The following is a 72,089-nucleotide window of genomic DNA, read 5'->3' on the forward strand; positions in this document are numbered from 1 at the left end:
CAGCATCCTGGTTGAGAATCAGTGTATGCCTGGAATACCCTAGGGATTCAAGATAATCCATGGCAAATTTGTCGAAGCCATAGATTACATCCCAAACTCTCGTGATTTGGAAGAGGCTGATCAAGGAGGCTTCTTCGAATTCAAATGACTCTTCAGTTTCAGTGTTTTGAAGATCATTGACTTGTGGGCAGGGAGTCGTCTTTAGGAATGTGTAGGTGAGAAGTCTATGGAGATTCTGGTAGACTTCTAAAGATGTATCAAAATCACCTAGAAGATGCTGTAGCTTCGGACTGCAGTACTATGACTGTTTGGTTTTTAGCAGATGAACCAGTGGAGTTGGTTCAGAGGGAGTTTGCAGTACAGCTTTCCCTTTTGATTTGGGCTTTGGTCTGGAGACAGTTTTTGAAGTAGTTTTCAGAATTGAGGAACGAGGTCGACGGGGTACGTTTGAGGGAGAAGGAATGGGATGCTTAGAGATGGAGGGTTCAGGGAGTTCTGATTCAGTTGACTCAGGGGATGAGAGATTGATTACCTTTGTTTTAGAGGAAGGTTTGGGTCCACCTTTTGCAACCTTAAGAAGTCGATAGTTATCCGTAAAAGGCAGCATCTCTGGCCAATAAACAGTAGTGAAAAATTTCATCCCTTGTATGATAATTTGGGAAACCTTTTTCCCTGTCAGAGCAGATTTGCCAGCCTGGTGTTCTGACGCTCACTGAAGAGGAGTTTGAGATACGCCTCTTCCCAGTTGAAGGGTCCTTCCTTCAGGAGAGCAGCCAAAAGGTTCTTTTGGGGCTGAGAAGCCTTGTTCGGTGTTCCCGTCGCGCCTATCCAGCACTTCTGAACGATTTCACCTAATAGAGTGAATTCAGGCTCGAGAAGAGATAGAACAAGTGTCCCTTCAGTTGACTCGTCTGGATTCTTCATTGCCTTTTTTAGGGTAGCATTTGCTTCGTCATCTGAAATAGATGAGGGAGAAGAACCATTGTTCGGAAGTTTGAATAGATTTCTGACAATGTCTGACACATTGAGTGTTTCTTCTCGTTTGTCTGAGAAATCTGGGGTTGTGAATACAGTGATTTCGGAGAAGAGTTCACCAGAATCGTTGAATTTCAGATTCTGATAAAATTGTCTGACAGCATCGATGAGAAGATAATCAGCTTCCTTGGTCACGAAGGTCTTTCACTGATGTTGGATCAGAATTTCTTCTACTTTAGGATGCTCCGGTTTCTTCTCAAGTGATGGATAATCCACTGATTGGTCGTATCTTACTCCTTTAGTTAGGCAATCGACCTTCTGGGCACCCGACTTCTTTCCGTCGGATTTAGTCATTCTGTGAATCTGCAGAATGAAAATTTTAGAACAGGGAGAATTCTCACAGTTGATGGCTGTGGAAGATGGCAAGTAGGAATGCGAGAGAGAAAGTGAAAATATGATGAAGAGGAGTGAGAGATGTGAGTAGTGGAGACAAAGTGCAGACGTGAGACGTGGTGACGAAGTGTGATCGTGGAAGATGAACTGTTGCTTAGGGCAATTGAAAAGACATCGGCGGTTTGAAATCCGCGCGCCAAATAATATTTAATGAATTTTGAAGTCCGTAATTAATGCCCGTCAGAGAAATACCTTAAAATAAGAGACTAAAATGATGAAGAATATTTGACGCAATCTCTTACTCATGAAAATAGGCGGCGAGCAAATTATGCTATGGTCATAGAGATATATTCAAATAAGATACTTTAAATAATTCTCGCTCAAAACATGGTCACCAGTCAACAATAAGGCAAAAGTCATCTTATCCTCTCATCAGTTAGAGTTAATACTAATTCAGTCAGGAAGGATATCAATAACTGTTTTGATCTGAACAAAGTTCCCCCTAAGTTTGATAACCAGTTATTATCATAAAAATTGACTGATGTGATTGGAGATAACAGAAACAAGTGAAAGTAAGGAAAAAGCAGTTTTAATACTTCAACAGTTGAGAATTGCAATGTGAGACTGAACAAAAGGAAGTTGACAAAGCAATTCTAGAACGTCATTTACAAATGTGAATTTTAAGGGCAGTTAACATTCTTGACCTTCTTTTGTCCTCAGTTGATGCGGAGCTTTTTGCTTGGTTTCTCTTGTGGATTTTCAGTTGACTCCTCAGCTATCTTCCATTTTCCCTTGTTGTTTTCTTCTTGTTTCTTGTTGTCGTGGGATTCAGGCACGCTGCTGATTTTGGTCTGAGTTCCCAGTTGCTGTTGTAGATTCATGACAGTAGATTCAAGAAAGGCAAGTTTGACTTAGAGATCGTAAGTCTCCTCTTCTTGAATGATCAGCCTCTGATCCAGCATCTGAATTTCTTCATCAGTGAGAGGTCTTGCTAACTTTGGAGCTTCATCAGTCGAGTCTTCATTCCCTGTGTGGGAAGGAATATTTTGACAAGTTGGAGGCTCCGGCTGAGTTTCATCATCAATGTTGTCATCTTCCTTGAGAAGAACTTTGGAGACGAGATACTGTCTGAAGTTGGGAGACCAGTCATGGATTGCATCCCAGAGATTTGTGACTTTGAATTTTTCAAAGACACTGCTCTCTAGAGCATCCATTTCAGCATCAGTGAGAACTTCTTCAATTCCCTGAAATTGGGATCTGGCCATTGTCCTGACAAAGATGAAGAAGAAGTAGCTGACGAGGTCTTGAAACTCTTCAGCATGCTCAGTTGCCATGATTAACGAAAAGTGGTAGTGACATAGTGTTGAGCAAGAAGTGCAACATAATTCTTGAGAAGAGCAAGCGGAGTCACTGAAGATGAGGATGTCGCATTGAGGTCAGCAGGCTCTGCAAACTTGACCTTCTGGTTGAAGCTGTGAAGGCAGAAGTGAAAGAATCCTTTGAGAGAAAGATGGAGCTCTTCTGTGTGATCTCTCTCTTTATCAGCTGCATGTGACTCCCTTGGTTGTCGTTCTTCTTAACGTTGCGAAGGATCAGTAGAGGATGGTGGTAGTTGATGAGAAGCTTCTGTGTCTGGAATTCGCACTTCCTCTGGAGTCCGTCGTGCATCTTCTTCAGAATTCTCCGTGAGTGGTTGTTGAGGAGAGTTAAGAGAGATCTTGATTGGAGTTGAGGAACTGTCAAGGTTCCTTTTGACTGAACCTCGAGTTCTGTAGTGAGCCTCTGTTGTGGAACCAGGGGTTTCACTAGGCAGGCTGGAAATCCCTTTGGTTGAGCTATCTTGCCCTTCAAAGAGATGAATTGTTGAAGACACCTTGGTGGTGTTCTTCCAGAAACATTGAATTTTTTTCGTGCTCTGAAGGATCAATGATGATACTCTTGTTCCTTGATGTAGATGTCGAGAGGAATGAGTCTCCTTCTTTTCTTCAACCAGAATTTGAAGATAGGCCCTTTCCCAGTTAAATGGGCCTTCTTGAAGTAAAGCGATCAGTACCAATTTGTGTGGTCTTGACAGGTGACCAGGCGATCCAAGAATATCAAACCAACATTTCTTGATCATTTTGGCAATTGGTCTGAGATGGGGATGTAGTCTTGACATGCTCAAGATGTTTGTGATGTTGAGATCGGAGGAGGTATCATCCATCAGTGTGTCTCTCATGAGATTGGTGGCTTCTTCATCAGAGAAGATTAAGGCTGGTCCTTCAGCTGGAAGATTGAACAGTTCTTCTGCTGCTCAAGATATGTTGACAGTGAACTTCGTTGATTCTGAAAAATCTTCACTGGTGAAGATGTTGATGTCTGCTATGAAGTCACCAGTCGTCTCATCAATCTGAATGTTGTCATAGAATTCTCTGATGATCTGTTCGTCGAAAAGGAATTCTGGCGAGTTGTGAAGTGTCACGCCCCAATTCCCGAAGGAAGGCACGAATGCCGAAACGTGACTAGGGGTTTGATTTAAGAAGCGGGAAAGAAAGGGGATAATAATAATAATAATTGTAAATATTTAATAATAATATAATAATATATATGTTCATCTCTTTTTGTTAATATTCTTAAAGAATATTAATGTATAGTAATCGTTGTTAGATAATTAAACTAAGTATTATAACATTTTTAATATTCAAGTCGGAAAGCTTGGCTCAGCACGCTGGTGGTTTAGAACCAGTCTACAAATACGTGCGGCTATGTCACAGCCCACTATCCCAATGACGGGTTAACCGGGGTTATGACTTGGGTGAACAATAAGAAATGGAAATTTAAAAGGGATTTACTAAATAACCAACATTAATAACAACAAACTAGTGGTATATATATATATATATAACCACTTGGGTAATTAACAAATGAGCCAGCCATAACGACTAAACCCCAAATGAAAGTTAAACAAAATGAAGGAGTAATAAGTTCCACAATACGATAACAAATTCAGAGTGTTTGCAGCGGAAAAACATGTGAGTTATGCATATGGAGATGCATACTCAAGGTTTCATTACATAAACATCAAAAGGGAAATCCACTCAACACCAATCCATTCCATCGCCTGCTCAACCTGCACATTTAGAAATACATGCAGGGCTGAGTATAAAAATACTCAGTGACATAAGCCGAAAATACAACATGCATACATATATAAATTGAACTGCCATAACAGTAACACACAGGGGTTTTCATAAATGACCTGCGCTTACTAAAACATTTCGTTCATTTTCATAAAGGTGGATGCATCCCATTTTCAGTCTATATGATCCATATCTGTCCTTTCTGTCACGCGCCGGGAAGGAGGCCTCCTTACCACGGACGCCAAGACCGGTCGCAAGCGACTCGCGGTCTCCATGAGTGTACACGTTAACCCTAGCTAGCGACCTTTGTCTAGCATAGGATCCCAATTGGATTTCCTTTAAAGTTGGCGAACCAACACAGATAGGATACATATAAAAACATAAACATTTTGGCAGTCAATCATTTCATAAACATTTCATTTTCATAACATTTTCATTTTCATAGAGGGCATTAAACATATAAGCATTTCATAAGAACTGAATAAATAGTCAAAACATATCATGCATATATATTCGCATATGAGGCCTACGTCACGCAGGGGATCTCTATATACGTAATAATAAAATAATGCCCACCTCAATTGTTCTTAAAGCTGGCGTGGAGTCGTTTCTTCTTCTGCTTCACTTTCTGTCGCCCGGACCTTCATTGATGAAGAGTCGATAAGTTCGTGAAGAAATTGTCATAAGACAAAGTCTAACTCTACGTGCCTAAGGTATCTTTTAATGTTTTAGGGTTCTAGCATCCATATTAATCTCGTTTCATTCAATCAATAAAATGTAACCAATTATCATGTAACTATCATATAGGTTCGAACCCTTTTGTTCGAACATCAACATGTACATAATCCATAACCTCCCTCTACACCCGTTATTTAGTCAAGTACTTCATCAATTAAGAACAAGCCATATATTATCACCTTGAAAATTTAATCATTATAAATCATGCTTTCTCATACTTCGCACATTTTCATCACTTAAATAAATAAATCATTTATAAACACATGCTTAGTAATTTAATATCTCAATTAAATCCCAAGCTCATTTGATAAAGTAAATTATATACTTAATCATTCTATAACACAATTCCACATTTTTTTTATCATGTAAATAAATAGTCTCAATATTTATTAAAACATGAAGCCATTCTAATAGGACATTTTAATCCCATTATAATGGAATTACTCATAAAATAATTTAATCCTTTTTCTTTAAAAAGAAACCATATTTATAATATTCTATACATTTTTTTTAAATAAATAAGAAATTCCATTATTCATTTATAAATAATAAAACATTTTAAAATCCATTGAGATGAAATAAAACATTTTAACCATTTAAAAAAAATCCATACTCGTAAGCTTTGAAAAAAATTTTATCATGTAATAAATGGGGCTTAATCCCAAAATATTTGCTTTAAAGTCCATTAATAATTTAAATAATAGAATGGACTTCATTTAGAATAAATAATCCCAACTTCCAATATTAAAATTTAAATCAAGAGATTTAAATTCACTAAGTAATTTAGTGAAAATTTAAACATTTTTTTTTTTTTTTTAAGAAATAAGGCCAAAATTCGTAGGCCTATATTTAAAACAATAGCCCAAGCATTTAAATAAAATTAGCCTACACAACTAAAATAAAAACCCATCAATTTTAAAACAAAAAGAGCCCAGCAGAAGTAAAATAAAATCGGCCCAAACAAATTAAAACATGAGCCCAACTTAATAAAAATCGGCCCACTCACTCTTTTTTTTAAAAAAATTTTCGGCCCACCCTAAACCTAACCCTAATACATACAACATATACCACACACACAAAACACATAACACACACACTCAAGCTCAGCGCCTCACTCTCCCTCTCTACCTCTCGGCTCTCTCCTCTTCTCTCCCTCTCGTCTCTCTGTCTCACCGGAAGTCAGCCGCACGCCGCCTCGCCGTGAAGGAGCTCGGCCGCCGTCCATCTGGTCTTCCTCCTTCGGCTCCTGCTCGGACAAGGGCGCGGGTAGCTTCCTCTCCATCCCCTCGTCTGGAACAGGGCATCTGCCCTCTCCGCCATAGGGAGCGCACGGCCGCCGCCTGGCCGCCTCCTCCGTCGTCCGTCGTGGCTGAAATCGCGGTGGAGGCCGAGCTTTGTCTCGCCGGAAAGGTAAGTTCCAAATCTTCCCCCTTTTCCTCTCTTTTCTATTTTTAAACCTAGATCTGAAATTTCCCCCTCTTTCTCCTCTTTTCCGGCCGAACAGAACCGCCGTTCGTGTCGCTGCGCCGCTGCTTCCGCCGCGTCGCCGGAAAAGATAAGTCTCTCCCCCTTTTTCCCGTATCTCTCTCTCTTTTTTTTTTTTTATTTTTACAGAAGCCCTAACCATCTCTCTCTCTACCCTCTTCTCTCTCGTTTTGGCAGGACAAGGGCTAGGCGGCTGTGCCGCCGCCGTTGCCGGCGTCGAGCAGCTACCGGCTGCTCATACCCTTCTCACTATTCCCGGTTACACACTCAAGACAGAGACACAAAAAGGCCCAATTTCAGTCCAGATTCACAAGTATAGCAAAGCTAGGGTTTTGTTTAGAAATCTGTTCTTTCATCATTCATTTCCTTTTTATTAAGACTGATTGTACATGTAATAGATTAGAGAATATAGTAAAATGTGTGCGTGTGTATTATTCTGTTGGTGGTTCTCTGATGGTGATAAGCTGATGTAATTGAAACAATAATAGTCTAAAAGAAGTGGTAATGGATGCGTGTGTTCGATCTGTTTTCATTTGAATCATAGTTTTGTAATTTAACAAATGAATGTATGGAGAAAGTAAAGTAGGAGGTAACCTTGATATGAGGGGTGGTGTTGGCAATAGTTCGATTCTGCAATTTGTTGATCACAAAGTAAGAATGAATTTTTTTGAAATTGAAACTGGAAGATTAATGAAGAGTAAGACATTTAATTACCTACCTTCTTGATTTGGAACTTGAAACAAACTTGATAATTTCTTTGAAGGACCCGTGAGGAGTAGGAGGAAAGAAAATGGTAATTTAGAAGATTAGAGAGAGAGGATTTCTTAATGAGGAATCTGCAAGATGTAGTGCTGAATATGTAATGTAGTGGTGGAGAAATAAAAAAAATGAAGTATGGAGAGTTAGGTGTATTGGTGGGGAGCAAAGGGTGGTGGTTGAAGAGGTGGAAAGCATGGCTTTAGCAAAGTTAAAGAAAAGGAGTTGATAATATAATTAGATAGTGGAAGACACTATCTTAATCATAATCTTCCTCTTAAAGCCAGCAAATTAGATAGTGAGCTTATATGCAAAGATTTCTTCCTGTACTTAGAAAAAAATCAATTACTGCATTGATTGATAGTGGTGGTGGAAGTTCTAATTGTAAATAATAATAAATCTTTAGGTCTTGGTTACTCAGTGCATCTACTATTTAATCGCGTGTTTGCAATCAAATACTGGCTTCTGCTTATTATTCGTGTATAAATTAAATACGTAGATTTAATTCACTTTACAAGCCGCTCAAACCACTAATTAAACTTGTGCACCATATTTATAAAGATCCTTTAAATCTCAAATGGATTTAAATAACAATAAGAATTAAGCACATCAGATAAATCAAATCAGTTTTATTATTAATGGATGCCGAACCCTAATTATTAAATTTTAAATCAGTGATTAAAAACTGGGATATGACATACTATCCCCCTTAAAATAAATTTCGTCCCGAAATTTGTACCTCAGGAAATAATTCTGGGTATTTCTCCTTCATGCTAGACTCGAGTTCCCATGTCGCCTCTTCTTGATCATGGTGCTTCCAAAGGACTTTTACTAAGGGTATCGATTTATTCCTTAGTACTTGAATCTTCCGATCTAAAATAGATTCGGGTCTCTCTTCATAGCTCATATCTGGGCTAAGGATAACGTCGTCTCTTTGGATCACGTGTTTTGGATCATAAACATATTTTCTCAACTGCGACACATGAAACACATTATGCACATTCCCAAGGCTTGGCGGCAACGCCAGCCTGTAAGCTACCGGGCCCACCCTTTCTAGGATCTCATAGGGTCCTATAAAACGGGGTCTAAGCTTACCCTTTACGCCAAATCTTGTAATCCCTTTAGAAGGAGAAATCTTCAAAAAGACTTTATCCCCACACTCAAACTGCAAGTCGGTTCGACGTTTGTCGGCATAAGACTTCTGTCTATCTTGGGCCTCTTTAATACGCTGTCGAATCTGACGGACGATCTCAATCATCTCGCCTACTGTATCTGGCCCCAAGATTCTTCTTTCGCCGACTTCATCCCAGTAAAGCGGCGATCTACATTTCTTCCCGTATAACGCCTCATAAGGTGCCATGGCGATAGTTGCTTGATAGCTGTTGTTGTAAGCAAATTCGATTAGTGGCAACACACGCTCCCAATCTTCTCCTCTATCTAGCACAACAGTCCTTAACATATCTTCTAGCGTTTGAATTGTCCTTTCGGACTGACCGTCGGTCTGCGGGTGGAAAGCTGTGCTGAAATTCAACCTTGTTCCCAATTCCTTCTGCAAGCTTATCCAGAATCTGGAGGTAAACTTAGAATCTCTGTCGGACGTGATTGTCTTCGGCACCCCATGTAAACGCACGATCTCCTTGATGTAGAGTTGGGCTAACTTATCTGATCTATACGTGATAGGGATAGGCAGAAAGTGTGCACTCTTTGTGAGTCTGTCTACAATGACCCATATTACCGTGTTACCTCGTCTTGTTTTTGGCAATCCTGTAACAAAGTCCATTGCAATATCGTCCCATTTCCATTCTGGAATCTCCAAAGGCTGTAGCTCGCCGTAAGGTCGTTGGTGTAAAGCCTTTACTTGCTGGCAAACTAGACACTTTTCGACGAATAAAGCCACGTCTCGTTTCATTCCTTCCCACCAGAAATTCTCTTTTAGATCTTGATACATCTTAGTGCTTCCCGGGTGGGCGACATAAGGAGTGTCATGGGCTTCGCTCATGATCTTGTTCTTGAGTTCATCGTCATGAGGGATGCATATTCTCTTCTCAAAGAAAATAGCATTGTCGGCTTCTTCGTGATAGTTCTTGAGATTTCCTTCTCTTATCTTAGCTCGTAATTTCTCCAATTTATCATCCTTCCTTTGAGCTTCTACCACCAATTTCCTCAAATTCGGTATAATCGCGACCACCCCCGCTATTGTAGCAGGTGGGTTTATCACCTCTAATTTCATCCTATCAAAATCTCGTATGAGCTCTTCTTCCTTTGTAAGGATGTATCCCAGTTTCAATGGAACCTTGCGGCTCAATGCGTCGGCTACTACATTGGCCTTCCCCGGGTGATAATTTATACCACAGTCATAATCTTTTACTAATTCGAGCCACCTTCGCTGTCTCATGTTGAGATCTTTTTGCTCGAAGAAGTACTTCAGACTTTTGTGATCGGTGTAAATCTCACACCTGACACCATATAGATGATGTCTCCAAATTTTTAGTGCGTGCACTACCGCCGCTAGTTCAAGATCATGGGTCGGATAATTCAATTCGTGTGGCCTAAGTTGCCGCGATGCATATGCAATCACTTTGCCTTCCTGCATCAAAACGCATCCTAGTCCGTTCTTTGATGCATCCGTGTAGACCACATACTCCTTGTCTGGTTCCGGAATTGTTAGCACTGGCGCTGTAGTTAGCTTTTCCTTGAGCAGCTGAAAACTTTCTTCACACTCGTTAGTCCATGTGTATTTAATTCCCTTTCGAAGCAATTGCGTCATCGGCCTTGCTATCTTGGAAAATCCCTCAATGAATCTTCGATAGTAGCCAGCCAATCCCAAGAAACTTCTGATCTCGTTTGGGGTAGTTGGCGACTTCCATCCTTGTACTGCTTCCACTTTGGCGGGGTCCACCTTAATACCTTCTGAAGATACAATATGTCCCAGAAATGTAACTTCTTTGAGCCAAAACTCACATTTGTTGAATTTGGCAAAAAGGCGTTCATCCCTAAGAGTTTGCAAAACAGTTCTCAGATGTTCCCTGTGTTCTTCTTCATTCTTGGAGTAAATGAGGATATCATCAATAAACACCAAGACGAATTTATCCAAATAAGGATGAAATACTCTGTTCATGAGGTCCATGAACACAGCTGGTGCATTTGTTAGTCCGAACGGTACAACTACGAACTCGTAGTGACCATATCTTGTTCGGAAAGCCGTTTTGGGTATATCTTCATGTCTAACCTTTAACTGATGATACCCAGACTTCAAATCGATTTTGGAGAAAACACTCGCGCTCTTGAGTTGGTCGAATAAATCATCAATTCTGGGCAATGGATACCTGTTCTTAAGCGTTAGCTTGTTCAGCTCTCGATAATCGATGCACAATCTCAAGGTTCCATCTTTCTTCTTGACAAACAGCACCGGCGCTCCCCATGGGGATACACTAGGCCTGATGAAGCCTAGGTCCAGCAACTCTTGTAACTGGATTTTCAACTCTTCCAATTCCTTCGGGCCCATTCTGTACGGTGCTTTTGATACCGGCGCCGCTCCTGGCTCTAGATCGATGGTGAATTCTACTTGTCTGTCAGGTGGTAATCCTGGCAAATTTTCTGGGAAAACATCTTGAAAATCCCGCACGATCTCTACATCTTCCATTGTCTTTTCGGTCTCAATTCCCCCGTTCAGGTATACGAGGAAGGCTTGGCAGTCTTTCTTGTTCATCATCTTCCTTGCCTGTAAAGCTGAAATAGTCGGCACTCTGTTCCTCCTGCATATTCCGTGGAAACTCAAAGCGTCCCTTCCTGGAAAGTTGAAACCGATTTTCCGCTCTTGGCACAATATCGTGGCATAGTTCTCCGCTAGCCAGTCCATTCCCAGGATTATATCAACGTCCTCCATCGATATAACATGCAAGTTGTTTGCTATAACCTTAAACGATCCTATGGTCAGTTCTAGGTTCGAGCAAGCATGTGTTACTACTGCTATTCCTCCTATTGGTGAAGAAATTCTCAAGTCCTGATTAGTCTTTTCAGGTTGGAGCTTTAAAGTTTTTACACATACACTTGCAATAAAAGAATGCGAGGCACCCGTGTCGAACAGAAGTATAACAGGTGTGTCAAGTAATGTGCCCATACCTGCCAAATTCCCTTGGTTGTTTCCTTGCTTATTCTTGTGCAAGGCATAGGCTCTTGCCTGTGGAATTTGCGGTGGACGTGCCGCAGGTCGATACTGCTGCTGTGGTGGTGGGTAGAGTAACTGTTGGCCTTGGATAGCCCTGAGTGGTTGTACTTGGCCCGGCTGATTCGGCCCTCTCATTCCTCCTTGTGGTTTTCCTTGGCAGTCTCTGGCAAAATGGCCCTTCTGGCCACACTTAAAGCAGGTATTGCTGCCAGCTAAGCATATGCCGTGATGTGACTTGGAGCATTTGGGACACAAAGGTGCCCTGAGCTGGCCCTGATTGTTTCCAGCTGATCCTGGATTGACTGGTCGTCCTTGCCATTGCCCTTGTGGCATCATGTTTCCTTGCCATGGCCTCTTGTTATCTTGGTTGTTGTAGTAACCCCTGTTATTGTTGTTGTTGCCTTCCCATTTTCTCTTCCCACGATCGTTGTTTCCCGGAGCTTGAGTCTGAGTTGGGCGGTCTTCAGGCATGGCTGCTTCAACATCCAGGGCTCTGCTAAGTGCCTCAGAGTGGGTGAGATCACCATGACTAGCAAGCGCCATCTTGATCTCATGCCTAAGGCCTGAGCGAAACTTCTCGGCCATCTTTTCATCGGTGTCGATCAAATGAGGGGCATATCGAGACATGTCGCAGAATGCGCGATCGTATTCCGTCACGGACATCTTATTTTGCTTCAGATTGAAAAACTCTGTCTCCTTCTTCTTCCTGTAGCTCTTGGGAATGTATTTGTCGTAGATCTCCGTCTTGAAGTCTTCCCAAGTCAGGTTTTCCAATTGTTCGAGGGTCATTGCCCTCTTCTTGGTTTCCCACCAAAAATCTGCCGACCCAGTTAGTTGGAATGCAACACAAGAGAGTCTCTCTTGATCAGTACAGTGAAGAAAGTCGAAAATCCTTTCCATTGCTCTAATCCAGATTTCGGCATCAGTCGGGTTGCCGGTCCCGTTGAATGTTGGCGGGCTCTGTTTAAGAAAAAGTTCCTCAACTCTTCGTGGGGGTTCGTTTGCGGTTCCCACATTGTTTCTCGGGGCTCTTCTGGGAGGCATTCTGTGCTTCAAAAATAAAAGATCCTTAGTATATTCCTTACCTCAATTCATAACATATTCCTCTTGATTTAATCATGAAAGCATCATAACAAAACATCTAAATCCTTATTGATCACAAGAGGGTGCTAGGACAACTAAACAATTGTAAGGCTCAATTCTTGAACGATATCAAAACAAAGTGGTGCAGAAAAATTTGTTGAGAAATTCAAACGAATAACCAGATGGTAGAAAGGAGTAACTACTAGGTCGAACAAAATGATCTAGAGTAAAAACTCATCTGGCTTTTCAACCGAAAGTTGAAACACATGGGTCTTCAACCCAAAAGACGTCGACTGATATTTGGATCATGTGGACTGGCTAGGTCCAATCATCATCACCTCCCAATCACACGGAAAACATCATCCCAAACTTAAAAAGTCGTGGACAACTATTCATAATAAAACTCAAGTTTGTACTGACAACCAAAAGCTTAACTTAAAGTTCTATGTCCTATTGGACCCAAACCCCCGCGTATAACATGTACACAAATATATACATATACATAGGCAAAGCATACTGTTCTTAAAATCTATCGTGTACTAAAAGTCGATTCGGTGTTCCATCGCATGTGAACATTTGAACGTAGAGACTATGCTCAAACCCTTGATGCAGCGTTTGCCTTGAATTCGTCTTGTATCATCATCCCGTGTTTTTCCTTCAACGTATACATGTCTTTTCATTCCTCTTTGTAGTTCAAAAGAACCATTGTTTTCTTGTGGGAGCTTAAATGCTCTAAGTTCTCTTTCATTATTCTACATCATCACTTTAAGAATCTAGATTTGTAGAGATATCCTACTAATCCAGCAGTCTATGTTCTTTTAGAATAGTGATCATGCAACTTATAGCAATCTATGTTTTCTGGGGAAAGCTTGCATGTGTCAATTCTCTATCATTCTTCTCTTATCATAACATCATAACTGCAATGATATGTCATGAAAGGCAAAACATTCAACATTTCAGTGAAAGGCAAAACATTCAACATTTCATCATAGCATGCTCTTTACATAAACATTTTCATGAAACAGTTTAGAATAATAACATCTTTAAAACTTTGTAACTGCAGTTACCTTTTTCCTTGATTGAGCACGATGCAATGGAGTGTTGAGCGGTGTCGTATGATCCCACATATGTCAAGTGAATCAAACTAGACATGACTTTTTAGAAAATGGTTTCTAGGGCCAGAGCAAACGAACGGCTCTGATACCACTCTGTCACAGCCCACTATCCCAATGACGGGTTAACCGGGGTTATGACTTGGGTGAACAATAAGAAATGGAAATTTAAAAGGGATTTACTAAATAACCAACATTAATAACAACAAACTAGTGGTATATATATATATATATATAACCACTTGGGTAATTAACAAATGAGCCAGCCATAACGACTAAACCCCAAATGAAAGTTAAACAAAATGAAGGAGTAATAAGTTCCACAATACGATAACAAATTCAGAGTGTTTGCAGCGGAAAAACATGTGAGTTATGCATATGGAGATGCATACTCAAGGTTTCATTACATAAACATCAAAAGGGAAATCCACTCAACACCAATCCATTCCATCGCCTGCTCAACCTGCACATTTAGAAATACATGCAGGGCTGAGTATAAAAATACTCAGTGACATAAGCCGAAAATACAACATGCATACATATATAAATTGAACTGCCATAACAGTAACACACAGGGGTTTTCATAAATGACCTGCGCTTACTAAAACATTTCGTTCATTTTCATAAAGGTGGATGCATCCCATTTTCAGTCTATATGATCCATATCTGTCCTTTCTGTCACGCGCCGGGAAGGAGGCCTCCTTACCACGGACGCCAAGACCGGTCGCAAGCGACTCGCGGTCTCCATGAGTGTACACGTTAACCCTAGCTAGCGACCTTTGTCTAGCATAGGATCCCAATTGGATTTCCTTTAAAGTTGGCGAACCAACACAGATAGGATACATATAAAAACATAAACATTTTGGCAGTCAATCATTTCATAAACATTTCATTTTCATAACATTTTCATTTTCATAGAGGGCATTAAACATATAAGCATTTCATAAGAACTGAATAAATAGTCAAAACATATCATGCATATATATTCGCATATGAGGCCTACGTCACGCAGGGGATCTCTATATACGTAATAATAAAATAATGCCCACCTCAATTGTTCTTAAAGCTGGCGTGGAGTCGTTTCTTCTTCTGCTTCACTTTCTGTCGCCCGGACCTTCATTGATGAAGAGTCGATAAGTTCGTGAAGAAATTGTCATAAGACAAAGTCTAACTCTACGTGCCTAAGGTATCTTTTAATGTTTTAGGGTTCTAGCATCCATATTAATCTCGTTTCATTCAATCAATAAAATGTAACCAATTATCATGTAACTATCATATAGGTTCGAACCCTTTTGTTCGAACATCAACATGTACATAATCCATAACCTCCCTCTACACCCGTTATTTAGTCAAGTACTTCATCAATTAAGAACAAGCCATATATTATCACCTTGAAAATTTAATCATTATAAATCATGCTTTCTCATACTTCGCACATTTTCATCACTTAAATAAATAAATCATTTATAAACACATGCTTAGTAATTTAATATCTCAATTAAATCCCAAGCTCATTTGATAAAGTAAATTATATACTTAATCATTCTATAACACAATTCCACATTTTTTTTATCATGTAAATAAATAGTCTCAATATTTATTAAAACATGAAGCCATTCTAATAGGACATTTTAATCCCATTATAATGGAATTACTCATAAAATAATTTAATCCTTTTTCTTTAAAAAGAAACCATATTTATAATATTCTATACATTTTTTTTTAAATAAATAAGAAATTCCATTATTCATTTATAAATAATAAAACATTTTAAAATCCATTGAGATGAAATAAAACATTTTAACCATTTAAAAAAAATCCATACTCGTAAGCTTTGAAAAAAATTTTATCATGTAATAAATGGGGCTTAATCCCAAAATATTTGCTTTAAAGTCCATTAATAATTTAAATAATAGAATGGACTTCATTTAGAATAAATAATCCCAACTTCCAATATTAAAATTTAAATCAAGAGATTTAAATTCACTAAGTAATTTAGTGAAAATTTAAACATTTTTTTTTTTTTTTTTTTAAGAAATAAGGCCAAAATTCGTAGGCCTATATTTAAAACAATAGCCCAAGCATTTAAATAAAATTAGCCTACACAACTAAAATAAAAACCCATCAATTTTAAAACAAAAAGAGCCCAGCAGAAGTAAAATAAAATCGGCCCAAACAAATTAAAACATGAGCCCAACTTAATAAAAATCGGCCCACTCACTCTTTTTTTTAAAAAAATTTTCGGCCCACCCTAAACCTAACCCTAATACATACAACATATACCACACACACAAAACACATAACACACACACTCAAGCTCAGCGCCTCACTCTCCCTCTCTACCTCTCGGCTCTCTCCTCTTCTCTCCCTCTCGTCTCTCTGTCTCACCGGAAGTCAGCCGCACGCCGCCTCGCCGTGAAGGAGCTCGGCCGCCGTCCATCTGGTCTTCCTCCTTCGGCTCCTGCTCGGACAAGGGCGCGGGTAGCTTCCTCTCCATCCCCTCGTCTGGAACAGGGCATCTGCCCTCTCCGCCATAGGGAGCGCACGGCCGCCGCCTGGCCGCCTCCTCCGTCGTCCGTCGTGGCTGAAATCGCGGTGGAGGCCGAGCTTTGTCTCGCCGGAAAGGTAAGTTCCAAATCTTCCCCCTTTTCCTCTCTTTTCTATTTTTAAACCTAGATCTGAAATTTCCCCCTCTTTCTCCTCTTTTCCGGCCGAACAGAACCGCCGTTCGTGTCGCTGCGCCGCTGCTTCCGCCGCGTCGCCGGAAAAGATAAGTCTCTCCCCCTTTTTCCCGTATCTCTCTCTCTTTTTTTTTTTTTATTTTTACAGAAGCCCTAACCATCTCTCTCTCTACCCTCTTCTCTCTCGTTTTGGCAGGACAAGGGCTAGGCGGCTGTGCCGCCGCCGTTGCCGGCGTCGAGCAGCTACCGGCTGCTCATACCCTTCTCACTATTCCCGGTTACACACTCAAGACAGAGACACAAAAAGGCCCAATTTCAGTCCAGATTCACAAGTATAGCAAAGCTAGGGTTTTGTTTAGAAATCTGTTCTTTCATCATTCATTTCCTTTTTATTAAGACTGATTGTACATGTAATAGATTAGAGAATATAGTAAAATGTGTGCGTGTGTATTATTCTGTTGGTGGTTCTCTGATGGTGATAAGCTGATGTAATTGAAACAATAATAGTCTAAAAGAAGTGGTAATGGATGCGTGTGTTCGATCTGTTTTCATTTGAATCATAGTTTTGTAATTTAACAAATGAATGTATGGAGAAAGTAAAGTAGGAGGTAACCTTGATATGAGGGGTGGTGTTGGCAATAGTTCGATTCTGCAATTTGTTGATCACAAAGTAAGAATGAATTTTTTTGAAATTGAAACTGGAAGATTAATGAAGAGTAAGACATTTAATTACCTACCTTCTTGATTTGGAACTTGAAACAAACTTGATAATTTCTTTGAAGGACCCGTGAGGAGTAGGAGGAAAGAAAATGGTAATTTAGAAGATTAGAGAGAGAGGATTTCTTAATGAGGAATCTGCAAGATGTAGTGCTGAATATGTAATGTAGTGGTGGAGAAATAAAAAAAATGAAGTATGGAGAGTTAGGTGTATTGGTGGGGAGCAAAGGGTGGTGGTTGAAGAGGTGGAAAGCATGGCTTTAGCAAAGTTAAAGAAAAGGAGTTGATAATATAATTAGATAGTGGAAGACACTATCTTAATCATAATCTTCCTCTTAAAGCCAGCAAATTAGATAGTGAGCTTATATGCAAAGATTTCTTCCTGTACTTAGAAAAAAATCAATTACTGCATTGATTGATAGTGGTGGTGGAAGTTCTAATTGTAAATAATAATAAATCTTTAGGTCTTGGTTACTCAGTGCATCTACTATTTAATCGCGTGTTTGCAATCAAATACTGGCTTCTGCTTATTATTCGTGTATAAATTAAATACGTAGATTTAATTCACTTTACAAGCCGCTCAAACCACTAATTAAACTTGTGCACCATATTTATAAAGATCCTTTAAATCTCAAATGGATTTAAATAACAATAAGAATTAAGCACATCAGATAAATCAAATCAGTTTTATTATTAATGGATGCCGAACCCTAATTATTAAATTTTAAATCAGTGATTAAAAACTGGGATATGACAGGCTAAGCAGTCGGACATTTAATTACAATTTTAATAAAGCGGTAAATGATGGGGTAACCGAGTCTAGCTCGCCAAAAGGAGTTGACCGACCAGCTCACTCATGAAATTGGCATAGCACAACATGATCATGAGGGCTTTGGTCAAGCGTCCAAAAGGGGCCGACTACATGCACTCTCCATCGAGCGATAAATAAATTATTGCATAATAATAATATCATATATATAATCTTTAACTAGCATTTTACATACTCAAAATATATGACATATTTTTTTTAATATAATAGCTAGCTATTTCAACATATTGCAGCCAACCCGCCACAGCTGCTTCCGTCTCCACCATCTTACTAACCTGAAAAGATTGAAAAGGTTTGTGGGCTGAGTACTAGTGTACCCAGTGGGTCATGCATTTTTGAAATAATCATTTTCATATGATAGTCCATGCATATACGTGAATTATAGAAGGTTTTAAAAATAAACATTTAACTTCTATAATCACAAAACATTTTCATTCATTGCGCGCGCCATACCGTAGCACCACTGTTACCCTTATCATTTCATTCGTAGTCCCTGGGCGACCCCTGGGAAGTAATCATTCATTCATTCATCATTAACTAGATGGGACCCCGGGACGAACCCATGTCAGCTACACCATCTAGCCGGATTAAGGGCAAACCCAAAATCCTCATTTCGTCTATAAGGCTCGTGGGGATCAATCCACTACCTTAAGACCGTGCGCACAACTTTTAATAGGCGTGTTAGACCCATTAAAAGCCACAATTGTTAACATAAGAGCATTAAACAGTGGGAGAACGTGAAAACATTTTATGGACATACCACATTTCATCTAATAATATGAGAGCTTAATAACTCAAACATACTTTGGAAAATATAACCCACCTTAACTCTGATGCTTTCCTGATCTCTTAATTCAGTGTTTGTGCGTTATTAAATTTGAAACTACACGGTGCCTTATATAGGTAAAATATAGCTATGATTAGTCATATTTTTAGCATACTCTATAGATTCCTAGGTATGCCTACTTACTTGTAAAATTCTTACACGTACAACCTCTTAATATTATATATAAGTTGGATAATTATAGGCTAGACACGTAGAGACTTATAAGAAGCCAAACCATGCATGCATGCATGCTACGTATACCCTTTATTTAAAAATTCTTAAGTTAGCTTCCATATATATATATAAAGTTAATTCATTTGTTTAATATATATACACCTATCGTGTATTTATATATAATGGTTTAATCCATTAACAATTCAACCTCTATATATATATATATATATATATATATATATATATATATATTATTATTAAATTCTTATGTATATAATTCTATTTGTATTTTTTTAAAAATAATAATTAGATAAATATAAATTTAAGTTTAGGAATATTAATATTATAATAGAAATAATACAATATAGTTAAGTTTAAAAATGTCAATGCAATTATAAAATAAAACAAGAAGTGAATAATGACATAAAGAAAATCTAAAATTCCTGAAATAAGTTTTAAATTGGAATCGTCATAAATAAAATCCTATTTACTAATTAAAACTAATGTATTTTTCGAATGAATCCTAAATTCCTTCAAATTCCACCAAATATTCTAGAAAATAATCTAATATTATTCTATGAAAAATCGGGGTGTTACATCTCTCCCTCCTTATAAAAATTTCGTCCTCGAAATTGGCGTACCTTGTTTATTCTACTCAGGGACCGGGCTCGTTGTTGTTTACTTTATTTTAACTCTTTTATATTGGTGCAATCTTTAACCATATATCCTGGTCTTCCACATTTAAAGCAAATATTTGTCCCCATCCGACATTCTCCTAAGTGGGGTTTGTTACACTGGGGACACACAGGTTTTTGTCCCTGAAATCTCCACTGTTGAGGGTATTGTTGGTTTTGCTGTTGCGGTTGTCGAAGTTGTTGCTGAAACTGTGGTTGTTGTTGTTGTGATTGTTGTGGTGGTGGTGCTCTAAAAATTTTTCTTTTCGAATTTCCTTCTTCAAATGATTCGTCTTCCCATTTTCTCTTTTCCATATTTCCACCAAATTGATGTATAGGCTTCTTCTCTCTTTCTTTTGGTAATAATGACTCAATGTTTAAAGCCCTTGTTAGTGATTGGGCATAGGTTAGTGTTCCTTGACTAACCAATGATATTGCAATATCAGGATGCAACCCTTTTCTGAATTTGTCCGCCTTTTTTTCATCAGTATCCACCAGTTGTGGATAATATCTTGACAATCGATTAAATTCACGATCATATTCTGTTACCGTATTCTTTTCCTGCCTTAAATTCCAAAACTCATTCTGTCTCTTTTGCCTATAGCATTCTGGAATGAACTTTTCAAATAGCTTTTCCTTGAATCTTTCCCAAGTCAAAGTGTCCTTCTGTGCCCGAGTCATAGTCCTTTCGACTGATTCCCACCAGAAGTCAGCCTCATCGATCATTTGGTATTTTGCACAAATTACCTTCTCTTTGTCGTCACACCTTATATAAGCAAAGATTCTTTCTATCGTTCTAACCCATTTTTCGGCGTCTACAGGATCACCTAGGCCATCAAAAGTCGGAGGGTGTTGTTTCCTGAACATATTTTCGGCATCTCGAATTGGGATATGATTAACTGGTTCATCATTCTCAGGGTTTCCGTTGTTTCTACCTCGGGTTCTAGTTGCCATCTGTCATAAAAGATATCCTTAATAAGTCTCTCTATCAGCTAACATAACTACGTCCAATGCAATATTTGGATCATTTCATTATATCCTTTTCTTATCACTTTCTTTTGTCATAAAAGTAATCACATATTTTCCAACCATAATGCATGGAAGAATCCGTCATCATTTTGAAGCTATCTTTAATGCATAATAATTTATGCATTTTATAATTCATTCCTTGTGAGAAACTCAAATAGAACTCATCAAATATTTCCTGAAAAATCATTTCTTGCGCGCTTTTACGAATAAGCTTCTTTAAACATATGCTACTTTTAATTCATGCTTTTTGTAAAAATAACATACCTTGGTGGAGAGATAGCTAGCTGGGGGTTGCCGGCCGCATTTATATATTCAATCACATTTATTTATTTTTATTCATTTATTGATTAATTCAAAGCCAAAAATATTACTCTGATATTAATCGGGTACCAAACTAGGAGCGTGGATCCGACAGGATCCTGCTCTGATACCACTCTGTCACGCCCCAATTCCCGAAGGAAGGCACGAATGCCGAAACGTGACTAGGGGTTGGATTTAAGAAGCGGGAAAGAAAGGGGATAATAATAATAATAATTGTAAATATTTAATAATAATATAATAATATATATGTTCATCTCTTTTTGTTAATATTCTTAAAGAATATTAATGTATAGTAATCGTTGTTAGATAATTAAACTAAGTATTATAACATTTTTAATATTCAAGTCGGAAAGCTTGGCTCAGCACGCTGGTGGTTTAGAACCAGTCTACAAATACGTGCGGCTAAGCAGTCGGACATTTAATTACAATTTTAATAAAGCGGTAAATGATGGGGTAACCGAGTCTAGCTCGCCAAAAGGAGTTGACCGACCAGCTCACTCATGAAATTGGCATAGCACAACATAATCATGAGGGCTTTGGTCAAGCGTCCAAGAGGGGCCGACTACATGCACTCTCCATCGAGCGATAAATAAATTATTGCATAATAATAATATCATATATATAATCTTTAACTAGCATTTTACATACTCAAAATATATGACATATTTTTTTTAATATAATAGCTAGCTATTTCAACATATTGCAGCCAACCTGCCACAGCTGCTTCCGTCTCCACCATCTTACTAACCTGAAAAGATTGAAAAGGTTTGTGGGCTGAGTACTAGTGTACCCAGTGGGTCATGCATTTTTGATATAATCATTTTCATATGATAGTCCATGCATATACGTGAATTATAGAAGGTTTTAAAAATAAACATTTAACTTCTATAATCACAAAACATTTTCATTCATTGCGCGCGTCATACCGTAGCACCACTGTTACCCTTATCATTTCATTCGTAGTCCCTGGGCGACCCCTGGGAAGTAATCATTCATTCATTCATCATTAACTAGATGGGACCCCGGGACGAACCCATGTCAGCTACACCATCTAGCCGGATTAAGGGCAAACCCAAAATCCTCATTTCGTCTATAAGGCTCGTGGGGATCAATCCACTACCTTAAGACCGTGCGCACAACTTTTAATAGGCGTGTTAGACCCATTAAAAGCCACAATTGTTAACATAAGAGCATTAAACAGTGGGAGAACGTGAAAACATTTTATGGACATACCACATTTCATCTAATAATATGAGAGCTTAATAACTCAAACATACTTTGGAAAATATAACCCACCTTAACTCTGATGCTTTCCTGATCTCTTAATTCAGTGTTTGTGCGTTATTAAATTTGAAACTACACGGTGCCTTATATAGGTAAAATATAGCTATGATTAGTCATATTTTTAGCATACTCTATAGATTCCTAGGTATGCCTACTTACTTGTAAAATTCTTACACGTACAACCTCTTAATATTATATATAAGTTGGATAATTATAGGCTAGACACGTAGAGACTTATAAGAAGCCAAACCATGCATGCATGCATGCTACGTATACCCTTTATTTAAAAATTCTTAAGTTAGCTTCCATATATATATATAAAGTTAATTCATTTGTTTAATATATATACACCTATCGTGTATTTATATATAATGGTTTAATCCATTAACAATTCAACCTCTATATATATATATATATATATATATATATATATATATTATTAAATTCTTATGTATATAATTCTATTTGTATTTTTTTAAAAATAATAATTAGATAAATATAAATTTAAGTTTAGGAATATTAATATTATAATAGAAATAATACAATATAGTTAAGTTTAAAAATGTCAATGCAATTATAAAATAAAACAAGAAGTGAATAATGACATAAAGAAAATCTAAAATTCCTGAAATAAGTTTTAAATTGGAATCGTCATAAATAAAATCCTATTTACTAATTAAAACTAATGTATTTTTCGAATGAATCCTAAATTCCTTCAAATTCCACCAAATATTCTAGAAAATAATCTAATATTATTCTATGAAAAATCGGGGTGTTACATCTCTCCCTCCTTATAAAAATTTCGTCCTCGAAATTGGCGTACCTTGTTTATTCTACTCAGGGACCGGGCTCGTTGTTGTTTACTTTATTTTAACTCTTTTATATTGGTGCAATCTTTAACCATATATCCTGGTCTTCCACATTTAAAGCAAATATTTGTCCCCATCCGACATTCTCCTAAGTGGGGTTTGTTACACTGGGGACACACAGGTTTTTGTCCCTGAAATCTCCACTGTTGAGGGTATTGTTGGTTTTGCTGTTGCGGTTGTCGAAGTTGTTGCTGAAACTGTGGTTGTTGTTGTTGTGATTGTTGTGGTGGTGGTGCTCTAAAAATTTTTCTTTTCGAATTTCCTTCTTCAAATGATTCGTCTTCCCATTTTCTCTTTTCCATATTTCCACCAAATTGATGTATAGGCTTCTTCTCTCTTTCTTTTGGTAATAATGACTCAATGTTTAAAGCCCTTGTTAGTGATTGGGCATAGGTTAGTGTTCCTTGACTAACCAATGATATTGCAATATCAGGATGCAACCCTTTTCTGAATTTGTCCGCCTTTTTTTCATCAGTATCCACCAGTTGTGGATAATATCTTGACAATCGATTAAATTCACGATCATATTCTGTTACCGTATTCTTTTCCTGCCTTAAATTCCAAAACTCATTCTGTCTCTTTTGCCTATAGCATTCTGGAATGAACTTTTCAAATAGCTTTTCCTTGAATCTTTCCCAAGTCAAAGTGTCCTTCTGTGCCCGAGTCATAGTCCTTTCGACTGATTCCCACCAGAAGTCAGCCTCATCGATCATTTGGTATTTTGCACAAATTACCTTCTCTTTGTCGTCACACCTTATATAAGCAAAGATTCTTTCTATCGTTCTAACCCATTTTTCGGCGTCTACAGGATCACCTAGGCCATCAAAAGTCGGAGGGTGTTGTTTCCTGAACATATTTTCGGCATCTCGAATTGGGATATGATTAACTGGTTCATCATTCTCAGGGTTTCCGTTGTTTCTACCTCGGGTTCTAGTTGCCATCTGTCATAAAAGATATCCTTAATAAGTCTCTCTATCAGCTAACATAACTACGTCCAATGCAATATTTGGATCATTTCATTATATCCTTTTCTTATCACTTTCTTTTGTCATAAAAGTAATCACATATTTTCCAACCATAATGCATGGAAGAATCCGTCATCATTTTGAAGCTATCTTTAATGCATAATAATTTATGCATTTTATAATTCATTCCTTGTGAGAAACTCAAATAGAACTCATCAAATATTTCCTGAAAAATCATTTCTTGCGCGCTTTTACGAATAAGCTTCTTTAAACATATGCTACTTTTAATTCATGCTTTTTGTAAAAATAACATACCTTGGTGGAGAGATAGCTAGCTGGGGGTTGCCGGCCGCATTTATATATTCAATCACATTTATTTATTTTTATTCATTTATTGATTAATTCAAAGCCAAAAATATTACTCTGATATTAATCGGGTACCAAACTAGGAGCGTGGATCCGACAGGATCCTGCTCTGATACCACTCTGTCACGCCCCAATTCCCGAAGGAAGGCACGAATGCCGAAACGTGACTAGGGGTTGGATTTAAGAAGCGGGAAAGAAAGGGGATAATAATAATAATAATTGTAAATATTTAATAATAATATAATAATATATATGTTCATCTCTTTTTGTTAATATTCTTAAAGAATATTAATGTATAGTAATCGTTGTTAGATAATTAAACTAAGTATTATAACATTTTTAATATTCAAGTCGGAAAGCTTGGCTCAGCACGCTGGTGGTTTAGAACCAGTCTACAAATACGTGCGGCTAAGCAGTCGGACATTTAATTACAATTTTAATAAAGCGGTAAATGATGGGGTAACCGAGTCTAGCTCGCCAAAAGGAGTTGACCGACCAGCTCACTCATGAAATTGGCATAGCACAACATAATCATGAGGGCTTTGGTCAAGCGTCCAAGAGGGGCCGACTACATGCACTCTCCATCGAGCGATAAATAAATTATTGCATAATAATAATATCATATATATAATCTTTAACTAGCATTTTACATACTCAAAATATATGACATATTTTTTTTAATATAATAGCTAGCTATTTCAACATATTGCAGCCAACCTGCCACAGCTGCTTCCGTCTCCACCATCTTACTAACCTGAAAAGATTGAAAAGGTTTGTGGGCTGAGTACTAGTGTACCCAGTGGGTCATGCATTTTTGATATAATCATTTTCATATGATAGTCCATGCATATACGTGAATTATAGAAGGTTTTAAAAATAAACATTTAACTTCTATAATCACAAAACATTTTCATTCATTGCGCGCGTCATACCGTAGCACCACTGTTACCCTTATCATTTCATTCGTAGTCCCTGGGCGACCCCTGGGAAGTAATCATTCATTCATTCATCATTAACTAGATGGGACCCCGGGACGAACCCATGTCAGCTACACCATCTAGCCGGATTAAGGGCAAACCCAAAATCCTCATTTCGTCTATAAGGCTCGTGGGGATCAATCCACTACCTTAAGACCGTGCGCACAACTTTTAATAGGCGTGTTAGACCCATTAAAAGCCACAATTGTTAACATAAGAGCATTAAACAGTGGGAGAACGTGAAAACATTTTATGGACATACCACATTTCATCTAATAATATGAGAGCTTAATAACTCAAACATACTTTGGAAAATATAACCCACCTTAACTCTGATGCTTTCCTGATCTCTTAATTCAGTGTTTGTGCGTTATTAAATTTGAAACTACACGGTGCCTTATATAGGTAAAATATAGCTATGATTAGTCATATTTTTAGCATACTCTATAGATTCCTAGGTATGCCTACTTACTTGTAAAATTCTTACACGTACAACCTCTTAATATTATATATAAGTTGGATAATTATAGGCTAGACACGTAGAGACTTATAAGAAGCCAAACCATGCATGCATGCATGCTACGTATACCCTTTATTTAAAAATTCTTAAGTTAGCTTCCATATATATATATATAAATTAAGTTAATTCATTTGTTTAATATATATACACCTATCGTGTATTTATATATAATGGTTTAATCCATTAACAATTCAACCTATATATATATATATATATTATTAAATTCTCATGTATATAATTCTATTTGTATTTTTTTTTTAAATAATAATTAGATAAATATAAATTTAAGTTTAGGAATATTAATATTATAATAGAAATAATACAATATAGTTAAGTTTAAAAATGTCAATGCAATTATAAAATAAAACAAGAAGTGAATAATGACATAAAGAAAATCTAAAATTCCTGAAATAAGTTTTAAATTGGAATCGTCATAAATAAAATCCTATTTACTAATTAAAACTAATGTATTTTTCGAATGAATCCTAAATTCCTTCAAATTCCACCAAATATTCTAGAAAATAATCTAATATTATTCTATGAAAAATCGGGGTGTTACATGAAGAAACCTTGTCCACCCATGGTGATCCAAGATCTCATTAATCTTGTCGTGTTCAGTGAGACTCTGAAGTGCCTCGGATGTGACGATGGGCTCGTAACATACTGCTTGTTGAGAAACGGATTTTGTGAATCTTGCCATGTGTAGATTTTGAAATGAGAGGTTTCTACAAAAATCTCGAAAAGGTTCTCACAGAGATTGAACTGTGGATTTCACGGTGAGTCGACGAGAGTAAACACACTTGTTTGATTTGAGACAAATGATTTCTCCGAGATTGAGTAAATCTTTTTCAGAAGATGAAACGATTTTGAAGAGAATGTGGAAGATCGTGCACAAGGCGGTTTCAATGAACTTTTGAAATCCGTGCAAATAGAAACGTGACATGTGGATTAATCCGCTTGTTAGTAAAAAGGATGGGATCGTGCGAGCGTGTGACAACCATATTTAGACATAATTTCTACGTGTCATTTGAGAAAAAGGGAGATATAAACATTATGACACATCAACATTGAAACAATTTTCAGTCGAGAGAAGTAAATGAACTTGGTCATTAAACCTTATGAACTTTGTTGAGAGAAACTTACACGTCAACTAGTAATGAATTAGATGTTGACTGCAGTGAAAATTCCCCCTTAAAAGGATGACTAGTTCTTCTTTAGCTGCTCTGGTGTCGACTGTTGCTGCACTTTCTTCTCTTGCTTCATCTTTCTTCTGGTCTGAAGTGTTCCTTCATGAATCACTTCTTCAAAAATTTCTGACATCCTTTTGAAGTTGATTTCTATTTCTTCAAGACGTAGCAGAAGTTCTTGTTTCTGAGACTGATGGAGTTTCAGTCTGTTGATCAGTCTGCGCTCTTGAACATTTCTTCGATCAACTTCGTCTTCGTCTGAGGTATAGCACATGACAATTCTTCGAGCATCTTGCACATATATGATCTCTCTGATGATCTGTCGGTGCTCCCTAAGGAGATTTTCAAATCTCATTCTTAGGTCTTGATACTCTTGACGAACTTGATCATATCTGCAAGTTCCTTCTGACTGTGAGTTGGTTGGACTCAGGTTTTCTTCTGGAAAGATAAGACTATTGTTGAGATCAGAATCCAATAGCCCAATCTCAAGTCCGTTGACTCCACGAAAGTAAGTATGGATATAGTCGCTGGAGGAGTCTTTCTGTTGGATTTGTATACTGAAAGCAAGAACGTTTTATGCTTGTATACAATGTTTCCTAAGTTCACTATCTAATCTCCTATCTGATTGTGTTCATGATTGCATATGTATGTTCTTTATCTCTATATAAGCAGATTATATGGTGTGTTGTAGATCACAGAAGACCATATAATTGGAATAACCTTAAGAGATATAATATGATCACAGCCGAAATAACTCTAGGACAAGTTATTGGTTTAGGCTGCAGTATAGATGGAAGTAGTTTGTCTTGGCTACTTGTCTATACTGGTACGTCATTACGTATTGATAGGACCACAGTTTGAGATGTATTCTTCTATCTGACTTAAGTGAAGAATCAAGATCTCGGTGACTTATAAATCTTAATACTAATAAGTATTCAGATATATATGTTAACTCGTATATCACTTTGACTTACTATGGGTGAAGGTTATATACTAACTCGAGTACTCTGTATCTTGGGTGATAGCGGTTGATATATGATATTTGATTATCTGTATTAGTACCCGTATCCGGTATAGGATAATGACATCCCCTTAAGGAGCTCAATAAGGTTTATTACGCTAAACCCTGCAGGTTGATTAAGTTCAGGCGTAATAATAAAGTTTGAGTGGTACTACTTAAGGAATTATTAAGAGATTAATTAATTTAAGCTGTCAGAGCTCTAATTAATTAATGGATGTCGGATATTTTAAATACGGAGATTTAATAAGTCTAAATACAAGCCCCGACTCATCACCGGCAATAAAGGGGTAAGTCAGTATCGGTTCTCTAGTGGAATGAACTGATATTTATAAATTAATTATGGTCTGGGCTGACCATGGATAAATTAATTTATTTGAGGCCCATCTTTATTCCTTGTATCTGGTCCCTGGGCTGGCCCAATGTCTCCTAGCCCAAGAAGACAGAATTTTCGGCCCTCACATGTAAAGTGGCGCCTCCTCCTCTTTTCTGTATTATTAAATACAGCTGTCAGCTCTCAGGAAAACACACTGATAAAAATTAGGGTTTTGAGAGCAGAGGGAGGCGCAGGAAACGTGTGTGGGCATTCTGTCTTGGGAATTTCCATAGCTCGTTGTCCATCCAACGTTGGGAATTGAGCGGGATACAGTCGAGAAGATCAGAGCTGGAGTCAGATTTTCGCAGGAAACCAAGTTCTGGCAGTCTCCGTAAAACGGTCATAACTTCCTCTACAGAAGTCCGATTGAGGTGAAACAGGCGGCCACGGAAAGCTCTTTCGAAAACGAAGACGTCGTATTTCTGCACAAAATACGATTGGAGGTCGTTTGAGGGGTCAATCGGAGCGTTGAAGTTGGCTGACCTGTTCAGCGACAGATTGACGAATTCTTAGGAATTCTTCAGGTATTTTCTAACACCTGTGTGCAGCTGTTAAATTCATAGGAGCATGTTAGGAATTAATCGTTGTATGATAAATTAATAATAACCAAGAAACGATCATCGGGCAAAGTGTCACCGAGGCTGCCGGATCGTGGCGAGGCGAGGGTCACCGAGAGCGAGGGGCTGCGGGCGCCGAGGGGCGGCGCGCGCGCGGGTGCGTGCACACCGCGCGCAGCGCGCCCAGGTTAGCGACCGCGCGGCCGCTGCTGTTCTCTGGTCTGTTTAATCTCTGGTCTGTTTAACCGGAAACTGGCGAGGAGGAGGCGAGCGATGGGGGCAGCGCGCGCCTGGGGCAGCGCCTGCGCGCTGTGCGCGCGGCGTGCCCGGCGGGCGACGCACTGCCGCTGCCGTTCCGCCCACGCCGAGGTCTGTTGCTGCTGCGCCTGTGCTGGAGACGCCGAGGCTGCTGGAAGCGCTAGGGCGCTGCGTGCGCCGGGCTGCTGCAGCGCCGGGCGGCGCTGTGCGGCGGCTGTGCAAGGGAGGCGGCGTCTTTGCGTGTGGGTGACCGGAGAAGATGGCAGGCAGCGGCGCGGCTCTTGGCAGCAGAAAGCCCTAGGCGGCGCGAAAAAGGTTCCGAAACCCTAAACCCAGACGCGGGTCGATGGCGGGTCAGACGGGCAGGGCGCGGGTCGACGGGTCCTGAGCGCGGGTCTGGGCTGCTCCTTGCGGGCCTGGGCTTCTCCTTGCGGTTTTGGGCTGCTGAATGGGCCTGGGCGGCTGGGCCGCGACTTTTGGGCCCAATTTGCTGGACTGGAGAGTTTTTCCAGCCTTTTAGTGGCTGTTTTGGGCTGTTTTTGCCCATTTTTTAATTTCTTTTCTATTGTTTTATTGTAATAGATTAGAAATGGGATTCCACGAATGGGTCACGAAGAATTTTAATTCTTTAATTATGTTCTTTGCATGTCGTGGTTGTTAATCCCTTATGCTCTTTACCTGCTGTTTTTGTCTTTGCTTGTTAATATGTGTTTATTGACTGCGCTTAGACGAGCATGCTAGGTTTATCGTTTTCTTAAGCATGTTTCAGAATTCTGCGAGCATGTTTTACATGTTGCGTTCTAGATGAGCATGTTTAGGATTATGTGTTTGAGCATGATCAAACCTTTTTAAAGAAAAAGACTAAGCTGTATTAATAATTTTATGGATGATTAAAAATTATTTAAATTTCCACAAACGATCTCAAGACAAAGTGATTAAGAATGTGAGTAAACGTCCACACGATCGTGGCTTACTTCATGTTTGATTTCACAAGTTTGTCAAGTTGAGATTTCTATTAAAAATATTTAAATCTATTTAAGTAGTGAGAGTTATGCAGTAAACGTCCACCCCTCGTGGCTTACTCGTATAATTTTTCACGAGTACTTTAGAGGATGGAATTAAATAAGATAACTAAGAAATTAAATTGAATGCGGCATGGTCCTAGTGAGTATGTCAAATTTGAGAATTTAATTTCGAAGTTTGATTGTGGTTATTGTTTAATAATTTTTATTCTTAAAATTATATAGACCTCCACATGCGGTCTCTAGACAAAGTGATTAGCAATGTGAGTAAACGTCCACCCATCGTGGCTTACTTCACATTTGTTTTTCATAAGTTTGTCAGAAGAGGTTTCTATACAAAATATTTAAACCATTAAAGTAGTGGGAGTTATGCAGTAAACGTCCACCCATCGTGGCTTACTTGTATAGTTTTCACAAGTACTTTGGAGAATGGAATTAAATAAGATAACTAAGAAAATTAAATTGAAAGCGACATGGTCCGCGTGAATATGTTAATTTCGAGAATTTAATTTTCAAGGTTAAATTGTGGTCATTGCTTAGATATCATTTCAAGTACAATGTACAACTCCCCATCGGAGTCCCTTCTTGATAATGATATGGTCTAGTTAAGGTGCCAACTATTAATTTCCTTTGTCAAAAGGTTAAGTTGACATGTATGGAAATTAAACGACTAGGTTAATAGTCTGGTTGAGGAGTTTATGTGTAAACGTCCACCCATCGTGGCTTGCACATAGAATTCTTTGAGCCGTTGGAGGTTTCATTAATATTGTTTTATCAAAAGGTTACAATATTATTGTTACGAACTATATGCGTTCATGTTCTTACATGTTTAATTTTGTTTACTTTCAGATATGTCTATGTCTCCTGTTTCTTTATTCTTGCACAAAGTCTTTTAACCGGTCCACATATATAAAATGGAAACGCAGTTTTGGATTTTTTATCTTTATCATAAACTAACATAATTTTTGTGTTGCTTACTACTCCACGTTCTATTTGTTCGAACAATGAGACAACTGATGGGAAAAAGGAACTGCATAAAAGGTGGCATGTGACGAATAATGTGGCTATATGCTTTATTATGAATATAATGTCACAAACCTTGTAGCTCCAACATCAGGGCATGGACGATGCTATTAGCATCATGCTGAATCTCAAGAAAGTGTTCGGAGAGTTGGACTGAGCTGCTCATTTAAATTTGATAAGAGTAATCTTGTTATTTTTATGAGTGAGCACAGCTCAGTGCACGAGCATGTCATGCAAATTTTGACGGATTTTACTTGCTCAGTGGGAGTATCGACGGTGAGGCAAAAGTCGATATTATCCTGAACTCTCTTCCCAAGTCTTTTAATTAAGAACTTCTGCCTCAACGCTATTATGAGCAAGAATGATAATACTCTTTTTGAGTTGTTGAATGCTCTAGTTACGACTAAGGAAGTTGTGGGAAAGAGATGTGCAAGCACTTGTTATTGCCAAAGGAGAGCCATCTTCTTCGTCGAATGACGGGAAGAAGAAGGGTCCAAGGGGCAAGAAAGACAAGGGAAATAGTGGGAGTAGTGGTGTGATAAGATTGAGTATTGAAGATTTTTTCTTTCAATACTCAAGGCAAAGGGTTAAGGTACTTCACTTGCTATAGTAACTGAGACATATCAGCTCATTTTCTACTCAGTTGTGAGTAGTGGATAACGAGAGAAACTGATAATGATTGTTACACCTTGCATGGCTTTTTAAGCTGACAAGGAAGCTGAGAAGTGATGAGATGATTGTCTTCATAGGCAACGTGACTAGAGTCGCAGTTGTTGCAATTGAAGCCTTGTCTTTAAGTTCTAAAGACATAGTTTAGTTTTTTAGAGTTCCTTATCATGTTCCAAAATTTTGAATAGATGGATCTTATGACATTTTTGATAGTGGTGTTTTCTATCATAAGAAATGACGAAGTTGTCTATTCTAGTATTTTGAACATCTCTCTTCATACTATAACTTGTCTACAAAATACCTTTATATTGCATTTACATCATCGAACAAAAGTAAGAGAAACGTTAAGGCTAATCTCTCATGAGGATCTTACACATATATTGATACCCTAGAAATAGGTCACATCTATCTTAATAGGATCCAAAGGCTCGTGTCTAAATAAGTACATTGGATTCAATCCAGGTTGTACTATTTCGAACCTGCGAATCCTGTATAGAGGAAAAGATGGAGACCAGGTCATTCATGACAAAGGGGATAAAGGGCCAATGTGTTAGGAATGATCTTTTCTGATTCATTGTCAGTGTTTGGGATTCCAACCCAGTTTACTACACCATGTAATCCATATATAAAATGGTGTGGTGGAGAGAAGAAATAGGTCACTCTTGGAAAAATATGTTCGATGATGAGTTATGTATCTTTGCAATTAGTCCTAAAGAATCAGAAGGTGGTTATTAGCAATGACACACGATTCTTAGAAGTGGACTATGGGAGTAATCACTAATCCAAGTCAGATAGTGTACTTCAAGAAATTGAAGACATTAGACAGGCGATTCCATCACCCAAGCCAAGTGTGCAAGAGTTTTGTACCACAAGACACTGCACGCACTGTTGACACACATGTGCCACCACAGATCCATTGTAGTGGGAGGGTTGTGGGACAACCCGATCGATTTATGTTCTTGGGAGAATCTTTGGATTCAGTCCCTGGTAGTGAATATAAGAGAATCAACCCAGATATCTACTTGGAATTAGTGGAAGACGAGAATGTAGATTTCTGGCATGCCTCAATGGAGCAATCCATTAAGAATATGGTTGTATACTAAGAAAATCTTGCTACCAGAATGCCGTAAAGCCATAGGTTGCAAGTGAGTATACAAGAGAATGATAAGTCCGAATGAGCAAGGTCGTAGCTTTTAAAGCTAGACTGGTGGCGAAAGGTTATGATGATATTTTCGCCAGTGCCATGCTCAGAACATTCGGATCATTTTACCCATAGCAGCTCACTTAAACCATCGAGGTTACGTGAGGGAGGGAGAGAAACATCTCGTGTCAATCGCTCTCGTGTCATCGGTGATGTGGTTAATCTTGCATTTTATGTAAACAATATCCTCCTAATTGGCGACAATATGGAGCTATTGTTAAGACATAAAGTAATGGTTATCCGAACAGTCTCATATGAAAGACTAAGGAGGTACAGTATACACCCTTGTGATCAAAGTAATAAGGGATCACTAGAAAAGGATGTTGGGCTTATCTCGAGTGTCTTACATTGATACTGAGAATACTCGTTGTAGTATGAATACCGCCAAGAAAGGATTGCTACCTTTTAGATATGGTGTTCCTTTATCTAAAGACTATGTCTTAAGATGCCTATTAAGGTTGAGGAAATGAAGGCAGTATTCTACGTTTCCGCAGTAGATAGCTTCATGTATGGATTGCTATGTACGAGATCTTATATTTGCTATGCAGTTAGCATGATTGTAAGATATCAGTATAGTCCTAGTTAAGGACACTGAATTGTGGTAAATTATATTCTCAAGTCCCTGACTAGAGAATAAGGATAGTTTACCAGTTAGACAGTTTAGTTCCTTTTTGGATTATATGATTTCGGATTTCCAGGCTGACCGGAACAAAGAATAATTACCTCGAGCTATGTGTTTTTTCTTGGGAGGTAAAACCTTTTGGTTTGACCACTACCTCCAGGATCTAAGGGTAATTCCTAGTTTGCGTGGGAGCATCACCTTCGTGATACCTCAAGTGCAGTTGCGAACTCTAAGGAATCCAAGAACCACAAGTGGTTAAACACATGGAGAGTAAGTACCAAGTTATACGATTATTCGTAAATCGAGGTTTTTGTGCTCAAAGAATAAATTCTCACATATTGGAGAAACCTATTGATCTTTCACAAAAGGCTTATCGCAAATGGTCATTGAAAGATGGGAATGCGATTGATGCCAGATTGATGCCACCCACTTAGGAAACTTTAAGTATAAGTGGGAGAAGTGTTAGGTGACTGGTAAATAGACGCATTGTATACTAAAAGTTTGCTTTAGTATAAGTGGGAGATTGTTGGATTTGTATACTGAAAGCAAGAACGTTTTATGCTTGTATACAATGTTTCCTAAGTTCACTATCTAATCTCCTATCTGATTGTGTTCATGATTGCATATGTATGTTCTTTATCTCTATATAAGTAGATTATATGGTGTGTTGTAGATCACAGAAGACCATATAATTGGAATAACCTTAAGAGATATAATATGATCACAGCCGAAATAACTCTAGGACAAGTTATTGGTTTAGGCTGCAGTATAGATGGAAGTAGTTTGTCTTGGCTACTTGTCTATACTGGTACGTCATTACGTATTGATAGGACCACAGTTTGAGATGTATTCTTCTATCTGACTTAAGTGAAGAATCAAGATCTCGGTGACTTATAAATCTTAATACTAATAAGTATTCAGATATATATGTTAACTCATATATCACTTTGACTTACTATGGGTGAAGGTTATATACTAACTCGAGTACTCTGTATCTTGGGTGATAGCGGTTGATATATGATATTTGATTATCTGTATTAGAACCCGTATCCGGTATAGGATAATGACATCCCCTTAAGGAGCTCAATAAGGTTTATTACGCTAAACCCTGCAGGTTGATTAAGTTCAGGCGTAATAATAAAGTTTGAGTGGTACTACTTAAGGAATTATTAAGAGATTAATTAATTTAAGCTGTCAGAGCTCTAATTAATTAATGGATGTCGGATATTTTAAATACGGAGATTTAATAAGTCTAAATACAAGCCCCGACTCATCACCGGCAATAAAGGGGTAAGTCAGTATCGGTTCTCTAGTGGAATGAACTTATATTTATAAATTAATTATGGTCTGGGCTGACCATGGATAAATTAATTTATTTGAGGCCCATCTTTATTCCTTGTATCTGGTCCCTGGGCTGGCCCAATGTCTCCTAGCCCAAGAAGACAGAATTTTCGGCCCTCACATGTAAAGTGGCGCCTCCTCCTCTTTTCTGTATTATTAAATACAGCTGTCAGCTCTCAGGAAAACACACTGATAAAAATTAGGGTTTTGAGAGCAGAGGGAGGCGCAGGAAACGTGTGTGGGCATTCTGTCTTGGGAATTTCCATAGCTCGTTGTCCATCCAACGTTGGGAATTGAGCGGGATACAGTCGAGAAGATCAGAACTGGAGTCAGATTTTCGCAAGAAACCAAGTTCTGGCAGTCTCCGTAAAACGGTCATAACTTCCTCTACAGAAGTCCGATTGAGGTGAAACAGGCGGCCACGGAAAGCTCTTTCGAAAACGAAGAAGTCGTATTTCTGCACAAAATACGATTGGAGGTCGTTTGAGGGGTCAAATGGAGCGTTGAAGTTGGCTGACCTGTTCAGCGACAGATTGACGAATTCTTAGGAATTCTTCAGGTATTTTCTAACACCTGTGTGCAGCTGTTAAATTCATAGGAGCATGTTAGGAATTAATCGTTGTATGATAAATTAATAATAACCAAGAAACGATCATCGGGCAAAGTGGAACGTTAATTCAATTTAATATTCCTTCACTTTCTTGATCCTGTTCATGACAACAAGAAAAGAGAACACACAAGGAGCAAGAAAGAAACACAGAACAAGCAATCTCAAGAAGAATCTTGAGAGGATTTTGATCAAGGAAAATTACGCTAAGAAGGATCTAGTTCAGTTAGAACCTAATCAGAAATAGAATTGTTCTTGCGAACAACCTGCTCTGATACCAATTGTTAGGTCCGGAGGGTCTCGAATAGGTGTATGGGGAGGGGAATACACCTATAGGCTATTTTTAAAATCAGATGGATCTCAATACAGAGATCAAAATGAAATTTAAACTCAAACACACACACATGTTTATTGAAAAGAGATTTGATCAAAACAGGGTTGACGACTGATACTGAAAGCCTCTTCAGTAAGAAGTTATCAGTTAAGTCACAAGAACTTAACTGATGCACGTAAGGCTTCAGTCGGGTTTGATAAAAATAGAGATGTTATAAATCTTCCTGACTATCAGAGGATAGATCAGTCAGACTGATAACATATGCAGCGGAAATACTTTTGTTTCGCAATAGCCTTTGTTGAGCACGTTGTTAGTCTTAAGTTTCTCTTTGCAATTAATCAGTATTCAGCTTATCAAAGTAAGAACACAAGTAGGAAAGTAAAACTGAAAGTTATAAATAACACAGAGATTTTTACGTGATTCGGAAAATACTTCCTACATCCACGGTCGGTTGATCAGACCAACAACTTCACTCTGCAAGTGCTTACGAGTGCACTGCAAACTGATGCTTGTGCTTACGGGTGCACACAACCGAATCCGTGTGCTTGCGGGTGCACAGAACCGAATCAACTGAAGATCCAATCTTCAGTACCAACACACCTTGTTGGATTTCTCACTCTTAGCACGAACTGGCACTAGGATCTCACGGAGACAGAGTATCTTCCTGAACTCCTTTGCAACTCAAACTCTCAATTCTATCGGTCGAATGGAGGTTTGAAATCTTGCCAACTAAACTTCAAAGAACAAGTTCTTTGGAGTTAGTTTTGACCTAGGCTCTGGGTAAACAGAGGTTTGCCTTAGGTCTAAGAGAATATATGTAATCAACAGTGACTGATTTTTGGCTTTGGTATTCTCTTCTTCGATTCAAGCTTTGGAGAGATTAAGCTTTGGCTGAGAAATAATTTTGGCAGAGTTTCAGCTTATGTTGTTGAATCGGTGAAGATTGAAGTGATCCTCGAGCGCTATTTATTGGAGAGGTCTTGAATAGATCCGTTGGCGGAGAATGTATTCAAGATTTCTTCCGTTAGAGAGTAATTTGAACTGGGCTGAGGCTTTAATCTTCGAGGTTCCTTGTTTGGCGAGAACGGCTATGTTGAAGAGCAGGAGATGCGACGTCTCTGATAAAGTAGTCACCAAATAGGAATGACCTCTGCAGAGAAAGGATGATCCTGAGATCTCTGCATTTAATGCGGCTGTACTTTTGGAGTACGTGGCTTCCTTTGAACGTTGGAGATTCAGTCTGAGGAAGAATGTTTAACTGATACTTGACTTTAGTATCAGTCCGCTGATTCCACGTGGCACGCATTACGTAATGAGTTCAAGACTGATTCTTCAACTGATACTTCAGTTGGCAACTTCAGTCTTCAATCTTCAGTCCTCCGTTCTTCAGTCTTCAGTCTTCAGAACAGCAACTAAACTAGAAAAGAACTCTAACACTTGAGTTCGAACAATTCTAGTCTATTACAATTAAAGCCTATGGATTTTGCTATTATCAAAACAAAGGATTAGGATATTCCATAAGTTCCCAACAGTTCGTGTTAGTTTTTATAGACGATGTTTTGATTTACTCGAGGAGTAAACGAGAATGCAAAGAATATTTAAGGATCGTGTTGGAGGAGTTACGAGCTGAGAAGCTTTATGCTAAGTTTAGCAAATGCAAGTTTTAGCTTGAGGAAGTCAATTTCTAGGCTATATTGTTTCCGGGAGACGAATCGAGGTAAAACCAGCAAAAATTCAAGAGGTACAGGAGCGGAGATCACCGACTACGCTGCACGAAATTTGCATTTTTGACCGCACGAGACAAAGTATCCGACACACGATTGAGGATTAGCAGCGGTAGTTTGAGCTTTGAAGATTTGGAGACACCATCTCTACGGAGCACGACGTGAGATATATATACAGATCACAAGAGCCCTAAATATCACTTTGAGCAACAGAATCTGAATACGCGACAAAGAAGATAGCTTGAGTGGATAAAAGATTACGATTTTAATCAACTACCATCCCGGAAAAGCTAATATCGTAACTAATGCATTGAGCAGAAAGAATCAAGCAGAGTAGGGATTTCTTCTTAATCAAGATAAAAAAACCTGGTTAAAGAAATCGAGAAAATGAACTGGTAGTAATACCACCCCAAACGACAGAGATCGTGATTGCTACGATGAGCATCACCCCAATTTACGATCAAGATTATCACAGCGCAATGAGAGGATGAAAGATTTCAGAAGTTTCGATTGAAGATTTGAACTGAGATAGAGAAGGATACTTGGTCCTGAAGCTGTAGAAGAGATGATCACTACCGTACAACAAATTTGACAGAAAATTAGAGAACCACCAGTCCGCCATAAATCTTACACGAAGATTCAGTTGACATTAGAGACAAAGTTTTTTGTAAGTTTTCCCCATCTTGGGGAGTGTATCCTTTTGGAATCAAAGGAAAACTCAAACCGAGGTACATAGGACCCTATGATATATTAGAGGAAGTAGGCCATGTGGCCTATAAAGTTGCATTGCCGCTAAGCTTCGCAAACGTCCATGACTTTTTTCGTTTGTCTCAACCGAGAAAGTACGTGTTTGATCCAAAACACGTCATACACCAAGAAGAAGTGTCCCTGTAACCAGATTTGAGCTATGAAGAAGAAACCTAAGGCTATTCCGAACAAAAAGATCCAACAATTGAGAAACAAATCAAGTGCTTTTATGAAGATCCAATGGAGACATCACGACTGATAACACTCATTTTTTCATGGTTTTTAGTGTTTATATAATGTCATTTTTATAAGGAATTAAGTGTTGGATGATTATTTTGTGCTTTTATTGCTTTATCTTGTGAACTATGTTACTTGCTCGAACTTTGATAAATTTTACAGGATTTTCGAGATGGAATTTGGAAATATTCTCAGAAATAGAAGTTGTAGTTCGTCTCAAGAGAAGTTCACGAGCGTAAACAGATTGTAAATCGGAGTTCGGAAGAGAAAGTTATGGCCAAAACAAAAAGTAGCGCACAGCAGTGAATAGTGTTGACAGAAATTTCCGAATTTTCGGAAATTTTTGGGTTTTTTATATTTTCTCAGTATTTTCGAGTTCTATACTGTATTTATCTCCTGTGCCTATATATAGGTCATTTCCCTGACCTATTAGACACATCTTTTCACATCTCTTCACCTCCTTTCTTTTTCTTTTATTTTTTTCAGTTTTACATTCAGTTTTCATAGATTAGATTTATTTCTGCAGATTCAAGCTGTTCATCTAGAATTTCTTCCGGGTTTTATCTATTTCATTTATTTTAATTGCTTTCTTTTTATTTATGCTTTTATTTTATGATGTCTAGCTAGTTCTTTTATCTGAACCTAGGGTTTGTACAAAGTTGTTTTAATATGTGTGTTTGATTTGTTGATATCAATTTGCCCTCCAACTTGTGATTCATGATTTCTGGTGCCTGTTTTCTTGTGAATTACCTGATCAATAATTTACATGTCTAGCTGTTCAGTTTGAGTCTTGAATGCGATAATTGTTCAGCCGATTCAGGAATGCATGATATAGTGTTAGCCTTGAGTCTTGAATGCGATAGGTGAAGCTATAGGAAGCTATTCTTTGTGTACTGACTCAACTAGAAACACCTCTAAGTTGACTTGCAATAGAACAAGGACATCCTAGTGATGGTAAGTTGACCCAGTGTCATCTCTCAAGGAAAATCTTTAAGGGCTTTTAGTAGTATCGTAGGAAAAAGCAATAAAAGAAAGCAGTAAAGAGTTTGATTATTAAACTAAAACTTAGAATTAAAAACTTAAGCAAAAACCGAACTTAAAATTAAGCTAGGCGAATTAAACTATTAAACCCTAGGCAAGATTTTAAAGAACTTAAATTAAACCTACTTATGAAATTAAATACTTGTAAATCTAAAGACTTCTAATCTAGGCGTAAAACTAAGTGCATAATTTAAATTGCAGAATTAAAAAGAAAGCATAAACATAAACGAAAAACATAAACATGATTAAACAAAATAAATTGAATTGAAATACGAAATACCGTAAACGTCTTGAACGTGTAATTGTGTCACGCAATCACAATCCAAGAAACTAAACAAGACTGAATTGAAACCTAATTAAAAACAATAAAATTCGACAACTATGAAAACAATTAAATTCCTAAGCTTCGGATGCCAACAGATCTCAAAGATGGCGTCTAAAACTAGGGCAAAGTATGATATTTTACAATGAAAAGTATGGCCCTATTTATAGACTTCAAATCCCTCTAGATCACCATGAAAGTTGCCATGCAAAGTAGAATTCTAAAGGCAATAGAATCGTGCAAGATAAGGCAACTCTCCAGCTGTGACGCGCGCTCTGGAAATAATCTCCACCCTGGCGTTTTCGATTCCTCTGGCGAGTGATTTCAGCAGCGAAGTGATTCCTCTGGCGAGTGATTCCTCTGGCCTGGAGATTGACTTCGCTGCTCTGGCGATGACTTCGCTGCACTGACGATGACTTCGCTGCACTGGCTTTGACTTCTCTGGCTTGTGATTCCTCTGGCGAGACTTTCATTCCTCTGCGCTGACTATTGATTCCTCTGGCGATTGGATTTCTCTGGCTATTGCATTTCTCTGGCGATTGGATTTCTCTGCAGCGCGGGGCTTCGCTTCTCTGACGCGCCAGAGTATGCACAAAAACGTAATTCTTAGCCCAAACTTCTCCAACATTTGCACTATTTATCTCGAAATCATAAATCTCCTGCAAAGCATAAAATACACCATAAAACGCACCAATTTCTAGAAGATTATCTTAAACTAAAGTTCATGAAAGCCCCTAAAATTAGAAAAATTAGGCATAAATCATGTACGCACGGGAGTTAATTTATTCCTTGGAATCTTGAATGTGAAGGGGGGTAAATTAATCTACTTTCATAGGTGTTCGTTAGAGAAGCTTATGAATAGTTCTGTGATCTCTCATCAGGGTTGGATTAAATTGGTAATTGAATCAATATATTAAATGCATGTAGTTAATTAATAACAGTACATCCATAGGGTCAGAGTTTTCTTTCTATTTGATTTAGTTATCATTGTTTCTCTGCTACTTAGATTTTATTCTGTTAACTTTAGTTTTTGATTCACCTTCCTATTTTGTTTTGTCTGTTTACTGTGAGAGTCTGTTTAGGAAATAGATAGAGTAATTTCATTTTACAGTCTCTGTGGATACGATACTCGATTTCTACGTTTATGCTACAATTACATCGTTTTAGTTGCGGTTTAGTTGCTAAGTAAATTAGTGATCAACTTTTTGGCGCCGTTGCCGGGGACTGTTAAGAAGTTGCTTTAATATTTTCGATAGGACTTTATAGTACTACAGGTTTTTTTTTATTTTTCTGTTCTAACTTTTAAGTGGTGTGTTTTGTAGGTTGCGTATGAACACAAGATCTCACGGTAATCCTCTTTTTGAGTTGGATCCTGAAATCAACGCTACTTTGCGCAATCTCAAGAAGCAGAAGAATCAACGCTACTCCTGAGCAAATCAAAATTCGAGCTCTGCAAGAGTAATTGAAGAAACTTATTGATGAAAAGGAGGCTGGAGAGACTCAGAAGCAACCAGCCATCAATGAGGCATTCATACCACAATATGTGTACCAGGAACCTCCACGAGTCAATGTCAATAATTTTGAGCTGAAGACCGGTTTGATTACAATGGTCCAACAGAACCAGTATGGAGGGCACGCGATAGAGGACCCTAATGCGCAGCTGGCGCATTTTCTGGAGCTATGCAGCACGGTAAAGATGAATGGTGTTCCCGATGACATTATCCGTCTTCGTCTTTTCCCTTTCTCATTGCGGGATAAGGCGAAGTCGTGGTATCATACACTGTAGCTGGGAGAGAATACCATGTGGGAGGATTTGGCTCAAGCTTTCCTACGCAAGTTCCATCCTCCTGGCCTGGCCCTGAAATTAAAAATGGACATTGTGCATATAATATGTGAAGTATGATTAATTTTAATTAGTTAAATTATATTTAAATTTGTTTTTACAATCTAATTAATAATTTGTTGGGGTTTGATTAATTTTAAATTAAAGTTTGATTAATTATAAAGCATGATTAATTTTAAGTATGAATTTGTTAGAGATTTATTTATGTTAAATAATTTTGTTAAATGAAGTATGATTAATTGAATTTTAAGTATGCTAGTATGTGTTTATCATGAAATGATATGATATTATATATTGTGGGATAGATTTAATCAATTTCTTAAGGATCTTCTCCCTTTGGGATAGAAATTGATTATTTCTTAAGGATCTTCTCCCAACAAATGATTGTTCTAAATTTTATTACTTTATTTTTTATTGCTTTATATGTATTGTATTATTGCTTCGACATTGGGGGGCCGGGTAGACCAAGTATAGGCTTAGTAAATTAGGACCACTATGGTCACTATAGCTGCTGGTAGAGTCGAGCACTTGGTAGTTAGGATAGTGGGGTTATGTTGTCGAAATTTCGTTTGATTCAAGTAATATATGATATTTTATTTATTTTTTTCAATTAGAATTTGCAAGAATGAGTGATAATCGCATGTGGATGTATGCGAGATACAATGATCGTTCTGCATTTGAAACGGGGCTGGAGAGTTTCCTTGATTATGCGATAAATCAAACGGCGTATACAGATGGAATAGGTAACATTAGGTGCCCGTGTAAGAAGTGTAACAATGAAGCCTTTTTATCTGTACCTACAGTCAGAAAACATGTTACTAGGCGTGGATTTGTCCACAATTACACAACTTAGGTTTATCACGGGGAAGCACCGATGTGTATGGCGACAGAACATGCTGGACCTAGTAATTACCAAGTAATGGATGAGGATGATGGGCCATACAATAACTACGAAAGGATGGTGCATGATCATGCTGGATCTAGTAATTATCAAGATATGTCAAATCTGGAGGAGCCGCCCAATCCTGATGCTCAACAGATTTACGACATGTTGAACGCGGACGATAATCCATTGTACCCATCCTGTGACACTTACTCACAGTTATCCTGGATGACTCAATTCATGAGCATAAAGGCTGAAAGTCACATGTCAGAGAGAACTTACAATCAATTGTCTTCGATGTTTCAAAATGCTTTACCGAAGGATAACAATTGTCCAGAAGACTTCTATAGTACGAAGAGAAATCTGCACGGTTTGGATTTACCCGTGGAAAAGATCGATTGTTGTGTTAATAATTGTATGCTGTATTGGGAAGAAACTAGTGAGCTACATAGTTGTATGTTCTGTGACCAATCACGATATAAGGAGAATTTACGTGCATCTCGAAGTCGTCGAAAGAAACAGGTGCCCGCCAAACAGATGCACTACTTTCATTTGACGCCCCGACTGCAGAGGTTGTTTGCATCTGCAGCAACAGCCGAGAATATGCATTGGCATGCGACTTCAACAGACGATGGGGTTATGCGCCACCCGATAGACTCTCCGGCTTGGAAACACTTGAATTCAGTTTATCCTGAATTTGCTCAAAAGACCAGAAATGTGAGATTAGGTCTATCTACAGATGGTTTTGCCCCCTTTGCACAATCAGGACGTCAATATTCTTCTTGGCCGATCATTGTCACACCATATAACTTGCCTTCATGGTTGTGCATGAAAGAACAATTCATGTTCCTCACAGTTCTCGTACTTGGGCCATCTAATCCAAAGATGAAGTTGGACGTATTCTTGCAGCCACTGATACAAGAGTTGAAATATTTGTGGGACGTAGGTGCGAACACTTACGACGTATCTGTGAAGCAAAATTTCCACATGCGGACAGCTCTTATTTGGACTATCAGTGATTTTCCAGCGTACGCTATGTTGTCTGGGTGGGGTACAGCTGGGAGATTGGCATGTCGACATTGTATGGAGAATACAGAAGCTTTCACTCTAACGAAGAGTGGAAAATAATCGTGGTTTGACAATCATCGGAAGTTCTTACCTCGTAACCATGTGTTTAGAAGAAATAGAACATCATTCTTGAAGAATAAGACTTGCAATGTGTATGCACCAGAACAGAGATCGGGGACAAAAATCTTGAATCAAATAGAGCAGTTGGGCTTCGTGAAGGTTAGAGAAGACTTTGATGGGAGAAACGCTCAACTCGCAAAACATCAAAATATAGGGTGGAAGAAGAAAATCATATTTCGGGATCTTCCCTATTGGAAGGATCTTTTGATTCGACATAATTTGGACAACCTAAAGATGCACAACATGAAAAGTCACGACTGTCACGTTTTCATGCAAATACTGCTACCTGTTGCCTTTAAAGAACTTCTTCCTAAGAACGTTTGGGAGGCAATTACAGAGTTAAGTTTATTCTTCAGAGAATTAACATCTCGCAACATCTCAATAGATGATATGGGAACCCTGAGTGAGAAGATAGTTGTTACTCTATGCAAACTTGAGCGTATCTTCCCACCGAGTTTTTTTGACTCAATGGAGCACCTACCTGTTCATTTGGCAGATGAAGCACGACTTGCCGGTCCAGTGCAGTATCGATGGATGTATCCTTTTGAACGATATTTGAGGACATTGAAAAATCATATAAAAAACAAAGCCAAGGTTGAGGGATCCATCAGCAATGCATATATACTAGAAGAAATGTCAACTTTCTCTTCGTATTACTTTGAGGATCATGTGACTACAAAGTGGAGAAATTTGCCTCGCAATATTGAAGAACCTATTGCCGAGAATGATGATCCCAATATACTCGCAATATTCAAATCAGCTGGACGTCCGATTGGTCGAACGACAAGGAGATACATGGAGCCAAAAGAATACATTGCTGCACACATGTATATTTTGAGCAATTGTGCTGAGGTTGCAGACACATATATCAAGTGAGTATTCTCGTCCTCAATTTATGTATATTTTCAGCATCGTACATAGGTAATAACATATAACTTTTTCTTTGAATCCAAGGATCTTCGAGGGGGAAATGCGATATGCAAATCCTTCAATCACCGGAGCGGAGTTAGAGGTTGCATATGATAACAATTTTCTTGTGTGGTTTAGCCATTATGTAAGATGAGACTTCCTTATGTCTAATATACATTTACGTGACTAAAATTGGTTGCAAACTAAAATCAATGCGTCTAACAGGTGAGTCGTCCTTTTAACGATGATTTGAACCCGTATGTTAAGTCGCTTGCAGCCGGGCCTTTAAATGAGATTGAAACGTACTCCGGCTATTTTGTGAATGGCTATAGATTTCACATTACTGATCGTGATAGGGACAGTGCGACTATGAACAGTGGAGTTTGTATTAAAGGCTCGGTCTATGACAGAGATGTGCTAGACTTTTATGGGCGTCTGCAAGAGGTTTGCGTGCTGGAGTACCCAGGGTATCCAATTAAGAAGACAGTCTTGTTCAAATGTGAATGGTTTGACTTGTCGGCTCAGGGAACTTCTATTGATACGGACTTCAAGTTGGTTTCAGTTAACCATACAAGAAGATATAAGAAGTATGATCCCTTTGTTTTAGCGAGTCAGGTAGTTCAAGTGTTTCACTGCCCATATCCCAGTATGAACCAATCAAAGAAAAACTGGTGGTCAGCATGCAAGGTCAACGCAAGATCAAATGTTCAGGTCTCTACTGACGCATTTAATTCAACATTAGATCAACCATTCCAAGAAGAGGTTGTTACTATTATGTCTACCCACACAACTATAGACATTGACCAACCACTTCTTCTTCATCCCCTCGGTGGAATCGTCGACATTGACGATGACGATGAACCAGAATCAGATGATCAACCGTTGACATCTGATGACGACGATAGTGATGATGATAATAGTGTTGGTTAGGGAATATATTGATGATAGACATAATTGTATTTCTAACTGTTATTTGATAATGTATTTGTTTGTATCCAGTATTTGATAATGTATTTGTTTGTACCCAGTATTTGACAATGTATTTGTTTGTTTGGTTGATGGATAGTGGGGGTTATGCTGTCGAAATTTCGTTAGATTCAAGTAATTCATGATATTTCATGTGTGTCAATGCTTATATAAATCAATTTGAAACAGGTAACATGTCTCGTCGTAGAAGTATATTTTCGTTTGGTGGATCTAGTCGGTCTGATCGAGATGAGCAGCCGATTGATGACACATCTGATGGGTCCGGTACAGGGATTTCTCCGACTCCTGAGACTCCCCAGGCCTCTAGTAGTTCACGAGCTAGACGGCCCAGAGGCCCTACAGCTGCCGACATCAGGAACAGCTCGACTAAGGAAGCACATGGGAGGATTGTCTTTCAGAGGATGCCTAATGGGTAAGTATTCTAATTTAAATCATTATTTTTCGTATAGCAAACAAATCCTTGAATTAGTTTTACACAGTGCTTTGATGGAGCCAGTGGGCCTGGCCAAAGCCTGCACTAAAGCATTTAAGAGGGTGGATAACCCAGGCGGGTACACTTGGAGGTTGACTCCCCCGGCTGTGAAGGATTCGTACTATGCCGAATTACAGGTATGATTGAATTTATAGTGCATATAAATTTATCATTATCTATTATAAAATGTTATATATTAAATTAACTATTTCTTTCAATAGAAAGAGTTTGCTTGGTCGCCGGAGGACGAGCTATTGGTCAAGGCGATGTGGGAACAGAAAGCTAGCAAGAGGTACAGTGACATGATGAGTGACTACAAGAGGAAGCTCAGGACTAGTACCGATGAAGGTCGGGAGATGGATAGACCCCTCTGGAAGTCTGCCAAATTCTGGACAGGACTCCAGGCATACTGGAGTCAGGAGGCTGTTCAGGCCGTTTCCCAGCGAGCACGTGCGAACCGAATGTCTGAGCCCGATGGACCCGGTACAGGGATCAGCAGGCACGTGGGAGGGTCTCAGTCCACTCGTATCCTGCAGCAGAGTCTGGTTAGTAATTATCAAATAAATTCATAAGTAATATATATATATATATATATATATATATATATATATATATATATATATATGGGAGGGCTAGAATAAAAACACTCTTAAGTGTATAAAATATAAATGATTTTCAGCCCTTAGATCATCAAGATCTACGGTTGATTCATAACCCTTTTGGATGAATTCGTGGTCCTGGGTTCGAATCCCAAAGGTAGCAAAAATTTATTTTTCACAATTCGTAACCATGTTGGATGAATTCGTAACCCTGTTGGATAAAATTCGTACATTAAAAAACGTTTATATTTATATTTTAAGAAGTGTTTTTACTGTAGCCCTCCCATATATATATATATATATATATATATATATATATATATATATATATATATATATATATACATAAGTAATATATATAATATTGCAAATAATAACTTATTTATCTTATATGCATGCATGGACAGAGCTTGGAGATTGGACTCCCCCCGGCTGCACAGAACTATAGCACCTTCCTCCGCCTCCACATGCGCGAGGATGGAACTTTTCTGTCACCGAGGGATGAGATACTAGATGTAAGCGTTTAAGTTTAATCAAATATTAGTAATTCATAGTGAAATGTATTTATTTTAATATAATTTTCAATTGTTATGTCTGAATTAGGCGGAGATTCGTCGCATTGCTGTTGAGACTGGGCGAGAGGACCGGCTGCCTGAGATCTACTTGGAGGTCGTACGGCCCGACAGGTCCCAGCTCTACGGCACTGGAAGTGCCGGTAGGAGCCAGGTTAGTAGGGGGTCTTCTCAAAGAACAGGCACTTCCATGATGTCTCAGCAGCTGTATGAGACACGGATCTCCACGCTGGAAGAGCGCCTTCAGGCCGAACAAGCACCACGTGAGGCCGAACGAGAGGCTTCTCGAGCAGAACGTAAGGCCCTCGAGCAACGTATGGCTCAATTCGAGGAGTTCATGAGGCGGTCGGGTCAGCTACCTTGAGCAGCACTTCATGTTTTGGAACTATTAATTTCATGTTTTGGACTATTTAATTAATTCATGTTTCGGAACTATTTGTTTGAACTATGTTTAGGAACAAAATTACACTTGCACTTTCTTTTTACATTTATGTTATGTTGAACAACTATTAATTTCATGCTTTCAAACAACATTACAATTACTTCGTAACAAAGTAATAAATTCAAAATAACGACGAATGGAAATAAATTCAAATTACTTATCTTATAACCAATTATCTCCGTGTTTTTTATGAAAATAAGGACGTATGGAAATAAATTCAAAATACAATTATCATGATAAAATACTTATGGTGTATAAACTATATTGATTAAAAAAAATTAGAGATTATAGCCAAAAAATACACGAACTTTGATAAAAGTTGTAATTTTCACCTGAACTTTTAAATTGGCCAAAATATACGTGAACTTATATTTTTTGTTGTAAATTTCACCTCGACGGAGTTCAATCATTGCAAGTTCAGGTGAAATTTACAACAAAAAATATAAGTTCAGGTATATTTTGGCTAATTTGAAAGTTCAGGTGAAAATTGCAATTTTTATCAAAGTTCGTGTATTTTTTGGCTATAATCCCAAAAAATTATAATAATAATAATAATAATAAATTAATAAATAAATACTTTTGCGACATTAAAATAAAGACAAAAACGAGTTCGATCCGTAATTAACAGCATCTCATCGATACCATCTCGATATATTATAAGGTTATGAATATATGATTTTGTATATTGAATTAGACTTTAAATGAATTAATAGGTACTATATATATCAATAATACGAGTGTTCTGTACTGGTGGCCATTCGAAAGGAACTTCAAAGTTAAGCGTGCTTGACTTAGAGTTAGAGCACAACTAAGATGGGTGACCGACTGGGAATTTTGTCTAAATAAATAAATAAATAAATAAATAAACAATAATAGTAAATAATAATAATAAATAAATAATAATAAATAAATAATAATTATTAATTAATTAATTAAATTACAAAAAAAATTACCGGCGGCATTATATAATGTCGCCGGCAATTAGAGACGGCATTTTACCACCGGTAACGAAATAATCTCCGGTAATATTCACCGCCGCCGTCCGGTGAATATTACCGGCGGCAAAGTCGCCGCTGGTAATTACCGGCAGCATATTGCCGCTGGTAATGTGCCGGCAGGTCTCCGCCGTTCACCGAGGAAATATAACGGCGGGACCTACCGCCGTTAATTATCGACGGCGTGTTTTGCCGCTGGTAATTGTGTTACCGACGAGAATTTCCGCTGGTAGTCCAATTTCCGGCGGCCGCCTCGCCATTACCGACGGCAAACGCCGCCGGTAATCAACGGTTTTTTTGTAGTGTTCAAGCTGTTCATCTAGAATTTCTTCCGAGTTTTATCTATTTCATTTATTTTAATTGCTTTCTTTTTATTTATGCTTTTATTTTATTTTATGATGTCTAGCTAGTTCTTTTATCTGAACCTAGGGTTTGTACAAAGTTGTTTTAATATGTGTGTTTGATTTGTTGATATCAATTTGTCCTCCAACTTGTGATTCATGATTCCTGGTGCCTGTTTTCTTGTGAATTACTTGATCAATAATTTACATGTCTAGCTGTTCAGTTTGAGTCTTGAATGCGATAATTGTTCAGCCGATTCAGGAATGCATGATATAGTGTTAGCCTTGAGTCTTGAATGCGACAGGTGAATCTATAGGAAGCTATTCTTTGTGTACGCTTGGGAGTTAATTTATTCCTTTGAAACTTGAATGTGAAGGGGGGTAAATTAATCTACTTTCATAGGTGTTCGTTAGAGAAGCTTATGAATAGTTCTGTGATCTCTCATCAGGGTTGGATTAAATTGGTAATTGAATCAATATATTAAATGCATGTAGTTAATTAGTAACAGTACACCCCTAGGGTCAGAGTTTTCTTTCTATTTGATTTAGTTATCATTGTTTCTCTGCTACTTAGATTTTATTCTGTTAACTTTAGTTTTTGATTCACCTTCCTATTTTGTTTTGTCTGTTTACTGTGAGAGTCGGTTTAGGAAATAGATAGAGTAATTTCATTTTACAGTCTCTGTGGATACGATACTCGATTGCTACGTTTATGCTACAATTACACCGTTTTAGTTGCGGTTTAGTTGCTAAGTAAATTTGTGATCAACGACCAAGAAGAAGTAACCTGGGAACTCGAAGAGAAGATGAGAGAAAAGTATCCTGAGCTCTTTCCCGAAGGTGAGTAACTCAAATTTTGGGATGAAATTTTTTGTAAGGGGGGTATGATGTAACACCCCGCACTTTTTCTTATTAGCAATAGTGTCGAGACACTACTGAGAGTGCCGTAATATTGATATATTAAATTTTTTTATTATTTTAGATGAGATGTAGTTTCTAAATAGATGGAGATATGAGTTTGTTAGAAGCTGATGATGGAACTAGAGAGTGAACAGGTTTGAGAGAACGAGTTGCGATAAAGATGCTGATTGAATTGAGAAGAAATTATATTTTATTTCTAATGACGGATACCTAGTTATCTGCGAGACTGATTGTCTTATTATGTTCGTAGGAACATCTGGTTAGAAATAGAGTTGAGAAAGATGAACGAGAATCCCTATAGAGAAGAGTCAATTTGAGAGATAATCTGTTTGACGATGAATGTTGATTGTTTTGACGTGAGATTATCTGAGATTATTTGATTGATTGATTATGTGACTATTTGTTACGTGTGCTTTGTGATTGAGTAATTATGATTTTTCTTGAGATTGATAGCACGCGAGATTTATTTTGAAACCTTTAACGAACGAGATCGATTTTATTTCCAATCGGTAAATCGAGACATTACTATTGACATTAAAATTTTCTTATCGGAATTTCTTGAATTTTAATTCTCTGAGAGAAGTATGGATTTAATTATAATTTTTTTTTGCCACATGAATGCTTAGTTTTGATTTAATTAGTGAGTGTTGTTACATGATTTAATTTTCCTACACATTCGTACACTCACATTCATTATTTTAATAAGTTTAACATGTGATTTTTATTAAGTGGCCAAGTGGGTGTAGAGATCATTAAATGAGCATTAAATGTGCATTAATTGCACAAGAGGCTTAAGGAGAAAGTTTAGATAAACAAAACCAAAATTCTTTCTCCCTTCTCTACCCTAACCACACCCCCCCCTTCTCTCTCATTTCTCTCTTTCTCCTCCATTAATCCTCCATTGAAGAGATCACTCAAGCTTCTTATATCATCTCTACACAAAAATCATCCATAGAAATCAAACCATCCACCTCTATATCCTTGAAATCAAGAGTTTGGTAGACATTAAATCTTGAAGTTAGAGAGAAGAAATCTTCATTTCACTCAAATCCTTTGAGTAAGTGTTCTAATTTCATAGATCTAGACCCTATGGTGTTATATATGTGTATATATATATATATCATTGAAGCAAGGAAACACCCCTCTTTCATTTCCTTAATTTTCGAAAATTTGGGGGTTCAACCCTTCAAAAAAAATTCTTATTCTTTTCTCAAATTTGCACGAGATTTATGTTTATTGAGATGTTTTGAGATGATTCTTATGTGTATTGTGAGGCTTTGTCATGAGATGTGATTTTTCCATTTAGGTTAGTTTGTCTAAAATTGGAAATTCTTGAGTCTATGGATTAAATGATGAATTGATGATGAGTAGATGACTAATATGATAATTGATGGAGTAGATTGATGATTTGAAGTGGATTGTTAATTTTCATGAGAATTAGTTTGATGAAAATTAGGTATATTTGTCTCTATGCTTTAAATTGCTAATTGATGGTTTGTATATGTGATTAAGTAACTTAATTTGATAGATCTAAGGTTGGATTAATGATTTAGTCATGCTTGTAGATTTTCAAAAAGTTTAGTTTAACAAAAATTAGGATTTTCATACCTATGTGTTAATTGTTTGAATTGGCTTAGGATAAATGATATTAAGCATGCTAATAGCGTTTAATAATGATTAAATTGGTTGATTGTTGCCTATATGAGAATTTACCTGAGTTTAGTTTACATATGTTTTGGGTATTCTTATTCTATGAGGTCAATGTTTGGTTTGAGGATATCTATGTGCTAATTGGACTTCATATAAGATTATGTCATACTTGAATTGAGAATTTTCGTTAATATGTGGATTTTTTTTTTCCCGAGTTTAGTTTGTATGTGTAAGAGGAGTCTTCCCTAATGTGTTAAGTTATGAGAGAGATGTGATCATATATGGCTAATTGAGGATTATTTTAGCATGTATATGTGACAAGAGATGAAACAGAACATTCCTTAAAACTTTTAATTGGGGACCGAGAATGATGATGAGAAAGGGGAAGTCGAGTTTGATTTCTCTTGAGTCGTTTGATCATGTATTTATGTTCTTGGGTATTATAAGAACTTAATCTAAATTTTTGAGAATTTTTCATCGAAGAAGTCCGGAGTTTAAGTATTAGCTTTTATGCTCAAGTTTGGAGTTATTTTGATAAACTTTTTAAGGCTACTAACCTACTGTTTTCGACGGGATTTTGTTACCCAAAAGTCTTGAATATTTTATGATAAGTATATATATGAGTCTTGAATATACTTGTAAAATTTCAAGTCATTTGGAGTTCAGTTACTATTTTTCCAAAATATAGAACTCCAACTCCAACTTTCTACCAAAAATTTCGAAGGGCAGACAATAGAATCACCCTTTTCAGTAGCTTTCCGTAACTCCTTTCCTTCTAAATTTTTATGGTAAAGAGATTATTGTGTTATCTAGATACCCACCAAAGTTCAATCTATTTCCAAAATGTTTACTATTTTTCAAAAATCAAAACTTTCGATTGCACAAATCTATCAGATATGGTAGACTGTAGGAGAACAGCCATATCTCTTAAACCACTTGGAGTTTTTCAACTTACTTTTTTTTTTAAATGAAACTAGACTCAAAGAGGTTTTCATTGATATGAGTCCCAAGTCTGAGGTGAAACGGATTAAACTTTTGGTTTAAGACACTGCAGAACAGTGTTTGAATGCGGTAATTTATATATGTGATTCTATGTGCCTTATGGTGTCTATGTATGTCTATGTGCATGATTGATATTAGTCTAGCCCTACTTGAGTGATAAGTCGAGATTAGAATTTGTGATTTCTTAAGGATATATGTATATGCTTAGGAATTGAGATGAGTGAAGTATATAGAAGATGAGTGATGGGATAGCATTGAGATAGAACAGGAGTCTTTAGTAAGTAAGTTTCTAACTGAGGTTTATTTTATCCCATGTACCATCTACGATGTTGATGATATCTGATGATACGAGCAGAGGACGGAAGTGAGTTCACCTCGAGTACTATGAGAGTAAGTTAAGTTTGCCAGGTGGGCATTATTTTGAGTATACATATTATACGAGCTTTCTAAACTGTTTTGATGATAACGTTTATGAGTTATTTTACTGCTTTGAGATGAATGATGTTTGAGAACTATTGACTTGCCAAGTTTTATGATGATGAGCCTGTATATTACCCTCTACTGATGAGATGAGACGAATTCGGGTCCTGCCACAAGCGGGATTGTGTACACAGAGGTGACCGCGAGCCGTCTTTCGGGTCGGCCGGTCACGGTGCTTGAGAAGGAGGCCTACTTCTCAGTACCTTTGATGATGATGAGTTGTAGATGCGGTACATACATGATGAGTACTTTGTCTGCAAACGCCTATTTATGATGTTTTATGATTAAAACTGCATGCACATGTTCTTTTAAACTAAAACCCCTGTGTGTGTTGCTTAATGTGGCAAGTTCAATCTATAGCTCTAAGAGTAACTTTCTTGTTTTTAGGCGTATGCCCACTGAGTATTCTATACTCATGCCCTGCATGTATTTTTAAACGTGCAGGATAAGCAAGGAGGGAGATTGGGCTGGTGTGTTGGATTTGTATACTGAAAGCAAGAACGTTTTATGCTTGTATACAATGTTTCCTGTTACCACTATCCAATCTCCTATCTGATTGTGTTCATCATTGCATATGTATGTTCTTTATCTCTATATAAGTAGATTATATGGTGCGTTGTAGATCACAGAAGACCATATAATTGGAATAACCTTAAGAGATATAATATGATCACAGTCGAAATAACTCTAGGACAAGTTATTGATTTAGGCTGCGGTATAGATGGAAGTAGTTTGTCTTGACTACTTGTCTATACTGGTACGTCATTACGTATTGATAGGACCACAGTGAGATATATTCTTCTATCTGACTTAAGTGAAGAATTAAAGATCTCGGTAACTTATAAGATCTTAATACTAATAAGATTTCAGATATATATGTTGATTCGTTTATCACTTTGACTTACTATGAGCGAGAGTTATATAGTAACTTGAGTACTCTGTATCTTGGGTGATAGCGGTTAATATATGATATTTGATTATCTGTATTAGTACTCGTATCCGTATAGGTTAATGACATCCCCTTAAGGAGCTCAATAATGTTTATAGCGCTAAACCCTGCAGGTTGATTAAGTTCAGGCGCAATAATAAGGTTTGAGTGGTACTGCTTAAGGATTACAAAGAGATTAATTAATTTAGGCTGTCAGAGCTCTAATTAATTAATGGATGTCGGATATTTTAAATACGAGGATTTAATAAGTCTAAATACAAGCCCCGACTCATCACCGGCAATAAAGGGGTAAGTCAATATTGGTTCTCTAGTGGAATGAACTGATATTTATAAATTAATTATGGTCTGGGCTGACCATAGATAAATTAATTTATTTGAGGCCCATCTTTATTCCTTGTATCTGGTCCCTGGACTGGCCCAAAGTCTCCTAGCCCTAGAAGAAGAGAAAAACGCCTCCTACACTAATTCTGTGCCTACACGTATTTATTTTATTATAAATACAGCTGTCAGCTCTCAGGAAAACACACTAATAAAATATTAGGGTTTTGGAGAGCTGTGGGGCGCAGGGAAACGTGTGGAGCTTTATTTCTCTCTTGGGACTTTCATAGAACGTTGTCCATCCAACGGTGAAAGCTGAGCGGGATACAGTTCAGAAGATCAGAGCTGGAGTCATATTTTTCGCAGGAAATCAAGTTCTGGCAGATTCGGGAGAACGGCCATAACTTCCTCCACAGAACTCCGATTCAGGCGAAACAGGCGGCCACGGAAATCTCTCTCGAAGACGAAGAAGTCATATTTCTGGGAAGAATACGATTTGAGGACGGTTGAGGCTTCAAACGAAAGCTTGAAGCTGACTAGTCTGTTCAGCTGCGAGTTTGACGAATTCTTCTGAATTCTTCAGGTATTTCTGAACTCCAACGTGCAGCAATTAAATTCATAGATGCATGTTAGGGATTAATCGTTGTATGATAAATTAATAATAATCCAAGAAACGATCATCGGGCAAACGGAGCATTAATTCAGTTTAATATTCCTTCAATTGGTATCAGAGCCCAGGATTAATTTCTTGGCTCTATTATTAATTTATGTACGATTAATAATGTGCGTTGTTTTTACTGCTGTTGTTCTTCGTGGTCTGTTGATTCGTGGGATACGTCGTTTTGACGTTGTAATCGTTTTTCACCACGAGGAAATCCGTGGTTAGATTAGAATTTCAAATTGTATTTGTTTTTCCGCTGTAATCTATAAAAATTGAAAATCGAGACGAAGACGACGACGAATCAACATCGAATGGACGGAGGTTGGAGAGCCGGAGGCAGGGCGGGCTGCACGCCGGGGCTGCGCGCTGGGAGGCTGCTGCTGCACGCCGGGGCTGCGCGCCGGGAGGCTGCTGCTGCACGCCGGGGCTGCACGCCGGGAGGCTGCTGCTGTGCACCGGGCTGCCGCGTCGGGCTGCTGCTGTGCAGCGCGCTGGGAGCTGTGGCGGCGCCGCCTAGGGGGTCCCAAACCCTAGGTAGGCGCGAGTTTCTACAAACCCTAGGGGGCCCAAACCTTAAATTCAAAGACGGGCCTGATAAAGATGTTCGGGCCAAGTTTTACGTTTTTGGGCTTTTCTTTTCTGTTTTAAATGTAATAGATTAGATTTTGGGGTTCCACGAATGGGTCACGAAGAACTTTATTGTTTTAATTTTGTTCTTTGCATGCCGTGGTGTTAATCCCTTATGCTCTTAACTTGCTTTTGTTCGTCTTTGCTTGTTAATATGCTTTATTAACTGCGCTTAGACAAGCATGATAGTAGGTTTATCGTTTTCTTAGGCATGTTTTAGAATTCTGCGAGCATGTTTTACATGTTGCGTTCTAGAAGAGCATGTTTAGGATTATGTGTTGAGCATGATCAAACCTTTTGAAAGAAAAAAAAAAGACTAAGCTGTATTAATAATTTTATAGATGATTGAAAATTATTTAAATTTCCACAATCGATCTCAAGACAAAGTGATTAGCAATGTGAGTAAACGTCCACCGATCGTGGCTTACTTCATGTTTGATTTCACAAGTTTGTCAAGTTGAGATTTCTATTAAAAATATTTAAATCCATTTAAGTAGTGGGAGTTATGCGGTAAACGACCACCCTAACGTGGCTTACTCGTATGATTTTCATAAGTACTTTAGAGGATGGATTTTAAATAAGATAACTAAGAAATTAAATTGAATGCGGCATGGTCCTAGTGAGTATGTCAAATTCGAGAATTTAATTTCAAAGTTAGATTGTGGTTATTACTAAATAATTTTTATTCTTAAAATTATGTAGACCTCCACATGCGGTCTCAAGACAAAGTGATTGAGAATATGAGTAAACGACCACCCTAACGTGGCTTACTTCATATTTAATTTCACAAGTTTGTTAAGTTGAGATTTCTATTAAAAATATTTAAATCCATTTAAGTAGTGGGAGTTATGCGGTAAACGACCACCCTAACGTGGCTTACTCGTATGATTTTCATAAGTACTTTAGAGGATGGATTTTAAATAAGATAACCAAGAGGTTAAATTGGAAGCGGTATGGTCCTAGTGAGTATGCCAATTTCAAGAATTTCATACTCAAGGTTAAATTGTGGTCGCTGCTTAGATATCATTTCAAGTACAATGTACAACTCCCCAACGGAGTCCCTTCTTGAATATGATATGGTCTGGTTTAAGTCCAACAATTAATTTCCTTTGTCAAAAGGTCAAGTTGACATGGATGGAAATTAAACGACTAGGTAAATAGTCTGGTTGAGGAATTCATGTGTAAACGACCACCCTAACGTGGCTTACTCGTGAGATTTCTTGGGCAGTTGGAGGTTTCATTAATATTGTTTTTATCAAAAGGTTACAATATTGTTGTTACGAATTATGTGCTTTATGTTCGTTACTTTCAGATATGTCTATGTCTCTTATTGTTTATTTATTCTTGCACAAAGTCTTTTAACCGGTCCATATATATAAAATGGAAACGCAGTTTTGGTTTTTTATCTTTATCACAAACTAAACACAATTTTTGTGTTGCTTACTACTCCACGTTCTTATGGTCCGAACAATGAATCGACTGATGAGAAAAAGGAATTACATAAAAGGTGGCATAAGACGAATAATGTGGTTATATGCTATATTATGAGTATAATGTCACAAACCTTGTAGCTCCAACATCAGGGCATGGACGATGCTATTAGCATCATGCTGAATCTCAAGAAAGTGTTCGGAGAGTCGGACTGAGCTGCTCATTTAAATTTGATGAGAGTAATCTTGTTATTTTTATGAGTGAGCACAACTCAGTGCACGAGCATGTCATGCAAATTTTGACGGACTTGACTTGCTCAGTGGGAGTATCGACGATGAGGCAAAAGTCGATATTATCCTGAACATTCTTCCCAAGTCTTTTAATTAAGAACTTCCGCCTCAACGCTGTTATGAGCAAGAAAGATAATACTCTTTTGAGATCTTGAATGCTCTAGTTACGGCTAAGGAAGTTGTGGGAAAGAGATGTGCAAGCACTTGTTATTGCCAAAGGAGAGCCATTTTCTTCGTCAAATGACGGGAAGAATAAGGGTCCAAGGGGCAAGAAAGACAAGGGAAATAGTGGGAGTAGTGGTGTGATAAGATTGAGTATTGAAAATTTCTTCTTTCAATACTCAAGGCAAAGGGTTAGGGTACTTCACTTGCTATAGTAACTGAGACATGTCAGCTCGTTTTCTACTCAGTTGTGAGTAGTGGATAACGAGAGAAACTGATAATGATTGTTACACCTTGCATGGCTTTTTGTAAGCTGACAAGGAAGCTGAGTAGTGATGAGCTAAAAACATAGTTTAGTTTTTTGAGAGTTCCTTATCATGTTCCAAAATTTTGAATAGATGGATCTTATGTCATTTTTGATAGTGGTGTTTCTATCATAAGAAATGACAAAGTTGTCTATTCTGGTATTTTTGAACATCTCTCTTCATACTATAACTTGTCTACAAAAATACCTTTATATTGCATTTACATCATCGAACAAAAGAAAGAGAAAAGTTAAGGCTAATTTCTCATGAGGATCTTACACATATATTGATACCTTAGAAATAGGTCACATCTATCTTAACAGGATCCAAAGGCTCGCGTCTAAATAAGTACATTGGATTCAATCCAGGTTGTACTATTTCGAACCTGCGAATCATGTATAGATGAAAAGATGAGACCAGGTCATTCATGACAAAGGGGATAAAGGGCCAATAATGTGTTAAGAATGATCTTTTCTGATTCATTGTCAGTGTTTGGGATTCCAACCCAGTTTACTACACCGTGTAATCCCTATATAAAATGGTGTGGTGGAGAGAAGAAATAGGTCACTCTTGGAATAAAATATGTTCGATGATGAGTTATGTATCTTTGCAATTAGTCCTCAAGAATCAGAAGGTGATTATTAGCAATGACACACGATTCTTAGAAGTGGACTATGGGAGTAATCAGTAATCCAAGTCAGATAGTGTGCTTCAAGAAATTGAAGACATTAGATGTTTAGCCCTATTTTGTGATGGTTTTTGCTAGTGTTTCTACTGTGCATGCGAGCTCATTTCGTACCCTTGTGATTTATTTTGCACGTGCTCGATGACTTTTTGGGTGTACTACTGTCGTGTGCAGGATTCGGGAGTTGATGAGCGGTTTGGCATCATTTCGAGCAATTTTTGGAGTCAGGCCGTCGTCGAGACGGCGGCCGCGGCCCCACGGTGCGGGCCGTGCTTTACTTGGAGAAGAGCAGCGAAAGGCTCCCACGGCGGCGCCGCCCCACGGCGGACGCCGTCCACAGCGCCGCCGTGTCACGGCGGGCGTCGCCAGCCATAAACCAGCCCAAGTCCCACAAATTCAAGAAAAGGCCGAAAGGGGGGGACGGTGCCGCCGTACCACGGCGGCCGCCGTCCACGGCGCCGCTGCCCCTGTGCAAATCCGGCAGTTACGAAAATTGCTATAAAATCCGATTTTGAGGGTTTCATTGACATCGGACTTTCTCCCAGCCTCCACCTGCGATTTTATGCCTTTTCCCTTAGCTTAGGTAGACAGAAACATTTTGGATACTTGTGGATTCCGCTAGATCGTTGTTTTCATTGAATCGTCTGTAAGTTCTTCATTTTGATTAGTTAATCTTTACAAGCTTTTTTGTTTTTGCATTGCCTAGATAATCGAGCACTTAGATAATGATATTTGATTTATGCTTTTGATGTTTTCATCGCCTAGATAATTAGTGTTTATGGTTGTTGATTTACTATTGCTTTCTAGATTGCTAGTTAAAACCCTAGGTTTTTGGCTTTCCTTCGTTCTTAATCTGCTTCCCATCTTTCGCCTAGATAGATTTATATGCTTCCTGTTGATTCTGCATTAGATAATTTACAAGCTTTATTTAATTACGCCTAGAATTAAAGAGAGAGTGTCAGACCCAATTTACCCGATTAGAGTGTTTAGGTTTTATTTCTGTACTTGTGAGTAGCATAATTGAAGCCCTGCTAAGTCTTCCTTGAGAGACGACTTGAGTCACCTTACCACCCTAGGACGACCTCGTATAAATTCGAGTCCATCCGTTAGGTGTTTTTGGATGAGTCAAATTTTGGCGCCGTTGTCGGGGAAGGCATTTGATTGTGTTGCATTGTTTTCCGTGTTTACTTTTGCTTATTTCTTTTGACTCGGTTATTTTCTCCCTCCGGTGCGTTTGATTTGTTTGTTCGTGTTGTGTATGCAAGGACGTAGAAGCTTGAAGAGAAAGCTTGCACCTTACTACGACAACATTCACCGACCTCGTGAGGTCCTTTTAAGCCTGGAGGAGGAGTCCGAGTCCAGTTCGAGAACCCTTGTGGAATCACAGTCTCGAGAGGGAGACCGTGAAGAGAGAATCGCTTCCAACCCCATTCTGGAAGCCATTGAGGATACACCTCCGTTGCACTCGGAAGGAGAAGAAGAAGCTTGGCCTAATCCTGACAAAGAAACCATGGCGGAGCAGAATGTCCAATACATGGGGAATTTCTCCAGGCCGGTCATTGGGAACACTAGCACTTCAGCGATAGTGTTGCCCACGGCGGTCCGGAATTATAATCTGAAGCCTAACGACTCGAACTTGTTGCCGCTTTTCCATGGGATGCCGAGTGAGGACGCTTTGCAGTTCATCCGTGATTTCTGCACTCAAGTGCAGACCTTCCCACTGTTGGAGCTCACCGAGGATCAGTTGAGACTCAAGTGCTTACCTTATGCACTCAAGGACCGGGCTAGAACGTGGTTGCTGTCCCTGCCGCCGAACTCCATCACTACATGGGGAGAGGCGTGTGAGAAGTTCATGCTCAAGTACTACCCTAATCACAAGACTCAAGAGATTAGGAGCCAAATAATGAACTTCATGCAAGGAGATGACGAGCCTCTCCACGAGGCTTGGGAGAGATTCCAAGAGCTCCTCCGCCAATGCCCACAGCACCAGTTAGCACCCGTCATGTTGATGCAGTTCTTCTATGACGGATTGATTCAGACGGCACAGTTTATGGTGGACAGTACAGCAGGGGGCAACGTTGCCCGGAAGACAGCTGATGAGCTCAAGGAGATTTTCAACACACTTGCAGCGAGTTCTCAACAGAAATCAGTTAGAGGAAGGAGGGTTGAAGCCAATGCAGTAGTTCCCAACAATGAGCTTCAGAAGCAAGTAGCAGATTTGATGAGGCAAGTTCAGCACCTCAAGATGAACCAGGCAGAGGCCCCACCAGTTCACGCGCCACCAGCAGAAGGATGTGGAATATGTGGCGATTTTGGTCATGGAACCAACGCGTGCCATCGCATGGGGGAATTCACACCTAAAGGAGAAGCAGAGGTCTATGCTGCTCAGAGCTATCCGGGGAGGCCTCAATTTGAACAGAGGCCCGTGTTTAATCAAGGGCAACAAAATTCCAACTCGGGTTGGAGAGCTCAGCAGCAGAACTACACTCAAGCTTATCAGCAACAGCAGCCCCCGCAGTATCAGCAGTATCAACAGTTTTCTATGCAACAAGGGAATTTTCAGCTGCAGCAGCTGTTTAGCCCTATTTTGTGATGTTTTTTATGAGTTTTCCTGCTGCGCATTCGAGCTCGTTTCGTACCTTTGTGCTCTATTTTTCACGTGCTCGATGACCTTTTGGGTGTGCTTCTGTCGTATGCAGGAATCGGGAGTTACTGCGCGTTTCGGCATCATTTGGAGTCAGTTGGGAGTCTGAGCTCACGGCGGCCGCCGTCCACGGCGCCGCCGCCCCACGGTGCGGGCCGCGCAATGTTTGGAGAGAAATTGCGAAGGGCGCTCACGGCGCCGCCGTCCACGGCGCCGCCGTCCCACGGCGGCCGCCGTCCCTGTGTAATTCCGGCAGTTACGTTTTCACCCTATAAAATCCGATTTTGAGGGTTTCATTGACATCTTTCGACCCTAGCAGCCTCCACCTGCGATTTTATGCTTTTTCCCTTAGTTTAGTTAGATAGAAACATTCTAGATACTTGTGGATTCCGCTAGATCGTTGTTTTCATTGAATCGATTGTAAGTTCTTCATTTTGATTAGTTAATCTTTACAAGCTTTCTTGTTATTGCATTGCCTAGATAATCGAGCACTTAGATAATGATATTTGATTTATGCTTTTGATGTTTTCATCGCCTAGATAATTAGTGTTTATGGTTGTTGATTTACTATTGCTTTCTAGATTGCTAGTTAAAACCCTAGGTTTTTGGGCTTTCCTGCGTTCTTAATCTGCTTCCCATCTTTCGCCTAGATAGATTTATATGCTTCCAGTTGATTCTGCATTAGATAATTTACAAGCTTTATTTAATTACGCCTAGAATTAAAGAGAGAGTGTCAGACCCAATCTACCCGATTAGAGTGTTTAGGTTTTATTTCTGTTTCTTGTGAGCAATACGATTAAAGCCCTGCTAAGCCTTCCTTGAGAGACGACTTGAGTCACCTTACCGCCCTAGGACGACCTCGTATAAATTCGAGTCCATCCACTAGGTGTTTTTGGATGAGTCAAATTTTGGCGCCGTTGCCGGGGAAGGCTTTAGGCATTTGATTGTGTTGCATTGTTTTTCGTGTTTTCTTTTGTTTAATTCTTTTGACTCGGTTATTTTCTCCCTCCGGTGCGTTTGATTTGTTTGTTCGTGTTATGTATGCAAGGACGCAGAAGCTTGAAGAGGAAGCTTGCACCTTACTATGACAATATTCACCGACCTCGTGAGGTCCCTTTAAGCCTGGAGGAGGAGTTTGAGTCCAGTTCGAGAACCCTTGTGGAATCACAGTCTCGAGAGGGAGACCGTGAAGAGAGAATTGCTACCAATCCCATCCTGGAAGCCGTTGAGGAGACGCTTTCAGAGCACTCTGAAGAAGAAGAAGAAGAAGCTCGGCCCAATCTTGACCAAGAAGCAATGGCGGAGCCGAATGTCCAGTACATGGGAGATTTTTCCAGGCCAGTTATTGGGACCACTAGCACTTCTGCGATAGTGCTTCCCACGGCGGTCCGGAATCATAATCTGAAGCCCAATGATTCAAACCTGTTGCCGCTCTTTTATGGGATGCCCAGTGAGGACGCCTTGCAGTTCATCCGTGATTTCTGCACCCAAGTGCAGACCTTCCCACTGCTGGAACTCACCGAGGATCAGTTGAGACTCAAGTGCTTACCCTACGCACTCAAGGACCGGGCGAGAACGTGGTTACTGTCCCTGCCGCCGAACTCCATCACCACATGGGGAGAGGCGAGTGAGAAGTTCATGCTGAAGTACTACCCTAATCACAAGACTCAAGAGATTAGGAGCCAAATAATGAACTTCATGCAAGGAGCTGACGAGCCTTTCCACGAGGCTTGGGAGAGATTCCAAGAGCTCCTCCGCCAGTGCCCACAGCACCAGTTAGCACCCGTCATGTTGATGCAGTTTTTCTATGACGGATTGATTCAGACGGCACAGTTTATGGTGGACAGTACAGCAGGGGGCAACATTGCCCGGAAGACAGCTGATGAGCTCAAGGAGATTTTCAACACACTTGCAGCGAGTTCTCAACAGAAATCAGTTAGAGGAAGGAGGGTTGAAGCCAATGCAGTAGCTCCCAACAATGAGCTTCAGAAGCAAGTAGCAGAATTGATGAGGCAAGTTCAGCACCTCAAGATGAACCAGGCAGAAGCCCCACCAGTTCACGCGCCACCAGCAGAAGGATGTGGAATATGTGGCGAATTTGGCCATGGAATTAACGCATGCCATCGAATGGGCGAATTCCCACCTGAAGGACAAGCAGAAGTCTATGCTGCTCAGGGCTATCCGGGGAGGCCTCAATTTGAACAGAGGCCCAGCTTTAATCAAGGGCAACAAAGCTCCAATTCGGGTTGGAGAGCTCAGCAGCAGAACTACACTCAAGCTTATCAGCAGCAGCAGCCTCAGCAGTATCAACAATTCCCTATGCAACAAGGGAATTTTTAGCAGCAGCAGCAATACCAGAATGCCCCCCAACAGTGTCAGAAGCAAGCTCAACCGCAGAAGCCGTCTCTCGAGGACACCATGCAGTCCTTTATGGAGATGACCAAACAGAACATGGAGTCTCAGAGTGCTACCATCAAGCGCCTCGAGACTACAGTTGGGCAACTTACAAGAGCCCTAAATCAGCTGCAGCAAGAACAGCCAACTGGGAAGTTCCTAAACCAGGACAAACAGCCGCGTCAAGCTCATGCCGTGGCGGTAATCAAGGAAACTACCCCAATAACCACGGGGAAATGGAAAAGCAAAACCGTGGAGGCAATCAAGGCCACCCAATGGCCCAGTGAGCCACTGCCACCTGTCACTGATGCACTAGACCGACCACCACCCAAGCAAGGAGATCCAGGTAGCTTTATTTTGGATATTAGCTTAGGTGGGGTTGAAAAGGTGTTTGGAATGCTTGATTTGGGCGCGGCAGTCAATTTGATGCCGTTTGATATTTTTGAAAAATTGGGTAATAAAAGGCTGAAAGGCACGAATTTGAAGATAGAGCTAGCTGACGGCTCTATTAGTAGTCCACGGGGCCTTGTTGAGGATGTTGAGGTTGTTGTGAGGGGGATTAGTGTCTTGGTTGATTTTGTTGTCCTTGATGTGGGAAAAGGGATTAGAGGCGAGAATGGGCATCTCGTGCTGCTTGGCCGACCCTTTATGGCCACCACCTAGACTCGCATTGATGTGAGTACGGGAATTGTGAGTATGTCAGGGGCTGGTAGAGCGGTAACATTCTCAACTTTTGATGAAAAACCTACTCCATCCACTTCCTTAATTCAAAGCTGCTCTTATGTTGAAACTATTGATGCTTTGGAGGAGAACTGTATTGTGCAGGAACTATTGAATAAGCTGCAGGAGGAGGACGAGATCGTGGAGAAATTCCTTGCTACCTTGCAGGATGAGGCTGACATTGAGCAGGAATCTCTGGATAAGCTGCACGAGGAAGGTGATATAGAGCAAGGCTTTCTGACTGCCTTGCTACTGGAAGAGAAGTTCGATGAGGTGGTGTCACTCGATCTCCTTGGATGGGTGGAAAGAGGACCATCTCCTGATATGAGCATGGAACGCTCATTTGGAGGACCCGCAGCTGCAATTCAAGAAGATGTGTTTACAAGGGCGCTAAGGCAGCTGGAGCTCCAATCGGATTTTGGTTAAGGGGTTCTCTTAGTCGGGCTGGCGACTTAAAATCTAGCGCTGCATGGGAGGCAACCCATGTTTTCTTGCTTTTTCTTGTTTCGTTTTTCTTTCGTTTTGTTTGTGTTGTGTTTTGTTGCTTCTGTTGTTTGGTGCAGGTTGTTGCGTTGGAGACTGCCTGTTCTAGGGATGAGAGTTGGGGCAGACATCGTGGGACACTACAGACTCACCACTGGATTGGTATTTAGGGAAGTTTCCTCTTTCACCCCTCTTTTTGTTTGCACTGAGGACAGTGCCAGATTTTAAATGTGGGGGGCGTTTGTTGGTATTTGTAAATTCTGTGGGTGTCTTCTTGTTGTGTCCTTGGGCTTTCTTGTGTTGGGGCAAATGGTCCCCTTGCCTTGTTTTCTTGCTTGTTTTTAAGTGCATCGCATGTTGATAGTGGTTCATTGGCGATTCTGGATTGTGTCTGTGTTGTTTGTTATCCTCGTTTTTCTTGATTGAATTGTTCCCAATGAAGTGTAATTAGTTTAAGGTTTTGGTGCAACACCCTGATGAGCAACTTTTGACGTGATTTGTCCGGTAGAAGCTAGGGGGAGTGTTTTCAGTGCAAATTCCTAATATCATTCTCTGTGTGAAGTGTTTGGTTGGTTGTTGAGTTTTTGATAGCTCTGGGTCTCTGCTCCTCTAATGGCTTCATTATGAGTATGGGAAACCACACGAGAACATCTTGGATCACCTCCAAAAGTTCAATCTCGTGAATTTTGGCCCATCTACTAAGAGCGAAAATAACTTGACCCAAAAAAATAAAAAATTTAAAAATGAAAGAATGTGAAAAAAGGATGAGATATGATTATAAAGGAAATTGCATTAGGAAATTCACCCCTAGCGGAGAACTGGGTCTGATCGGATTGAGTTGTATCACCTTGTTGTTGCATTTTTAAACTTTAACTTTAAACATCCGATTGGGGACATTGATACCTTGAAGGATTTGGATTGGTTAGTGTTTGTTTGGTGAGAAGAATCGCTTGTGGATTTTTTGTCGATGTTGTGATTGTTGCTTGAGGACAAGCAAGGATTTAAGTGTGGGGGGGTTGTTTAGCCCTATTTTGTGATGTTTTTTGTGAGTTTTCCTGCTGTGCATTCGAGCTCGTTTCGTACCTTTGTGCTCTATTTTTCACGTGCTCGATGACCTTTTGGGTGTGCTTCTGTCGTATGCAGGAATCGGGAGTTACCGCGCGTTTCGGCATCATTTGGAGTCGGTTGGGAGTCTGAGCTCACGGCGGCCGCCGTCCCACGGCGGCCGCCGCCCCACGGCGCGGGCCGCGCAATGTTTGGAGAGAAATTGCGAAGGGCGCTCACGGCGCCGCCATGCCACGGCGACCGCCGTCCACGGCGCCGCCGTCCCTGTGTAATTCCGGCAGTTACGTTTTCACCCTATAAAATCCGATTTTGAGGGTTTCATTGACATCTTTCGACCCTAGCAGCCTCCACCTGCGATTTTATGCTTTTTCCCTTAGTTTAGTTAGATAGAAACATTCTAGATACTTGTGGATTCCGCTAGATCGTTGTTTTCATTGAATCGATTGTAAGTTCTTCATTTTGATTAGTTAATCTTTACAAGCTTTCTTGTTATTGCATTGCCTAGATAATCGAGCACTTAGATAATGATATTTGATTTATGCTTTTGATGTTTTCATCGCCTAGATAATTAGTGTTTATGGTTGTTGATTTACTATTGCTTTCTAGATTGCTAGTTAAAACCCTAGGTTTTTGGGCTTTCCTGCGTTCTTAATCTGCTTCCCATCTTTCGCCTAGATAGATTTATATGCTTCCTGTTGATTCTGCATTAGATAATTTACAAGCTTTATTTAATTACGCCTAGAATTAAAGAGAGAGTGTCAGACCCAATCTACCCGATTAGAGTGTTTAGGTTTTATTTCTGTTTCTTGTGAGCAATACGATTAAAGCCCTGCTAAGCCTTCCTTGAGAGACGACTTGAGTCACCTTACCGCCCTAGGATGACCTCGTATAAATTCGAGTCCATCTGCTAGGAGTTTTTGGATGAGTCAGCAGCAGCAATACCAGAATGCTCCCCAACAGTTTCAGAAGCAAGCTCAACTGCAGAAGCCGTCTCTCGAGGACACCATGCAGTCTTTCATGGAGATGACCAAACAGAACATGGAGTCTCAGAGTGCTACCATCAAGCGCCTCGAGACTACAGTTGGGCAACTTACAGGAGCCCTGAATCAGCTGCAGCAAGAACAGCCAACTGGGAAGTTCCTAAACCAGGACAAACAGCCGCGTCAAGCGCATGCCGTGGCGGTAATCAAGGAAACTACCCCAATAACCACGGGGAAGTGGAGAAGCAAAACCGTGCGAGCAATCAAGGCTACCCAATGCCCCAATGAGCCACTGCCACCTGTCACTGTTGCACCAGAACAACCACCACCCAAGCAAGGAGATCCAGGTAGCTTTATTTTTTATATTAGCTTAGGTGGGGTTGAAAAGGCTTTAGGAATGCTTGATTTGGGCGCGGCAGTCAATTTGATGCCGCTTGATATTTTTGAGAAGTTGGGAAATAAAGAGCTGAAAGGCACGAATATTAAGATAGAGCTAGCTGACGGCTCCATTAGCAGCCCACGAGGCCTTGTTCAGGATGTAGAGGTGGTTGTGAGGGGTATTAGTGTTTTAGCTGACTTTGTTGTACTTGATGTGGGAAAAGGGATTAGGGGCGAGAATGGGCATCTCGTGCTGCTTGGCCGACCCTTTATGGCTACCACCCATACTCGCATCGATGTGGGTACGGGAACTGTAAGTATGGTAGGGGCAGCCAGAGCGGTAACATTCTCTGTTTTTGATAAAAAAACCTACTTCCCCCACTTCCTTAATTCAAACTTGCTCTTATGTTGAAACATTTGATGCTTTGGATGAGGATTGCATTATGCAGGAATTCCTTAATAAGTTTCAGGAGGAGGACGAGATTGTGGAGGAATTCCTTGCTACCCTGCAGGATGAGGCTGACATTGAGCAGGAATCTCTGGATAAGCTGCACGAGGAAGGTGATATAGAGCAAGGCTTTCTGACTGCCTTGCTACTGGAAGAGAAGTTCGATGAGGTGGTGTCACTCGATCTCCTTGGATGGGTGGAAAGAGGACCATCTCCTGATATGAGCATGGAACGCTCATTTGGAGGACCCGCAGCTGCAATTCAAGAAGATGTGTTTACAAGGGCGCTAAGGCAGCTGGAGCTTCAATCGGATTTTGGTTAAGGGTTTCTCTTAGTCGGGCTGGCGACTTAAAAACTAGCGCTGCATGGGAGGCAACCTATGTTTTCTTGCTTCTTCTTGTTTCGTTTTTCCTTCGTTTTGTTTGTGTCTTGTTTTGTTTCTTTTGTTGTTTGGTGCAGGTTGTTGTGTTGGAGACTGCTTGTTCTTTGGACGAGAGAGAGGCAGACATTGTGGGACACTATAGACTCACCACTGGATCGGTATTTAGGGAAGTTTCCTCTTTCACCCCTCTTTTTGTTTGCACTGAGGACAGTGCCAGATTTTAAGTGTGGGGGGGGGGGGCGTTTGTTGGTATTTGTAAATTCTGTGGGTGTCTTCTTGTTGTGTCCTTGGGCTTTCTTGTGTTGGGGCGAATGGTCCCCTTGCCTTGTTTTCTTGCTTGTTTTTAAGTGCATCGCATGTTGATAGTGGTTCATTGGCGATTCTGGATTGTGTCTGTGTTGTTTGTTATCCTCGTTTTTCTTGATTGATTTGTTCCCAATGAAGTGTAATTAGTTTAAGGTTTTGGTGCAACACCCTGATGAGCAACTTTTGACGTAATTTGTCCGGTAGAAGCTAGGGGGAGTGTTTTCAGTGCAAATTCCTAATATCATTCTCTGTGTTGAAGTGTTTGGTTGGTTGTTGAGTTTTTGATAGCTCTGGGTCTCTGCTCCTCTAATGGCTTCATTATGAGTATGGGAAACCACACGAGAACATCTTGGATCACCTCCAAAAGTTCAATCTCGTGAATTTTGGCCCATCTATTAAGAGCGAAAATAACTTGACCCAAAAATAAAAAATAAAAATGAAAGAACATGGAAAAGGAATGAGATATGATTATAAAGGAAATTGCATTAGGAAATTCACCCTTAGCGGAGAATTGGGTCTGATCGGATTGAGTTGTATCACCTTGTTGTTGCATTTTTAAATTTTAGCTTTGAACACTTGATTGGGGGAACATTGATATCTTGAAAGACTTGGATTGGTTTGTGTTTGCTTGGAGTGAAGAATCGCTGGTGGATTTTCTGTCGATGTTGTGATTGTTGCTTGAGGACAAGCAAGGAATTAAGTGTGGGGGGGTTGTTTAGCCCTATTTTGTGATGGTTTTTGCTAGTGTTTCTACTGTGCATGCGAGCTCATTTCGTACCCTTGTGATTTATTTTGCACGTGCTCGATGACTTTTTGGGTGTACTACTGTCGTGTGCAGGATTCGGGAGTTGATGAGCGGTTTGGCATCATTTCGAGCAATTTTTGGAGTCAGGCTCACGGTGCGGGCCGTGCTTTACTTGGAGAAGAGCAGCGAAAGGCTCCCACGGCGGCGCCGCCCCACGGCGGCCGCCGTCCACAGCGCCGCCGTGTCACGGCGGGCGCCGCCAACCATAAACCAGCCCAAGTCCCACAAATTCAAGAAAAGGCCGAAAGGGGGGGACGGCGCCGCCGTACCACGGCGGCCGCCGTCCACGGCGCCGCTGCCCCTGTGCAAATCCGGCAGTTACGAAAATTGCTATAAAATCCGATTTTGAGGGTTTCATTGACATCGGACTTTCTCCCAGCCTCCACCTGCGATTTTATGCCTTTTCCCTTAGCTTAGGTAGACAGAAACATTTTAGATACTTGTGGATTCCGCTAGATCGTTGTTTTCATTGAATCGTCTGTAAGTTCTTCATTTTGATTAGTTAATCTTTACAAGCTTTCTTGTTTTTGCATTGCCTAGATAATTGAGCACTTAGATAATGATATTTGATTTATGCTTTTGATGTTTTCATCGCCTAGATAATTAGTGTTTATGGTTGTTGATTTACTATTGCTTTCTAGATTGCTAGTTAAAACCCTAGGTTTTTGGCTTTCCTGCGTTCTTAATCTGCTTCCCATCTTTCACCTAGATAGATTTATATGCTTCCTGTTGATTCTGCATTAGATAATTTACAAGCTTTATTTAATTACGCCTAGAATTAAAGAGAGAGTGTCAGACCCAATTTACCCGATTAGAGTGTTTAGGTTTTATTTCTGTACTTGTGAGTAGCACAATTGAAGCCCTGCTAAGTCTTCCTTGAGAGACGACTTGAGTCACCTTACCACCCTAGGACGACCTCGTATAAATTTGAGTCCATCCGTTAGGTGTTTTTGGATGAGTCATTAGACAGGCGATTCCATCACCCAAGCCAAGTGTGCAAGAGTTTTGTACCACAAGACACTGCACGCACTGTTGACACACATGTGCCACCACAGATCCATTGTAGTGGGAGGGTTGTGGGACAACCCGATCGATTTATGTTCTTGGGAGAATCTTTGGATTCAGTCCCTGGTAGTGAATATAAGAGAATCGACCCAGATATCTACTTGGAATTAGTGGAAGACGAGAATGTAGTTTCCTGGCACGCCTCAATGGAGCAATCCATTAAGAATATGGGTGTATACTAGAAAATCTTGCTACCAGGAGGCAGTAAAGCCTTAGGTTGTAAGTGAGTATACAAGATAATGACAAGCCTGAATGAGCAAGGTCGTAGCTTTCGAAGCTAGACTGGTGGCGAAAAGTTATGCCCAGTGTAAGGGTATAGGTTATGATGATATTTTCGCCAGTGCCATGCTCAGAACATTCGGACCATTTTTCCCATAGAAGCTCACTTAAACCATCGAGATCTGGCAAATGGATGTCATATATATTACCTTGAAAAAGGTAAGGACAGCCATGTGCAACAACCTGAAGGTTACATGAGGGAGGGAGAGAAGCATCTCGTATCAATCGCTCTCGTGTCATCGGTAATGTGGTTTAATCTTGCATTTTATGTAGATAATATCCTCCTAATTGGCGACAATATGGAGCTATTGTCAAGACATAAAGTAATGGTTATCCGAACAGTCTCAGATGAAAGACTAAGGAAGTACAGTATACATCTTTGTGATCAAGGTAATAAGGGATCACTAGAAAAGGATGTTGGGCTTATTTCGAGTGTCTTACATTGATACTGAGAATACTCGTTTTAGTATGAATACCGCCAAGAAAGGATTGCTACCTTTTAGATATGGCGTTCCTTTATGTAAAGACAATGTCTTAAGATGCCTGTTGAGGTTGAGGAAATGAAGGCAGTATTCTACATTTCCGCAGTAGATAGCTTCATGTATGGATTGCTATGTACGAGATCTTATATTTGCTATGCAGTTAGCATGGTTGTAAGATATCAGTATAGTCCTAGTTAAGGACACTGAACTGTGGTAAATTATATTCTCAAGTCCATGACTAGAGAATAAGGATAGTTTACCAGTTAGACAGTTTAGTTCCTATTTGGATTATATGATTTCGGATTTCCAGGCTGACCGGAACAAAGAATAATTACCTCGAGCTATGTGTTTTCCTTGGGAGGTAAAACCTTTTGGTTTGACCACTACCTCCAGGATCTAAGCGTGATTCCTAGTTTGCGTGAGAGCATCACATTCGTGATAACTCAAGTGCAGTTGTAAACTTTAAGGAATCCAAGAACCACAAGGGGTCAAACACATGGAGAGTAAGTACCAAGTAATACGATTATTCGTAAATCGAGGTTATGTGCTCATAGAATGAATTAACATGTATTGGAGAAACTAACTAATCCTTTCACAAA

The 72,089-nt window shown here is 39.2% G+C and overlaps 1 protein-coding gene and 1 long non-coding RNA gene across 3 annotated transcripts; one reads left to right on the forward strand and one right to left on the reverse strand.

Moving 5' to 3' along the window:
- Nucleotides 1-13,671: 13,671 nt before the first annotated feature.
- On the reverse strand, nt 13,672-17,584 carry LOC130989117 (uncharacterized). 2 transcript variants are annotated; one of them, XR_009090476.1, is made up of 4 exons: nt 17,248-17,584; nt 17,124-17,159; nt 14,879-14,943; nt 13,672-14,292 (listed from the first exon to the last, which is right to left on the reverse strand). It is a non-coding gene; the product is annotated as an uncharacterized LOC130989117 (long non-coding RNA). The 2 variants fall into 2 exon arrangements; XR_009090477.1 differs by lacking the exon at nt 14,879-14,943 and having other exon boundaries at nt 17,124-17,584.
- A 26,911-nt stretch (nt 17,585-44,495) lies between these two features.
- Nucleotides 44,496-48,164, forward strand: LOC130990775 (uncharacterized). Its single transcript, XM_057915008.1, has 9 exons — nt 44,496-45,133; nt 45,216-45,315; nt 45,396-46,095; nt 46,170-46,271; nt 46,326-46,569; nt 46,637-46,766; nt 46,851-47,132; nt 47,636-47,743; nt 47,832-48,164. The coding sequence occupies exons 1-9, from the start codon at nt 44,496-44,498 to the stop codon at nt 48,162-48,164; spliced, it is 2,637 nt and encodes an 878-aa protein (XP_057770991.1).
- The last annotated feature ends 23,925 nt before the right edge of the window (nt 48,165-72,089 follow it).

This window comes from Salvia miltiorrhiza, chromosome 6, assembly GCF_028751815.1.
Source record: "Salvia miltiorrhiza cultivar Shanhuang (shh) chromosome 6, IMPLAD_Smil_shh, whole genome shotgun sequence".
Classification (NCBI taxonomy): domain Eukaryota; kingdom Viridiplantae; phylum Streptophyta; class Magnoliopsida; order Lamiales; family Lamiaceae; genus Salvia; species Salvia miltiorrhiza.

Coding starts and splice junctions, on each gene's coding strand:
- LOC130990775 (XM_057915008.1), top strand. CDS start 44,496: ATGCACAACATGAAAAGTCACGACTGTCACGTTTTCATGCAAATACTG. Junction 46,570..46,636: donor TTTCAGAGGATGCCTAATGG/GTAAGTATTCTA, acceptor AGTTTTACACAG/TGCTTTGATGGAGCCAGTGG. Junction 47,133..47,635: donor GTACAGGGATCAGCAGGCAC/GTGGGAGGGTCT, acceptor ATGCATGGACAG/AGCTTGGAGATTGGACTCCC.